Source organism: Mytilus trossulus, chromosome 12 (genome assembly GCF_036588685.1).
Source record: "Mytilus trossulus isolate FHL-02 chromosome 12, PNRI_Mtr1.1.1.hap1, whole genome shotgun sequence".
Taxonomy (NCBI): domain Eukaryota; kingdom Metazoa; phylum Mollusca; class Bivalvia; order Mytilida; family Mytilidae; genus Mytilus; species Mytilus trossulus.
The window spans coordinates 52,461,323-52,522,040 of record NC_086384.1 but is presented as its reverse complement, the minus strand read 5'-3'; the positions used below and the strand labels follow the sequence as shown (position 1 = coordinate 52,522,040).

Below are 60,718 nucleotides of genomic sequence, written 5' to 3'. Positions count from 1 at the left end.
CAGGGCGTAGCTTTATACGACCGCAGAGGTTGAACCCTGAACGGTTGGGGCAAGTATGGTCACAACATTCAAGCTGGATTCAGCTCTAAATTTGGATTGTGATTAAATAGTTGACACAGCATAGGTTTCTGACACAGAATGAATGTGTTCTAATGAACTTAAAATTTTTGTTTTCTCTTAGAGCAATTCACTATGCTGTTGAATATTAATCCTCTCAAAAAAAAAATTATGTCAAAATTTTTCATTTCAAATGAGAAAATTTAACCCAATTTTTTTAATCACATCCCCCTTTCCCTTATTCCAAATTAATCTCAATTAAATTTCTAATGGAGTTTGCAACAATAACTACTCTTTTTAATACATCATAAAATATTAAGATGTAAAAAAACTGCTTGTTATCACTGAATGGTAAAGATTATTTTAATTTATCAGTTGGTAGTAAAAAGTGAATATACATTGTATATAACAAAGATTTGAGTTGATTCTGGACAAAGAAAGATAACTCCAATTAAAAAATAATATTGCTATTTCACAATATTGGGCAATTAGATATTTCTTGCTTACTATTCTGGACAAAGAAAGATAACTCTAATTAAAAAAAAATATTGCTATTTCACAATATTGTGCAATTAGATATTTCTTGCCATTGTGCAATACTGTGCAATTGAAAAGACTTGCTATTGCACAATACTTAATATAATATTTTAGATCCTGATTTGGACCAACTTGAAAACTGGGCCCATAATCAAAAATCTAAGTACATGTTTGGATTCAGCATATCAAAGAACCCCAAGATTTCAATTTTTGTTAAAATCAAACTAAGTTTAATTTTGGACCCTTTGGACTTTAATGCAGACCAATTTGAAAACAGGACCAAAAATGAAGAATCTACATACACAGTTAGATTTGGCATATCAAAGAACCCCATTTATTCAATTTTTAATGAAATCAAACAATGTTCAATTTTAGACCCCGAATTGGACCAACTTGAAAACTGGGCCAATAATCAAGAATCTAAATACATTTTTTGATTCAGCATATCAAAGAACCCAACCGATTAATTTTTTGTCAAAATCAAACTAAGTTTAATTTTGGACCCTTTGGACCTTAATGTAGACCAATTTGAAAATGGGACCAAAAATTAAGAATCTACATACACAGTTAGATTCCACATATCAAAGAACCCCAATTATTCAATTCTTGATGAAATCAAACAAAGTTTAATTTTGGACCCTTTGGGCCCCTTTTTCCTAAACTGTTAGGACCAAAACTCCCAAAATCAATACCAACCTTCCTTTTATGGTCATAAACCTTGTGTTTAAATTTCATAGATTTCTATTTACTTATACTAAAGTTATGGTGCGATAACCAAGAAAAATGCTTATTTGGGTCCCTTTTTGGCCCCTAATTCCTAAACTGTTGGGACCTAAACTCCCAAAATCAATACCAACCTTCCTTTTGTGGTCATAAACATTGTGTTTAAATTTCATTGATTTCTATTCACTTAAACTAAAGTTATTGTGCGAAAACCAAGAATAATGCTTATTTGGGCCCTTTTTTGGCCCCTTATTCCTAAACTGTTGAAACCAAAACTCCCATAATCAATCCCAACCTTTCTTTTGTGGTCATAAACCTTGTGTCAAAATTTCATAGATTTCTATTAACTTAAACTAAAGTTATAGTGCGAAAACCAAGAAAATGCTTATTTGGGCCCTTTTTGGCCCCTAATTCCTAAAATGTTGGGACCAAAACTCCCAAAATCAATACCAACCTTCCTGTTGTGGTCATAAACCTTGTGTTAAAATTTCATAGATTTCTATTAACTTTTACTAAAGTTAGAGTGCGAAAACTAAAAGTATTCGGACGACGACGACGACGACGACGACGACAACGTGATAGCAATATACGACGAAATTTTTTTCAAAATTTGCGGTCGTATAAAAATTGAACCCATCCTCCCCAATTATTTCCCCCCCCCCCACCCCCCACCCCCCACCCCTATCCTTTATTCCAAAACTAATCTCAATTCAAATTTCTAATTGAGTTTGCAACAATAATTACTCATTTAAATACATCATAAAATATTAAAATGTTAAAAAGTGCTTGTTATCACTGAATGGTAAAGATTGTTTTAATTTATCAGTTGGTAGTAAAAGTGAATATACATTGTATATGGAATAAAACAATGATTTAAGTTTATTCAACTACCTATTCTGGACAAAGAAAGATAACTCCAATTGAAAATCTTGCTATTGCACAATATTGTGAAATTAGATATTTCTTGATATGGTGCAATACTGTGCATTTGAAAATACTTGCTATTGCATAATACTGTGTACTTGAAAATTTCTTAGTATTGCGCAATACTATGCAATCGAAAATCTCTTGCTATTGCACCAATACTGTGCAATTGAAGATTTCTTGTTATTGCTGAGTACTGTACAATTGAAAATTTCTTGCTATTGCACAATACTTAATATAATAATTTTAGATCCTGATTTGGACCAACTTGAAGACTGGCCCAATAATCAAAAGTCTAAGTACATGTTTGGATTCAACAAAACAAAGAACCCCAAGAATTCAATTTTTTGTTAAAATCAAATAAGTTTAATTTTGGACCCTTTGGACCTTATTGTAGACCAATTTGAAAACGGGACTAAAAATTAAGAATCTAAGTACACAGTTAGACTCGGCATATCAAAGAACCCCAATAATTCAATTTTTGATGAAATCAAACAAAGTTTAATTTTGGACCCTTTGGGCCCCTTATTCCAAAACTGTTGTTGGAACCAAACCTCCCAGAATCAATACCAACCTTCCTTTTGAGGTCATAAACCTTGTGTTTAAATTTCATAGATTTCTATTTACTTTTACTAAAATTATGGTGCAAAAACCAAGAAAAATGCTTATTTGAACCCCTTTTTGGCCCCTAATTCCTAAACTGTTAGGACCAAAACTCCCAAAATCAATCCCAACCTTCCTTTTGAGGTCATTAACCTTGTGTCAAAATTTCATAGATTTCTATTTACTTAAGGTGGTATGGGAGTCTAAAATAAAAATGATAGAATTTGCTCATACTTTGCCAAAATGTAGTATCTATTGATACATGTTAAAAAATATTATAAAAATGATAGGTCATCGTGCATTTTTTCAAGCTACGGGTCGTGACAAAATGACACATTTTGTATGGATTATACAGGAAAAAACACCATTTTGTGAATAGAAACTAAACGAAATGATAGAATTGTAAAATAAATTAGGAAAATATAGCTTTCAAACAATGCTTTGATAATATCAAAAGGAAAGATAGGGTCACCGTGCGTTTTTTCCGGCTAAAATACAAAGTAGGAAAATTCCATGAACAATCCAACAGAAAATGCACTGTTTTAGAGTAACCTCCCCTTAAAATGACAATTTCAAAATATTTAAAAACAACCAAAAATAATCTACACTTGTACATATATTTATATTTATAAGTTATATTCTTATAAATTGGATCTTTTCAATGTAAAAAACATGAAATATCTGCATTCTTGCATCAAATTTTGTTAATTTGATAGAAAATATGGACCTTAGATTCTCTGTTTTTTACAATCCAAGATGGCGAAAGACACCCATACCACCTTAAACTGAAGTTACAGTGCGAAAAACAAGAAAATGCTTATTTGGGCCCTTTTTGGCCCATAATTCCTAAAATGTAGGGATCAAAACTCCCAAAATCAATCCCAGCCTTCCTTTTGTGGTCATAAACCTTGTGTTAAAATTTCATAGATTTCTATTCACTTTTACTTAAGTAAGAGTGCGAAAACTAAAAGTATTCGGACGACGACGACGACAACGACGCAGCCAACGTGATAGCAATATACGACAAAATTTTTTTCAAATTTTGCGGTCGTATAAAAAAACAATCTGTAGAATAACAATCATTTTAGCGAAAATGGCTTATCACAAAGAACGAAAATAACCCATTAGGCCCTCATTATTAGTACAGGGTTAATGAAGAGCTTACAGTCAGCAGACTCGTAACTGTATTCAGTTTATCAACAGCATCAAGCAGTAAACCATTTTAGCATTACAGTAGATACCATGACACCAAAACAGAAGTAAACGTTGAAAAGAATAATTCAATAAGTATAATATTTTATTGCAAAATTGAAATGAAAAATTCACAAATGTTTCATAAATAGAGCAAAATAACAATTTACAGTTCAGATGAAGATAGTGAAATAAGTTTCTACTGCAGGTTTTAAATGATGCTATAATATCTAGATATCAGAAGAGTATGAAATGAGGCTCAAAATAAACATTTGGAGCAGTAAATATGGTACTGCTAATATTATTTAAAATGAACGATAAATTTTAATTGTTCTACGATAAAAAATTGCAGTTTTTGAACTCATCAGCTGGATGGCAATAGTTAAACATCTGATATGTAATAGCAAATTATAGTAATACACAAATACATGGTACGCAAAGCGGAATGTCAAATAACCATTTGTTGTAACATGGCATAACAAAGTGGTAGTACCTTTGAATAACCTTGACAAAAAGGCATAAGTACAAACACATTTTCATTGTTGTAAACCAAATGTAAAATATTTGAACTTGTAATGGTAACAAATTTTGAAAATTAATTTGTTAGGATGTTATCAGCCATTTATCAGTGTATCAAAGTTAGTATTTTAGATGTCTTAAAATGTAGGCTCCTGTATATATAAATCTCAGTAGCATGGGTTCGAATCTCGGCGTGGGAAGAACAAAAAATTTGCGAAAGCAAATTTACAGATCTAACATTGTTGGGTTGATGTTTAGACGAGTTGTATATATATATACAAATGTATATAGTTTTCTTTATATTAGACAACAAGGAAAAGTAAATTTCTATTTTGTGTTTTATTTCAGCCACTTTTATAGATTTCAAAGATACATAACGAAGTTAAACATTCTTATACAAAAATGTTTAATAGCATGTGTACAAAAGCTTCTGTGTAACTGGGTTATAATCTTTCTTGCTATTATTGTATTGACTAAAATACGTATAATTCAAGCTAGATTACATTTAGCAATAAATATTCTTATATTCTATAAAATGTTCTATGATGCATGATTTATAGTAAATGAAAATGGTCAGTTTTTTGTTTTCCTACTTGATTTGATAGAGTGAAGAAACATTTGATTGGTCAAACACTTCTCAAGTATTCAAGTTAAAATATTCAATATTGCACATAGTTGTATTAGTTGAAACATTAATTTCTATCTATTTATAGAGTTTTTATCACATACTTAATGAAAATATGCTGAATTTTACAAATGTAACCCTGAACTAAGCAGCCCTATGGCTAATATATGCCTTATTCAAGAACTCTGATTTCTTCTAGTAGTAATTGATATACCATACCTAATAACATTTTCAAATAAAAAAATATTGAATACCACAAATCCTGGGAAATTTGGAATATGCACGGGTCCTGTTAAAAGTGATATCAATAAAAGAGAAAACCAAGTAGCCAATTTCAATGACAAGCTCTCTCAAGGCTTCAATTTTGAAAAGAAGTTTGATGAATTTGATAGACTAATAAGACTTTTAATGATTTACTAATCAATTTTTAGCATTATTATGAACATATAGGACCATAATAGTTTACATATATCGTATGTACAATCATAATCGAGGAATGATAATCTTAACAGAACAAAATCGTGGCTAAAAGCATCAACAAAACACCACATGACAGAGATCAATCACATATCACATGACATTTAGATCAATCAAATATCATGTGATGTAGATCAATCACATATCACATGACACAGATCAAACTATATCACATGACACAGATCAATCACATGACATTTAGATCAATCACATATCACATGACACATATCAATCACATATCACATGATACAGATCGAACCATATCAAATGACAAAGATCATCACATATCACATGACATTAGATCAATCACATATCACACGACATAGATCAATCACATACCATATGATAAAGACCAATCACACATCACATGACATAAGATCAATCACATATCATTAGATCAATCCCATATCACATGACATTAGATCAATCACATGACATAGATCAATCACATATCACATGAGATTAGATCAACCACATGTCACATGACATAAATCAATCACACATCACATGACATAAGATCAATCACATATCATGACATAGATCAATCACATATCACGACATTAGATCAACCACATGTCACATGACATAAATCAATCACATATCACATGACATATACTTATTTTACATATTGCAAGTTTAGGAATAAAAAGGATGATCATAAAAAACAATGATATAACAACAGCAACAAAAAGTAAAACAACATTTGACACATGGGAAAATGAAAGTAGTTTTACAAACTGTAACAACAGAGAAATGTATACTATATGTAATGGACTATTGACTAAATTAGATTAGCCGAATTAATCGTACAATGAACCACTTAGGGCTATTCCAGAAATACTATAATGCACTATAATTCTCAATTAAAATTGTCTGGGTGGCTGGTGCTGACAAAAACTGCCTTTCAACTGTTTTTGACAGGAATGTATCAAACTTGAAAGTTATCTATTAGAGGTTAAGAATCATGTCTTTACATGTTATATAATTAACATTGCAACAGGACCAATATCGAGGTAATTATTTTGAAAGATGAAATGTTGATTAATTTAAGGTAAACCAGTCTGATCACATTGGTAAGAATAATCTTAAAATCTTAAATTCAATTTGTTTTCTAGATTACACTTTAAAACACAGAAAACACTTTAATTATACATTCTTAAACTAACAAACATTGGAATTCTACAAAAACAAGTAAAATAAATAGGATAGTCCAATACATATAGTAGTATATTAAATGACAACAATAATTTATACAAATTGTATTTACACATATCTAATCTTGTTTTCAATTGTTTGTTTTATACAAGCTCAATGCATATGATGCCAATAATTACCTTAAATGCAATAATGCATTGATATTTGAAGCTTTATACCTAAATGCAATAATATGAGCTGTGATGAATATGAGAATAAATATCAATATATCTGTTATGGAGGCAAATTTAGAGGGTATCCCAGAAGGCACCCCCTCCTTCTGTGGAAAAAATTGGGTTGATTATATAATGAATCACTGAAGAATGACCGGAGTCAGTCAGTGTGTCCCCCTTATAAGAATTTCTGAATCCACAACTGTGTTTACATATATTGAAAAAATCTCTTCAGAAATTTTGTAACTGTTTTAAAATTGAGGTAATAAAAAAGAACCTTATAAAACATACAAAAATTCTTCTTTTACTTCGTATTCTGATATTTCAAAATCAATTATAAATGTACATGTATACGATCACTTGCATAAGGTCAATTTCTATACAATGTAGTTCACATTAAAATGATCAATTTATTGATACATGTATTATAAATGCAGCCATACAGCAATTATGAATTGGGATGATAAAGTTTCCTATATACAATATTGTACTTGGATGATAAGTTTAGTTATAATGTAGCATTAGTTAAGAGATAAACCATTTGTATACCTCATAACAGTAAATGCAGAAGCTTTGGAATGGTCAAAACTGACAAATACACACCATGTAAAAATCACTGATCAACAGTTTGGTCTGTATTAATAAAATATAATTGCTCCCAATATAATAATGTGCCCATTTGTTTCTAGACTATGTATCTTCTTAGTTAGAGAGTATACATATATGTTCCTCTTTAATTCACAACCAGTTTTATAATCCTTTACACAAAAAGAAATGAACAAAATAGAATACATTCTTGAAAGTTTACAGTTTATTTCCAAATGCTTGTAGAGTAAAACTTTGGTAGGCGTTCTTGCTCTGTTTGTATAAAACTTATTCAAGCTTTGACATCTTCAAACAATGTTTGTAATAACTTTATGCATATTTTAACCTGTATATATCATATCTAAATTTGATTGAATGTTATCCTAATTTCAATTAATTGTACAACATACAAACAAATCAACAAGCTAACCAAAGTCTTGCTCTTCATGCATTAGGAAATTAGCTGTAACATCCAATGGTATATGAGTTGTCTCTTAATTACTTATCATTGATATGAAAATACTAGCAATATCATTTTGGAGGTCTTCTATTTCAAGATATGTAAAAACAAACTCATAATAACAAAAAATATGTGACCAGATATAAATATATAAGCACCATGATATGTTACAACAAAATATCATTTCTTGAGTATAAAAAATTATAACACAAAGATTTACTCTAAAATATGTCCGTTGTCCTATGCAATGGTGAATGCTCAGAAATATGATGATATTGAATATTCAACTCTCATGTTTTAACTGTACAATCTAAATAGAAAAAAGCAAAATATTCACAATATTTTGTACCCCTGGACACAAATTATTGCTATTTTAAATAAGTCCTTATTCAAACTTCTGTAAAAAAAGTTTCCAGATACTGTTACCCTAAAGGCTAAACAAGGAACCATCAACAAAATATTGTAATACATTATTACTTATATCATTTGCACAGAAAGCATGTTTAAATTATATGAAATGATTTACACATTAATAATTCATTAAGCTTTTACGTTTCAAGGTTAAGCAATACATATACCCATATTTCAATATTACAAAGATACTAAATCATACTGTTAACATATTTATATTCTTTTATTCCATTATTGAATGTTTCTGCTCAGTTAATTGGTTTTCAAAATTGTGGTTTAAATTTCCTAAAATTGAAAACAATGGAAATTATGCTAGGTTTTGATTAACTTCTTAATAAATAAACAAGAGCATCTGAAGAGTGTGAATTACTCATCATTTAAAAAAAACATTTTAAAGATGTAAAGGTTCCATTGGTTAGTAAATCATAATAGATCTGTATAAAATGGTCCAACATATGGCACTATGAGAATATAAAACAGTAGTCTTTTAAATTTTCTTTTTATGGAGCATTATTCTACAAATATAAGATATTCCAAACATAGTAAAATTCAAAAATTTTATAAAACCAAATAAAATAAATTGTTTAACAAGTCTAGATAAATAAATTTAAAATAAACTTTAAAAAAAAACCAAATGCACATTTTTCTTTAATCAAACAGATTTCGATGTAACACAATTTTATATTCAATAAAGATCACAAATTAAAACTGCAAAAGCTAATACAATAATTCCACATTTTTCATAATTTATCCTTAAAATTGTTTAGAAGTTACCTTGTTTTCTGTCAATGAAATACAAAAGGGTAATCAGGTTTAGCCAACACCTATACAATTTATCTTTTATTATGCATTAGCCTTATCTCTAAATATCATTTCAAATTTGATAGTGCTTTTCAACGCAAAAGCCGTGAAAATCTTAATTCAAATGTTAAAAGTATTACAGAAACTGAACTGGTACTTAACAGATCATATACTGATACTGGATCAATCTCATATATATGAAGTATCAGATAAGACACTATCTTTACAATATTTCTTAATTATGCTTTTGAAACCATGTTATTGTAAGAAGAATATTCCTCTGAAGCAGCTAGCAGTCTATATCTTAATCTCAGATTTCTGGCTCGGACATGAGAGTTGACGATCTCCTCTGTACAGTTGGCAGGGAACCAGCCCCTTTCTCCATCTCTGATTCTCTCCCCTTCATACCAACCTGTCAAACATAAATACAATTCATTAAACTGTAATGATAATAGGAATTGTTATGATTACCAATGGGACAGATGTTCACCAGAGACCAAAGGATGAGAATGGAAACAACTAGAGGGCACAGGATGGCCCCATAATCATTTATACCATAAAGGGAGGTATAAAAGACCTGCAATGACAACTTGAAGTTTTCTTCTAGTTTAAAGTTATATTGTTAGGAATTGAGCACTACATCCTCATGACAATGATCATATTTGAACTGCAAAAATTCTAAATGATAAAGGAAATATTTTAAAACATCATAAATTAAAATGAAAGTGAGTCGTAAAACAGTTCTCGGCCATAAGGCAACTGTATACCAGATACAGATTATCAAACTCGTATAATTTTGGCAATATAAAGCTTAAAAACAAAAAGATCATTCTACTACCAGAGTAGCATCCAAATTTCTTACATTTTGTGACATTCAGCAGAGGAAATGAAATAAAGTTGTGATTTAAGCATGAAATTAAAAGTTGTTTGGCTTGAAGAATGCAATTTCAGCTATTTGCACAGAACACTTTACATATTCCTTCAGTCTTTATTTTCTAGTTTCAGAATTATACAGTCTGGACTGTAAAGATTTAGTGCTGATAGATTTTAAGTTTCCCCTGAGATTTGTAAGTTTATCACAAAAAACCACCACACATTGCCGTTTATCATCTCAAAACCATTTGTGCACCATAATCTAAATAAGCACACTACAGTTTTCTACTAATATATTTAAGCTGGAACTGAAAGTAATAAGAGGAACATAAATATAAGCGTTAGTTAAGATTTAAGAGATGCTATTCTGTACACTAAATAGAAATTTTCTTGTACATATGTGTAGTAGTAAAAGAAATTATAACACTCAAAAACTTATTCGAACATAATTATCACACTTTTATTCATATTGAGAATGACCAGATTCATTCATACATGAATATTATGATATACTAGTTTTTCCTGTATTGTTGACTTTTAAATTAGTGACTCCACGGAGCCTAAAACATTCAGTTGGCAAAATTATGACATATTTTTATTATGTATAAAACCAGGATTTCTATTTCAGATATGAACCCTTATAATCCTAATTCTTTCTCCAAGTCTCCATTTTAAGGTTTTTAAAAGCTTTGTTTTCAACATAAAAAAAATAAATGTTGAAATTAATTATGTACTTTTGAGAAAATCACAAAACAGAAACAAACAGATCGGCTATAAACAACAAACAAAAGCAATATAAGAAGTCTTGCTGCTCTGGATAATTGTGATATATAAATTTGGCAATTAGTGAGTACATGTATTGTGATGTGAGGGGTAAACTTCGTTGAGATATTATATACATCATAACACATTTAATATGAAACTGTTCAACTTCTTACACAACAAAGAAATCACATCAGTGATTATTTATGGTTAAAAAAGCAATAGAAAATACAACATGTTTATGACACCCACTAGCCAGGAACCTTGGTGTAACAGCAATAGAAAGTACAAAATGTACTGACAGATAGATATTCGAGTAGAACACTGATGACATTTCTTATTGTGATCCAGAAACATTGACATCTCTGGGGTTTAAAATAGAGTAAAACTTATATCAAACAACACATACATACCCATTAATGTTATTTCAAGCAATTTTAATAGTGAATCAGCTAAACCTGTTGTAAACATGTGTTTAAAATCTATACAGTTAACACACACCCACTATGCATCAAAATATTAGGCTTAAGTAACAAACATTATGTTAAAATCCTTTTTCAACTTTTAATGATCACAACCCATTCTACTCCATATAAAAAACTATAGTAAAACCCTTATGAAAGCAAGTTTGGCTGTGATGAGTGAAAGCAGTGAGTATACCTTCTGAATATTCTGAAAACAGTACATTTTAAATAGATATTAATAATTATTACAAATAAGACATCTTCATTTTTAATATCTTGTATTTCTTTCTTGAAATATATCCATTTTCTTTTCGATTCAATTAAAATGAAATCAAAGTGCTTGTGATCACTGAGGGGTAAATATTGCATTCATTTAGTACTTGTTGAAACTTAAAATTAAACATTGAAAATTTGCAATGTATTTTAGCATTGGGGAAGGCTGCTACTATGAATTGTAAATAATCGTTGTTGTTTCAAAAACAATTATGTATAAAGGAAGATAACTCCAACTTTAAATATGACTTTCAAAATGACATAACTGTAATTTTTTGGACCGATACTAGATTCATACACCACTCACAATCTGCCCCATTTTCTTGAAAAGTATACACATGAAAATCATTTTGTAACTCGAGTATCTAAGTATTTAGTTCAGTGATGAATTTCTTGAAATTTTCGTAGGTAGGATTGTATAGAATGTTATGTTCAATGCACTATGTTTTGTGGACTTTTAAAGTTGTGATAAAATATGAAAAATTGAAAACTTTCAAAGTCAATAAAAGGGCTTGATTGCATAAATGTCAAAAAGTAATGACAAAGGGCTTAAACTTCAGACTTTTTTACCAAATTTTACTCTTGATTTACCAATTTTCCTGTGTATCAATATCTATACAAAAAAAGAAGATGTGGTATGATTGCCAATGTGACAACACTCCACAAGAGACCAAATGACACAAAAATTAACATCCATGGGTCACTGTGCGGCCTTCAACAATAGGCAAAGCCCATATTGCATAGTCAGCGAAAAAGGCCCCCCAATGACAAATTTTAAAAATTCAAACAAGAAAAGAAACGGCCTTATTTATGTACAAATAAATGAACGAAAAACAAATATGTTACACATTAACAATCGACAACCACTAAATATCATTTTAAATGATGGTAATTTCCTTATCACATAAAATAAACATGAAGATAATAAATTACCTTGTACAAAAATGCTTAAACAACTATTCATTTCAGAATTTCCAGTATTGTCAAAAGAACAAAACAATTTCTTTCATTATAATTTCTAAAATCAAAATACAGGCTTATTTTTCTTTCATCACTTTTAGTCTCAGAAATGACCCAACATTCATATTTGAATCAATTGATTTAAAAGGTATCATATATTGATTATATTCCTAAAGCCAAAATGCAACCTTTTTTAAATATGCAGTAACTTTTAAGATAGTATCACCTGGTTTAGACAACTTAAGCCTCTGTTGAGGGATTTTCAGTGTAGAGGCCATTAAAGCAGAAGGTTAATGGGGTATTGTACTCACTGCTACTGTGGTCAGCTGGGCAGTCTAAATGGTCAATTAACATTATTTAAAAGTGGCGATATCTTTGCCTCAGTAATGCAAAAGTATTTTTCTTCACATGGTGTCAGAGCAAAGAAGCCATTGAGTGAGAGGAGGTACAAATATATCTAAATGATTATTTTGACAAGAAAATTGACAGCTTTCAGATAATATAGTTTCTCTGAAAAGTTGTCATGAAAATTCCTCTGTCAAAAAAATTTGATAACACCTAATGTCTAATGGTATATAAAAGCCATTCCTAAACAAAAAAATAGCAAAACATGCATATTTATAGTATTAACATGCAATGACTTCTTATGAATATAACATTTCCACCAGTAAAATTCATTGCATTTTAACATCTCTCAATTAACTTACCATCAGCCATTTTCTTGAACACATTGACGACATCTGATTCCTCTAACGTTAACTCGTCTGGTTCTGTAGATATATACTTCCTTGTACACTGTACTTGGGGACAATCTACAAATAAGTCAATAAGGGATGTTAGTAGTTCAAGTCATGATTTTATTTCTGCTTCCTATTGTCCTCTTTTGGATTGAAACCATAAAAGCTTTCATAAAAGTGTAAGGTTTGGAGAAATACTTTTATTGAACTGTGAATATACCAAGAAAGTCAGTCATTTAGTTTTAATCTGTCTTTGTTGACCTATCCCTTTATCATGTCTTGCTGATCTTTTATACTGTTTACAATTTATCTTTATCTTCTTTAACAGTTTTTGTCCAAAATGCAAAAGAGTTTAAAAATAGTCATGGAAAGGCTAACACATTTGGCTATTTGACCTATATGTAGATCTTGTTTAGCTGATAGTTTTTGGAATTTGTAAAGCCAGTCAAGGTTGTTTAACACTTCCATCAGTTAGTACTATATCATTTACTTACCCCACTCTTCATATATCTTTTCATTGTCTGTTTCCTTGGTAACAGGACTTAAGGCATCTATCCATCTAGATTTGTCACTCCTGCACAAAGTAATACAAACATTTTGATATCTTTAAACTTCTATCTTTGAATATTTATATCAAAACAGATGTTTAAAATCAGCAGTTTCTAACAGGAATGACATAATTTGCAAAATCAAATTCAAGTTTAATAAATCCTATTAGAAGTCTGACAATTTAGCCACCTTGACTTACTTTAAATGGGCAGAAAGAATGTTTTAAATTCTGTGGAAGACCTTGCCTTATAAAAAATAATTTATTATACATTTTACCCTTGCATTTTGATTTAAGCAAAAGTGGGCATGTATAACAATGTATCAAATGCAAATAACAATTTTAAAACTAAATTCACAAAGCAGAATTCTGGTAAAGATGGAATCATCAGACCAGTACTTTCAGAGATTAACAAAAAATATGACAATAGACAGACAGGATCCAAGTGACAAACCTTTAAAGAAGTGGGTTGATAATTTCATTGTAGATCTGAATTTGCTGATAAAATTAACAGATATTTTTTAAAAAGATATATTACCACAGTGTTTAATTTTTATCAATATTATCTTTTCTCAAAAAGTCTCTATTATAACATAAACTTACGGTGATTTACAAGTCAATACTAATTCCACTTGTCTGTGTTCGTAATTCTCTAGCAGTACAACAACAAATATGTTTTTACACCCACTGGGTGCCCCCTGAGGAAGATGGCGTGATTTGTCTGTGTGGTCTACGTTCTCAACATGGAGGGCATTACGTAATGCATAGTCTGTCACCACATACTGGTTATTGCTGGAATAATGTTAAAAGACTGGTTATTGCTGGAATAATGTTAAAAGATAGATATAGAAAATGATACTTTACATACTGTATTGCAGGTTATTTTGGCAGGTGTAAAATTTCATGATTTCCATTAAATAATTAAGGTATCCAAATATATTTGCATATACACTTTTAATTTAGCAGAATTTATTTTGTTGATTTTGTTTTATCTGGAAAAAATTTACACCCTGCGAAAATAACCTGCTATATAGTATAACAAAAATGACTAAATGATGAACTGCAATAAGATAATGAAGCAGAGAATAATATTATACATGTGTGTGTGTGTAAAAAATATACAAATTAATGATATTAAGCATGGACTTGAAAATGTGAATGTGAAATATAAAAATATATGTTATTTCCCAAATGTGCTGAAACCTTTAATCAGAGATTATAGTTAGCATGTGGTTAAGGTGTAACTGATTATTCTTGAATAAAGTTTTATACTGTTAGTGTTTCATAAGTCAGTATTATGGCTGGATACTAATTGTTTTATGTGTAAATATTATAATTGTTGTAGATGGTTTATGGCAACCCGTATGTGACACTTTAATAAATAATTTAATTTTTTTTAATTTTTATTATTTTTTAAAGAATTGATGTATTAATAATTATGATTAGCATTCAAGATGAAGTTCCCTGAAGTAATTTGGAGATAATTTTTCATGAAAATGAATTGTTTTACATTGTTATTTAGGGGCCTTTTACAGCTGATTATGCAGTATCGGCTTTGTTCATTGTTGAAAGCCGTAGGGTGACCTATAGTTATTAATTTCTGTGTAATTTTGGTCTCTTGTTGAGAGTTGTTTCATTGGCAATCATACCACATCTTCTTTTTAATATAGATTTATAATCATCTTAAAAATAATCAACTTTTTCAAATGATATGACTTTTGGTTTTTGTTTCAGAAGAATTTAAGACAGATTAGAATTATGAATTTTATTTGTAGAAATAATGAAGAAATATGAATACATGCAATGACAGATTTCGTTGCCATTAGTAAACAAGTTGTTTAGAAATTCATTGCTTTCATAGTTCAGAACAGAGTTAACCCATGCAATGCAGTTAGCAAATAACTTTTCAAAATATTTCAATACTGACTGCTTTAAGGAAAACAAATGTTATATATTGATTTGTCATAGCTTGATCATATTATAATCATATAAATCAGGGATATCATTCTTATCATACAAATCAGGGATATCATTCTTATCATTCAAATCAGGGATATCATTCTTATCATACAAATCAGGGATATCATTCTTATCATACAAATCAGGGATATTATTATTCAAGAGAGATTATTCAATAATAAATTAGTCCAGGATGGCAAATTTCAGTCAAAACAAAATTCTTGCAAATGTACAAATCAACAGACAAAATATTTAGATATGTTAGTTAGACCTATTTCATTTTACTTACAGTTTGTTAAATAATTCACATTTTCTAAAAGCAAGCACAGTTTTTCAAATATTCATTTTTAATTCAGTTGTTAGTATGTTTTCACAGTATCCTTGAAACAACAAGCTTCTTCAATCACACTCATACCAAAAGTTTAAACATTGTACAAATAACGAAAACTGCAGGCATCACTGGTGAGATAGTAATTCTCACAAAAAAAGCTGCAATCAAGTCTAATATGTTTGAAAGATTTTAAACTGTGCATAACATTGTATTTTTTACAAATATAACATTTGCTATAAATTGAAAAAAATTCCACACGTTAATTAGCACTTTCTGAATTGTAAATGGTAATTTCAGTATTTGTGAATCAAAGTTTAAATATTCAAGCATATAAATATCACTTGATATTGCAGGTATTTGATTGTTATGAGAACTACTTTCTTTCCAGTAATAAGTCATAGAAACCTACACAGTAATGTAGAAAATGCAGGGAGAACCAAATGATATAGTTCACAATGCAGGGGGGACTACTTACAACAATAAATTTAAATTCTGTGGTGTGAAAGGATAGGAAAATCTAACTCTGAAATTATGGATATTTATGATAATTATTGGATGTGTATATGTTAAAGCTTGGTGAATATGTGAAAAAAATACATATTGTAAATGGATGCTGCTACCAAGAACCAGTTAAAACCAGTTTTGTTTTTAAATATTCTTCAACAGGGTTGAGTTCAATATCAAAGAAGCTACGTAGCCGCTATCAATTTCTATGTTACAACTAGTCTATAGCTACATGTTCAATAGTCAAAATCTAAGTAGCACTATGTAGCTGCTAGGATATTGAATACGGCCCAGAATGGGTATCTGATGAGTTTATCACTTATGAATCCTATCAAATCATGGCTTCTAAGACAGTAGTATTTGCTGGTAATGCCCTGCAAATTTCATTTCTGTCTGCATGAGATCTGTTGACAATTGTGTGGGCTTTTAAATAATACCAGTACCTTTTCTAAAATTGTTGACATCCATAAGCATTGACCTCATGTCCCAACCGACTGAACTTCCAACAATGTGTTATAATGTGTCAACTAACTATAAATGTTCCAACTTAAGTTAGTTGTAATTACCATGACGAAAAATAAGGTTATTTTTTGGACAGAATATGAAATTAGACAGAACTCAAGTAGCAAGTATCTTAAGAAAGATACATTGGTGCATTTTCATATCACTTCTAATAAAGACTCTGTGTTTTTGAGGTGGGTTTAATATCACCTCTCTTGAAATATCCATTTTATTAAATTGTTCTCTTTCAAATTGTAACCTCAGGGCAGTTGCATGTTAAATAACCCTTCAAAGTTTGCAATAAAAGTAAATGTTCCTTTTCTGTATTTTTTCAAATTAGAATATCAGATGTCTTTCATGTCATTTTGATGTCGATTATATGTACTACATATATTATGAAATGTTAATGTTATCTAATTATTTAACTTTTGGTGATGTTCAAGTACTTTGACTTAAAATAAATGATTAAACATGTGTTTATTTATGATTAAACATGTGTTTATTTAGAGTTGATTTGTTATCTCCCTTTACAACAACTTACCCTTTCTTTTTACTGACTAATAATAAATCACTAAATAAGTACAGGTAAATGGATTGTTTACTGGGTTTCCCTTTACCAAAGGGGAGACGACTTGATGTCTCTGTTACTAGTCTCGTTAGCTCCCCTTGTTTGACCAGATATCTTGAAGCTGATATCAAAGGAATTTCCTAAAATAAAAAATTAGACAATATTTAAAAAATCTCATTGCTTATCATTTTGTTATGGGATGTAACAATCATAAAATGACAAAGAAAAAAGAGATGCAGATTATGCCTCAAACATTATGAATGCTGGTAGGTTTCTTGTTTGGAAAAATGTATCTTTGATCATACTTTACAACTGTTTGAAAAAGGTCAGAAAAATGTATTACATTCATTCTGTATTCTATCTAAAAGTATCTTATTATGGCAGTTCTTTTTAACTTATTTGTTATGTTTAATAATTTATCTTGACCTTGAACTTTAAGTTCTGTACAATTAATTATAGTTTTAATGTTTTGATGTCTTACCTTGACCTAACATCCAAGTTTTGTACATATAAAAAGAAGATGTGGTGTCCTATCTTAACCTTCAACTCATAAGTTCTGTACAACTTTTTACAGTTGTAATGTTTGATCTCTAACCTTCACCTTGTAATATTTAATATCTTACCTTGACCTTGAACTCTAAGTTCTGTACCACTAAACACATTTGTTCAGTTTGTTGCATTCTTCTGGCTCCTTCATTACATTTTTTCACAACCTGGAACATTACATAAATGTTTAGAATTACCTCAAATAATAATACTTTTATTTTGTTTTTTATCTTGAGCCACACCTAAAATAAAGTGATTCATGGGGTTTTCAACGGAATCATTGTAAAACAAATCTATATTTGGCTAGGTTATAATCCACTGTAATGCCAGCTCTCAATTCTATATTTTCCAAAGTTAATACAATTTTTTTACTGTACTGAAGACCTTTTTGAAACTGAAAAACTAATTGAACAAGAATGTGTCCATAGTACATTGATGATTCACTCGCATTATCTTTTTCTATGTTCAATGGATCGTAAAATTGATAAAAACTCTAATTTGGCATTAGAGAGAGAAAGATTAAATCATAGGGAACATGTGTACTAAAGTTGATTGGACTTCAACCTCATCAAAAACTACCTTGATTGAAAACTTTAACCTAAAGCAGGAAAGATGGACGAATAGACCAAAGGAAGCACAGACCAAAAAACATAATGCTCCTAGGAAGGGCATAAAAAGTTTAACCAGATGCTGGACAGACGGACGAATGGACCACAAAAGGACACACTGACTAAAAAATTATAATGCCCCAAGGTGGAGCATAAAAATGTTGTAAAGAAAAATAATCTAAATAAAAGTTATCAAAAATAATACACTGTCCTTCATATGGATATAAAACACCTTTAAAGTGTTATGAAATTGTTTGTTATATCACTTACCCTACTAAGAGCATCTAATGCCCTGGAAGCAGATTTATGTCTCTCTGTCCCTGGAGACAGTCTATGACAAATTGCATCCACAAGAAGTGGTAATCGTGTTATCCTCTGCATCGGCAGTAACAGGAATGAAGTCATCGGTAAACCCTGACATTCAGGACTTCTCTCTATTCTTCTTAAGGCCTCATTAAATTCCTGTCGTTTGCTGTTATAAAGAAAATTTAGTAAACATTATTGTGAAATTTTTTTAAGCCATTGTCTTCTGGTATAATTTTTAGATAATTTGGTTGAGGCAAACTATAGTTAAGAGAACGGAACCAAAAATTCAGCAATTATATTTTATTTTGGGAATAACTATAGAACAGTTAAAGTGACAACACCAAAATTCAAACTTGATCTGTGTTTTGTGGTAATAAGCATGTTGAGGTATTTAGTTAGAGAATAGAAATGAAAAATTCTGAAATTTATCCATTTGTTAAGGGACATAACTCTAGAACAACATAATTGACGCCAACAAAATTCACACTTGATCTGTTAGGTTAATGGTTATAAGCATTGTGTATAAGTTTCTTCACCAAATAACAATTTTGGGAATTACAGACAAATTTTACATCAGTTCTTCCAGTGTTCTTTTTGAGAGGATCAATTGCAAAATTACAAAGAGAACTCATATTACTACAGAAACAAACTGTAACTTAAAGATGAAGAACAGCGCTGTTCCTTTGCTTCTTGAGTGTTTATTTTTAGCTGTGCATAGACTGATTTTGTGTCATAGATGGAAACCCCAAATCATTTGTTTTTATTTTGAAAACTGGTTCCCAGTACATTACAGCATCTCCAAGCTGAAAGACATTGGAACCAGATGAAATATTTTTAATATGAACTTCTTTCATAATGATGTTTAAGCACACAAATTTTCAATCGAATCTGATAACCCCCCTTGTGGACTGTTTTGCATGGTTTTATGGGAGACTGGGTGTTAATATACTTACACAAGTTCCTGAATAGCTCGTTCTTGGAATGTTTGGTTGGCACAGTAACATACGTAACATTCAAATTTATTTATACCATGTAGGTAAATAATATCACAGACATCAGACAATAAACAGGACTTCTGCCATCGGGCTTCTAAATCAGATAGAAAACTACAAATAAACAAGATAAATAGACATCAGACAATAAACAGGACTTCTGCCATCGGGCTTCTAAATCAGATAAAAAACTACAAATAAACAAGATAAATAGACATCAGACAATAAACAGGACTTCTGCCATCGGGCTTCTAAATCTGATAAAAAACTACAAAGAAACAAAATAAATAGACATCAGACAATAAACAGGACTTCTGCCATCGGGCTTCTAAATCAGATAAAAAACTACAAATAAACAAAATAAATAGACATCAGACAATAAACAGGACTTCTGCCATCGAGCTTCTAAATCTGATAAAAAACTACAAAGAAACAAGATAAATAGACATCAGACAATAAACAGGACTTCTGCCATCGAGCTTCTTAATCAGATAAAAAACTACAAATAAACAAAATAAATAGACATCAGACAATAAACAGGACTTCTGCCATCGAGCTTCTAAATCTGATAAAAAACTACAAAGAAACAAGATAAATAGACATCAGACAATAAACAGGACTTCTGCCATCGAGCTTCTAAATCAGATAAAAAACTACAAATAAACAAAATAAATAGACATCAGACAATAAACAGGACTTCTGCCATCGGGCTTCTAAATCTGATAAAAAACTACAAATAAACAAAATAAATAGACATCAGACAATAAACAGGACTTCTGCCATCGAGCTTCTAAATCTGATAGAAAACTACAAATAAACAAAATAAATAGACATCAGACAATAAACAGGACTTCTGCCATCGGGCTTCTAAATCAGATAAAAAACTACAAATAAACAAGATAAATAGACATCAGACAATAAACAGGACTTCTGCCATCGGGCTTCTAAATCTGATAAAAAACTACAAATAAACAAAATAAATAGACATCAGACAATAAACAGGACTTCTGCCATCGAGCTTCTAAATCTGATAAAAAACTACAAATAAACAAGATAAATAGACATCAGACAATAAACACGACTTCTGCCATCGAGCTTCTAAATCAGATAAAAAACTACAAAGAAACAAGATAAAAAGACATCAGACAATAAACAGGACTTCTGCCATCGAGCTTCTAAATCTGATAAAAAACTACAAATAAACAAAATAAATAGACATCAGACAATAAACAAGACTTCTGCCATCGAGCTTCTAAATCAGATAGAAAACTACAAATAAACAAGATAAATAGACATCAGACAATAAACAGGACTTCTGCCATCGGGCTTCTAAATCAGATAGAAAACTACAAATAAACAAGATAAACAGACATCAGACAATAAACATGACTTCTGCATCGAGCTTCTAAATCAGATAGAAAACTACAAATAAACAAGATAAATAGACATCAGACAATAAACAGGACTTCTGCCATCGGGCTTCTAAATCAGATAGAAAACTACAAATAAACAAAATAAATAGACATCAGACAATAAACAAGACTTCTGCCATCGAGCTTCTAAATCAGATAGAAAACTACAAATAAACAAGATAAATAGACATCAGACAATAAACAGGACTTCTGCCATCGGGCTTCTAAATCAGATAAAAAACTACAAATAAACAAGATAAATAGACATCAGACAATAAACAGGACTTCTGCCATCGAGCTTCTAAATCTGATAGAAAACTACAAATAAACAAGATAAATAGACATCAGACAATAAACAGGACTTCTGCCATCGAGCTTCTAAATCTGATAGAAAACTACAAATAAACAAGATAAATAGACATCAGACAATAAACAGGACTTCTGCCATCGGGCTTCTAAATCTGATAAAAAACTACAAATAAACAAAATAAATAGACATCAGACAATAAACAGGACTTCTGCCATCGGGCTTCTAAATCTGATAAAAAACTACAAATAAACAAGATAAATAGACGTCAGACAATAAACACGACTTCTGCCATCGGGCTTCTAAATCAGATAAAAAACTACAAATAAACAAGATAAATAGACGTCAGACAATAAACAGGACTTCTGCCATCGAGCTTCTAAATCAGATAGAAAACTACAAAGAAACAAAATAAATAGACATCAGACAATAAACAGGACTTCTGCCATCGGGCTTCTAAATCTGATAAAAAACTACAAAGAAACAAGATAAATAGACATCAGACAATAAACAAGACTTCTGCCATCGGGCTTCTAAATCTGATAAAAAACTACAAAGAAACAAAATAAATAGACATCAGACAATAAACAGGACTTCTGCCATCGGGCTTCTAAATCTGATAAAAAACTACAAATAAACAAAATAAATAGACATCAGACAATAAACAGGACTTCTGCCATCGGGCTTCTAAATCTGATAAAAAACTACAAATAAACAAAATAAATAGACATCAGACAATAAACAGGACTTCTGCCATCGAGCTTCTAAATCTGATAAAAAACTACAAATAAACAAAATAAATAGACATCAGACAATAAACAGGACTTCTGCCATCGAGCTTCTAAATCAGATAAAAAACTACAAATAAACAAGATAAATAGACGTCAGACAATAAACAGGACTTCTGCCATCGAGCTTCTAAATCAGATAGAAAACTACAAAGAAACAAAATAAATAGACATCAGACAATAAACAGGACTTCTGCCATCGGGCTTCTAAATCTGATAAAAAACTACAAAGAAACAAGATAAATAGACATCAGACAATAAACAAGACTTCTGCCATCGGGCTTCTAAATCTGATAAAAAACTACAAAGAAACAAAATAAATAGACATCAGACAATAAACAGGACTTCTGCCATCGGGCTTCTAAATCTGATAAAAAACTACAAATAAACAAAATAAATAGACATCAGACAATAAACAGGACTTCTGCCATCGGGCTTCTAAATCTGATAAAAAACTACAAATAAACAAAATAAATAGACATCAGACAATAAACAGGACTTCTGCCATCGAGCTTCTAAATCTGATAAAAAACTACAAATAAACAAAATAAATAGACATCAGACAATAAACAGGACTTCTGCCATCGGGCTTCTAAATCTGATAAAAAACTACAAATAAACAAAATAAATAGACGTCAGACAATAAACAGGACTTCTGCCATCGGGCTTCTAAATCAGATAGAAAACTACAAATAAACAAAATAAATAGACATCAGACAATAAACAGGACTTCTGCCATCGGGCTTCTAAATCAGATAAAAAACTACAAATAAACAAGATAAATAGACATCAGACAATAAACAGGACTTCTGCCATCGAGCTTCTAAATCAGATAAAAAACTACAAATAAACAAAATAAATAGACATCAGACAATAAACAGGACTTCTGCCATCGAGCTTCTAAATCAGATAAAAAACTACAAATAAACAAAATAAATAGACATCAGACAATAAACAAGACTTCTGCCATCGGGCTTCTAAATCAGATAAAAAACTACAAAGAAACAAAATAAATAGACATCAGACAATAAACAGGACTTCTGCCATCGGGCTTCTAAATCTGATAAAAAACTACAAATAAACAAAATAAATAGACGTCAGACAATAAACAGGACTTCTGCCATCGGGCTTCTAAATCAGATAGAAAACTACAAATAAACAAAATAAATAGACATCAGACAATAAACAGGACTTCTGCCATCGGGCTTCTAAATCTGATAAAAAACTACAAATAAACAAAATAAATAGACGTCAGACAATAAACAGGACTTCTGCCATCGGGCTTCTAAATCAGATAGAAAACTACAAATAAACAAAATAAATAGACATCAGACAATAAACAGGACTTCTGCCATCGGGCTTCTAAATCAGATAAAAAACTACAAATAAACAAGATAAATAGACATCAGACAATAAACAGGACTTCTGCCATCGAGCTTCTAAATCTGATAAAAAACTACAAATAAACAAGATAAATAGACATCAGACAATAAACAGGACTTCTGCCATCGAGCTTCTAAATCTGATAAAAAACTACAAATAAACAAAATAAATAGACATCAGACAATAAACAGGACTTCTGCCATCGAGCTTCTAAATCTGATAAAAAACTACAAAGAAACAAAATAAATAGACATCAGATAATAAACAGGACTTCTGCCATCAAGCTTCTAAATCTGATAAAAAACTACAAATAAACAAAATAAATAGACATCAGACAATAAACAGGACTTCTGCCATCGAGCTTCTAAATCAGATAAAAAACTACAAATAAACAAAATAAATAGACATCAGACAATAAACAGGACTTCTGCCATCGAGCTTCTAAATCTGATAAAAAACTACAAAGAAACAAAATAAATAGACATCAGATAATAAACAGGACTTCTGCCATCGAGCTTCTAAATCTGATAAAAAACTACAAATAAACAAAATAAATAGACATCAGACAATAAACAGGACTTCTGCCATCGAGCTTCTAAATCTGATAAAAAACTACAAATAAACAAAATAAATAGACATCAGACAATAAACAGGACTTCTGCCATCGAGCTTCTAAATCTGATAAAAAACTACAAATAAACAAAATAAATAGACATCAGACAATAAACAGGACTTCTGCCATCGAGCTTCTAAATCAGATAAAAAACTACAAATAAACAAAATAAATAGACATCAGACAATAAACAGGACTTCTGCCATCGAGCTTCTAAATCTGATAAAAAACTACAAATAAACAAGATAAAAAGACATCAGACAATAAACAGGACTTCTGCCATCAGGCTTCTAAATCAGATAAAAAAACTACAAATAAACAAGATAAATAGACATCAGACAATAAACAGGACTTCTGCCATCAGGCTTCTAAATCAGATAAAAAACTACAAATAAACAAGATAAATAAATATAGTCATAGTTTTAAAAAGATTGAGCTCTCACAGGAAGACATGTGATGCCTTCCATCTCCAAATAATCAGTGTTCTCCCAAGCATCTTTTAAGTCAAGGTACAGAGACATTATTTTTTTCCTAAGTAATGCTATAATAATGTCTGTGACGCTAAAATTATTTTATGAGTGATATTTTTCTTGTCTGTATATTGCAAAATCATGTCCTAAATTTTGAACTTTCATCTATAAATTGCTGCTTGTGATCATAAAAGTTAAATCACCTTTAATTTTCCATTCAAAACTAAAGTTAGCTTTATTCCTGTCCACATATTTAAGTTGTTTTCGTTGCGATTATCTAATTATTATAAGCAGAACTAAGTACCTTCATGATTTGGTATTGGAAATTCAAAAAATCACTAATAAAAGAAAACCAGAAAAGCATGTGTACAACTTCATGATCTGCAGAAAAAAAACCAGTTCACGTTTGTTATGGTTTTATTGAGTTGCTTTATTCTATTCTATTCTAAGAATCACCTACATTTTCTTCCTTAGTTATGAAATGCAATTGTGTTGTTCCTAAGAAAGTAGCTTTCTGTGAGAATGTTTTACAGACTAGTGATTTGTCTTCAGCATGTTCCAACTGTGATATACACTATATATCATTTGATATACACCTAATCACTAGTCTTGGCTGATCTGAGAATATGTCATGCTTGAACTATTGACGTCATACAACAATCACTTTTGCATTGAGGTGTCTTATATTTTGTAATATGACATTAAAATTTTAGGGGAACCTGTGTGATGTCCAGTAATAGCGGACAAATAGCAATAAGATGTATGGTAATTTTTTCACCCATGAATGAATAGCGATAAAAAAAAAAAAATCCCATGCCTTCATCATTAATTTATTAAGAAGTCATTATCTGTGAACCGATAAAAATTATTTAGCATGGCCGACCTAATAAATTGGTTTCAAAATATTTTTTTCTCATGTGTGTAACAGCTCTCCTTACCTTTCACTTGCCTCCCTAACAGCACCAATGTTAGAAAACAACACATGTCTTTCTTGGCGACTTATGACACATTTATCAGACAGTTCTGCAGAAAATTCCTGTGACTTCAGAAATGTGTCAATCAAAATATTTAAACTCTTCAGATAGGAGGCTTCAGAGGTGATGATTTCAAACATGGACTAAAAAAAACAAAAAGGAAATGTTACATATTTTTTTAATAATATATATTTATAAGATGCTTCTAGCAATCAGCTTTAGGTAGCAATAAACAGTTAGGAAAACATACTAAAATTTGCCCTTATGAATTTTACCATTCCCTTTTCATTGCTTTCTTGCAATATCAACCTTACTGTTTGTGTCATATATGGGCATATGTATGTATTCAGAATCTTCCATAGATTTTATTTCCCATAAATATAAAATGGTAAAATATAATTTCTTTTTGGTGTATCCATGGCAACAATCTGCATTTATTTGTTATAAAATATTGCAAAAAGGGGGGGGGGGGAAAGATGTCACATATTTCCCCAAAATTTGACTAAAAGTAGAATTTCAGTTGCTTGAAGTAATACCTTTTCTGAAACTGTGTACATATATCGTTCAGCAGATCCAATGAAAATCATATGTCTTTCATCTCATTTTTTTGTAAAATTGCGTCAAAAACTTCGTGTAGAAAAAGAGTGTTTGTAAACAGTACATTAATTTCTGGACCGATGACCGGTCTAGCTATGAAAATACGGATTGTCAAACAGAAAACAGCCCATAAAACATGTAAAAAATAATCTTGATGCTCTTATAAACCACCTTTGAAGGCTAAATTGGCGCTCATCTGCCTAAAAATTATATTTATTACACAATAACTTTCCTATTTAAAAAATCCACAGGGGCCATAATGCGAAACTAAACTCCTAACTGTGTATTGCTACCTTAAAATCAAAATATTTATTTTCATTTTTTTATTTTTGGTGTTTTAATGCCACTTTTAAGCACCGCATTTAGGCTATTTCGTGGCGGCCAGTTTTTATTTGTGGAGGAAGCCGGAGCGCCCAGAAAAACAACCTACCTTCGATAGGAAAACTGACAATCCTAGTCAATTAAGATTTGAGTCAAGTGCACCCGCACAAGTGGGATTTGAACTCACAACCTCAGTATTGAAAATAAATAAAAGCTTTTCATGTTTTTTCTTATCTACACAATGAACAATACTTTACCTCTTGTATCTTCCTTTCTTGACTTGATATTGAATTTAAAAATCCACTTTCTTTAACCTAAAAGGAAAAAAATCAAATAAAAATATGGCACTAGAACCAAAGTCGAAGAAGGTACATTTCGACAAATAACAATTCATATAACAACATTGCACAAAACAACAAAAATTAGCTAGAATGTTGGAAAAAAATGGATACACCCTATCCCCTTTTTATTCCATTCTGTTGAATTTATTAGCAACATTTTTTAGACTAGGATGAGAACTTTTTAGAGTTTGATATTGATAAAATTCTAAAATAACAATTAACAGTAAGATAAATTCATAAATATGTTTTCATTGCATAACAAACATATTTGTTAATTTTTGCTTAGACACCAATCAAAACATAATTTTGGAGGGTTTCACATCTTTTAGAATTATAAGTCTTTTTAAAATTTAATGGGCTCATTTCTTTCACAATAAACTAATGGAATGACTTAAAACCACCAGTATATTTTTGTCGCCATTCTAATGAAAGGGACAGAAAACAATCTGTAATATATTGTCTGCATTTGCGCATACTTTTTCATAGCACCAATCGTCAATTGATGTCATGAAAATAAGGGACGTTATCCAATCAAAATGAATTCAACAAACAATGTTGCATTAGAATCTAAATTTTATAAAATGTCTCTAACATGATTATCTCCCTTACCTCTGGCATTTCACTCCACAGAGCTCTGAGTACTGACCCAGTTTTACCAAACATCTCCAACGTGGACATCTTAGGTTTATCTGGCACTGATTGGTCACCTTTAGCTTTCTCTAGAATCTCATCAACTGCTTCATATATTCCTTCATCTCCTAAAACACAAAAAATATTATACTTTACACACTTGATTGGTCAATGTATATTTGTTCCTTCTAACAGAAGTTCCACTGGAAACTTTGTTATAAACATTGTCATAATACCTATTCCTGTTGGAACAAATATTCTATACCATTTATTATGTTAGGAACATATAGTGTAATACTTATTCCTGTGAAAATAATATTCCAGAATATTCTTTCCTTTTGGAACTTATGTTATGAAGGAAATTCTATTCCGTGACAGGTTCTCCAATCAACATATTTTATTAAAATAACACCATTATATTATTTGTTTTTAAAGGAGTAAAAAACAAATAAACAATAAGTGTTAAGCACAAAGAAGTGAATATTTGTGGCTGACGCCAAAATGACAGAATGTAGGATAACTTTGTCTTGCTTTTGCGACAGAATTAAATTGAGACTGGAAATGGGGAAAGTGTCAAACAGACAACAACTCGACCACAGAAAAAACAACGGCAAAAGGTCACAAACAGGTCTTCAATATAGCGAAAAATTACCGCACCAGGAGGCGTCCTTTAGCTGGCCCGTAACCAAATATATACTAGTTCAGTGATAAGTCGCAGCATCGACCAAAACCAGATTTAATCCAACATTTTCTACATAAGACAATGCCTGTAACAAGCCAGGAATATGGCAGTTTGCTATCCATTCCTTTGTTTGATGTGTTTGATCTTTTTTGTCATTTGCTTAGACCATTGGACTACAAGCAACCAACAATCAATCAATCAATCATTTGCTTAGGGACTTTCTGTTTAGAATTTTCTTTTGAGTTTGGTATTTTTTGTTTTTTACTTATTTTTTCTATACCTACCCGACTCAACCTCACTATCACTGGAAATAGCAGGAGTGAACTTTCTACTGGCTCTTGTTACTTTATCCTTGTTATAAACTTGATAGAGAGGCTCTGACTCAAACTTGGTCGTATATCTTCGGTCCATTGTACCGTACAACATGTCATCATTCTGTGAAGTATAGAGTTAAAAGAAACTTTGTGAATACATGGGTAATTTTTAACTAACTTTTGTCATTGTTCAAAAAAATAATATGCAGTTATAATCTTTATCTTTTCTTCCAATAAATCTTAAACAATAAGATGAATAAACTAACATATAGATGATTGGCTTTGTCAAAAAAGTACACAAACAAATTTGATGGAAAGATTTCCTTTAAAATTTTAATAATGAAACGATTAATAAAAGTTTTGGAAAAATTAAATATTTGTCTAGTTTTCACACTGGAATCTATACCACAATTGACATGTTAGTAAGAAATGTAAATTCAAATTTGGCTTATCCATAATTTCTTATACAAACTATGGTAAGACCATATACAATTATATCTAAGTTAAGATTAAACTCCCTATGATGAACCAACGCCTTTGAAATCGTTTTGGTAGAGTCCCTGAAGTGGATACATTGGTATATCGGGTTGTCAAATCATGCAATACTTTTGAAAATAATATTCAAGTCAAAGATGTTCATGATGTTTTCATTATTACAAAGTGAACAAGAAATTAAACCAAAACACAAACCAGTTCAATATAGAGTTGATTGCCCTCGTCGTCATCTTTTAACTGATTTTTGAATTTATACAGATGACTGAAGGGTGCTTGTATATCAGTGCTAGATTCTCCTGATATATCACCAAATCTTAAATACCCCGATGATGGCCTCTTGTCCAATGGCTGTTTACTGTAACAAATAAAAGTATCTTCATTCATATCTGTTATATGTTTCAAAAGCCCCATGCAAGTAATGGTTGATGTTCTAAAATATAACCACCCAGGAGCATGAATCACCTACTTGGGTATTTAGGATTGCCTTGGACTGTTTTACTCTTTGACAAATTCCCTGTTTCCATTCTCAATTCTAATATTTTTGTGTTTTTATTTTACAAACAGCCAATTTAAAATGTCTTCGGATGTACATTAACTACCTGAATGTCTGTTATTTGTGAATTGGTGTTATTTTGAATAGACAGAAAAAATGTTACAGTCATTCCTTATAATTAAATTTAAGATGGAGTAAGTCATGAAAAAACAATGATGACGTCACTGTTACATGACAAAATAATGTCTATGACCTGATAGACAAAACACTTTCAGCCAAACAGATGATGCTTTACATGAAAAATTAAATTATATTCAAATAAACAGAAAAACTCAGTTTCATCATGACACTTTACAATACTCTTCTAAGCATCATTGTGGCCATTAAAACTATTTTAATAATCTAAATAAAAGGGAACTAACCCATTAACAACATCAGACTTTTTATCATCAACTCCTGGGTCAGGCAGAATGTAGTCCTCTTTACCTGTTGAAAGTACAAAACAAACATATTACAAAGTGTAATCAAATAAAAACTTAACATTTCTACGCAACAATCAAATGAGACTTTAAATTATGTATTACAAGGTGTCTTTATTGTACATTAGCAAACATATGGTCTCAATATTCTGAATAAAATGGTCATATTAAAATGATGGTGTAATATGGTCAATTACATATAATATGAAAAACAATTCTACTTTGACCCATAATTGTTTTTTAGGTACTTTAAATACATTATGACTTGGATGGAAAGTCTTCTAATTGGCACTTATATCACATCTTCTTACTTATATTAATTTACCTTTTTCCTCCTGTGTATTGGAGGGCTCGGTCGTTAATAATAATAAGTTACCTTTTTTCCTCCTGTGTATTGGAGGGCTTGGTCGTTAATAATAATAAGTTACCTTTTTTCCTCCTGTGTATTGGAGGGCTAGGTCGAGGAGGTGGTGTGTCTTCTGTGTTATTTTTCACAGGTTCATCACCAACCTGGAGGTCAGATGCACTTTTAACATGATGACCATGGAGGTAGCTATCTCGAACACCAGGCCAAGTTTTCCTGCAAAATAAAAAAATAAAATGATTTCATTTTGCAACTGAAATTTTTGGCTTAATCATTTAAATCCTTCTTAGTTCTAAAAAAACTATAGAAATTAATCTGTTTAGAATTTTACCCTCTTCAGAATGAGAACCTGTATTGTTGAATGTAAAAGAAACTAAGGGGGTAGCGGCGTTTCTAAGGAAATTGAAATGAAATTGACAACGTCCTCATAGGTATATTAGCCCTAAAAAGATTATCATTGGTCATCTCAACTCAATTGCTTTTCTTGCTATCGCCATATTCAATCTCGTTCTGATGATCAATGATAATCTATAAATATCTACAAAATTTGAACTCAGGTGAATAGTTGTCTCATTGAAAATAATGCCACATCTTGTTATATTTTTAACTTTTTCATAACTTTTTTCATGACATCAAAATTGGAAAAAAAAACCAAGTGTTCTAGCCTGGTAGTTGGTAACATCTTTCTTTGAGTTCATTTCAGCATCTTGTGTACTTGTTTCAAAAGAATAGTCAGTATACAATCCATTTAAAGCAGGAAAGAATTTGGGGCTTTTTAAAAAAAAATTAAATAAAATAAACTGAAAAAAATATGTTAGTGTTGTCAGCCTCTGGAAAGTGAATTCAAAGAACTATGTAAAAAGTTATCTTCACTTAGCTGACAAGGAATTGTCTTAATTTTTAAAATGGGAACTATCAAATAAACATACAAATCTCTCTACAAGAAAAAACGAAAAAAATACAGCAAAATTAAAAAAAAGAAAAAAGTCATAAGCTTTGGCAATATTGAAGCTAAATCGAAAAATGTTTGTCTGTTCCATCAGCACACAAATTCCAGCATCCCATTGCTCAGATGCTCATTTTTGTTTATGCATTTTAAAGTTTTAGTGAATCAACATCCTTAGCGGTTTTCTTTTTTGGTTATACATAGTATAATAGTATATGTATTTTCATGTTTTTTGTCCTTTAAGGTGGTACCTAACACTACAGGGAGATAATTCTGTAAAATCAGCAAAACGTTTTAATTACGTTGTGTTTTACAGGGATTATTAAGCTTCTCAATGATCAAAATTGGTGTTTGTCAAACTACTATATAACCAGTGTAATTATTTTGACAAAACGGTTGGTTCAAAATTCTTTGATTTTTTATATTTTTGTTAAAGGGTCACAATTAATACTTTGACAAAATTTTATCAAAATTAAACAAGCCAATTAATTTTAGTGAAAGTGTTGGGTACCACCTTAATTCTGTTTTGATTGCATATCTTTTATATGGTCTCTGACTTTTTGGTAGACACAATATGATTAAGCCCTTGACCCCTTGAATAGACGCTTGTCTATTGTTGAAAACAGTGTGTTGACCTCTAGATGCCTTTGGTTTAATGGGGTTGTCTCATTGGCATAGATACTTAAGACATATCTTTATTTGCCTTCAAAAAATAAAATTGAAAATAAAAATTTAAAGAAAAAATGCAGGGTTGAAGCATCTATCCTTTAAAAGGATGCAAGAATTTTAATGTTAGAATTGAAAAGACTTTTCTCCACTACCAGGAAATGATTGCACAAAATTACCTTGATGCTTTGACCAAATCATCTTGAAAATGACCGGCCCAAAATTCCAGCAAGTCTTTGCTGAAGGTGTCCCTGATTGCATTAGAACAAAATATTAAATTCATTAAGAAGCAAAGATTAATTCTAGGGTTATATGGGAATCTAACAAAAAATATTAAAACAGATTTATCTCATTTATTATTCTTTAAGGAAAAACACACAGCGGTAAGAGGAAAAACATATTTCTTCACCAATATACTGTGGATTCATTATACCAATTTTCATGGGTTTTATTGGTACAGTTGAACCACAAAATTAAATGTTCAACAAATTACGAGTTTTTATCAGATGATATATATGCACACTGACAAAACACAAAATCATATATACACAAAAATGCACGTTTTCTGTAATCCATGAAAATTGGTAAAATAAATGAAATCACAGTAAGTTGGATTTTTAATTTTCGGTTTATCAATGACACTCTTAGTTAAATTTAGATTTATTTATTAATAAACAATAAAATTTCTTCACAAAAAAGGGTACATCAGTAACTTATTCCCAGAAATAATGATGTGAAATACATTAGACCTTAGGTCCCAGAATGCAATGCTGGTACATACCCATCTTCAGATTTCTTTCCTAGTGAAATTGGTACAATTGTATCTAGGTCAAAGGTCATGGATAATCTTTCCCTTGGTGGCAGTGGTGGTGAGCTGAGGAGGTCATCTTCTGGTATTGAACTGGGACCAATACTTAGTCTTGGTGGTAAAGGAGGTGGTGGAACAGCAGTCTCACCTAGAATACAGACACAAAATCTCATTAATCACTATTATTGCTAAATTTTCACTTGAAATATGTTTTACATTTAATGTATAAGAATTTTTCGTCAAGAAAACCAGGTTTATATAAAACTGTACTTGTATGAAGCACACAAGGTCACAACAATAAAACAGTGGTTATCAAAAGAAATTTTCTTAAATTAAACTCATCAACACTGAAATTTCTTGTTGCCTCCTATTTTGTTTGATTTTTTAGAATCAATGAATTGAATTATCCAACAAAAAGTCTGCAGTCAAAATTTGTATTACCTGTTCTTGGTGGTGGGGGGATTGGTGGTTCATCTTTTTGTGGTTTTGGTGGTAATGGTGGCTCCACTTCCACCTTGGGTGGTGGCTGTGGTAGATTGTCTAATGTTGACGAAGCATCAATATAATCAATGTCATGCATAGTTATTCCGTCACTGTCCTCCTCTAATATTTCCGTGTTTTCCTCAATCGGATTTGTATCACTACCGTCATAATCACTACTAGATATAACCACTTCCTCTTGTTCGTTCTGCTCGTTGATCATCTTATTCTCAGATTTCACTCGCTTGTAAAATTTCCCTAGTTTATTAAGCATGCCCGATGACCCTTGACTTTGAATAGCCGAGTCTGATGTCACATGTTTCATTTTTGTCTTTTTACCATCCTTGACCCCATCCTTTGGTTTTGACTTATACATCTGCTTAAGTTTAGAACCAAACGTTTTGCCTTGTTTATCTTTGTCTTTCTTCTTCTTCTTTCTATCTGCCGGTAATTCAGGGGGTAAATTTGACAATTTCTCTTCCTGACGTTTTTTCTGATCAGGATTTATAGGTTCGTAGATTCCAGAATTTCCACTGCTATCTGAATCGTACTCTATATCACCATCTACACCACATCTCTACAAAATATAATGATGGTATTGAGTGCAGGCATATAAATATGATAGTTAAATAAACTATAGGAAACTTACAAATATAATGAAGATATTTGTTTTAAATATAATGAAGATATTTGTTTTAAATATAATGAAGATATTTGTTTTTTTAATTATAATGAAGATATTTGTTTTAAATATAATGAAGATATTTGTTTAAAATATAATGAAGATATTTTGTTTTGTGCTTGAAGCTACATCTTTAAACAAATATCCTGTACATGAAATTGAAGCTTTTTTTTCTAGTCTTAATGCCATAAGGGACATGCCAGACATTTTGTCAGTCAGTCAGTTTGAGATACTTTCCCTTGGGTATTTCATATTTTTAACTGATTGTCTTCCCGCTAGTCAGCTAAATTATTCTGTAAACTGGAATTTTTTGTGTGTCTATGAAGATCTACAATTTTGAACTCTTTGTTCAATGTTAATTTGATGTTCCTCCTTACCTCATCAGAACTTTCCATAGTCCCCTCCTTACTGCTATCCTCGGATGTCTCCCCTTAACCTACCTCATCAGTACTTTCCATAGTCCCCTCCTTACTGCTACCCTCGGATGTCTCCCCTTAACCTACCTCATCAGTACTTTCCATAGTCCCCTCCTTACTGCTACCCTCGGATGTCTCCCCTTAACCTACCTCATCAGTACTTTCCATAGTCCCCTCCTTACTGCTACCCTCGGATGTCTCCCCTTAACCTACCTCATCAGTACTTTCCATAGTCCCCTCCTTACTGCTACCCTCGGATGTCTCCCCTTAACCTACCTCATCAGTACTTTCCTAGTCCCCTCCTTACAGCTACCCTCGGATGTCTCCCCTTAACCTACCTCATCAGTACTTTCTATAGTCCCCTCCTTACTGCTACCCTCAGATGTCTCCCCTTAACCTACCTCATTAGTACTTTCCATAGTCCCCTCCTTACTGCTACCCTCGGATGTCTCCCCTTAACCTACCTCATCAGTACTTTCCGTAGTCTCCTCCTTACTGCTACCCTTGGATGTCTCCCCTTAACCTACCTCATCAGTACTTTCCATAGTCCCCTCCTTACTGCTACCCTCGGATGTCTCCCCTTAACCTACCTCATCAGTACTTTCCATAGTCCCCTCCTTACTGCTACCCTCGGATGTCTCCCCTGAACCTACCTCATCAGTACTTTCCATAGTCCCCTCCTTACTGCTACCCTCTGTGATTTCTGATGAACTTGGATCATGATGGTTGACATCTTCGTCTTTATTATTAAAACTTGGTCTACTGGTTCCCTTCCTGTAAAATAAGTTTAGGATCTTGTCATATCTATTTAATTCTAAAAGAGTCACTATCGGTCACTCACAATAAGCTAATTGAACCTCTCTAGAGTAAAGCCAGTCAAGACTAAAATCAATTATTATACCTTTTTCTTTTTTTTACAACATTTCATGTTTGTTTATAATAAAGCTGATCCTCCTTTTTACAAACCCAATATTTTAAGACTTTCATTATACTGTTATCCATATAGAATTTTCAATAAAATTAACTGCTGAAAATTTTCTAGAAAATTACCAAGTTCCCAATTATGAATTCCTTACCCACATCTTCAATCATTAGCAAAATTTCTATTAAGGTGCCACGGTCTTGGTAGAAAAATGAACAAGGTACTAAACATGATAAAGTTGATATCTGCTTTTGTAAATTTGGCTTAAAATAATAACTTTCTAGTTAAGAAATTTATTATGAGCCATAACGTTAACTCATAAACTGTAAAAGTGAAAATTATCAATATCTAGCTTGACTTCAATTTTACCAACAGTAACAACACATCAAATTTTGGAAAGAATTGGGTTAATAGTTCATTATTTCTTACACAGAAACTGTTGACGACTGCCTGCCATACACAACCTTTCAATGACTTAATTCTTTCCTTAGAAAAACTCATTGAAATATCAAAATGGCAGAAAATAGCATGGTTAGAATTTAAGTTAACATAAATACAAACATTGTTTATAAACTTAATGTTTAGTATATTAGAAGATAGTCTTCTGAATAAAAGTACAGATGAATGTATTTAATATTTGATAATTTACAGTGATATTGTTTGCCTTAAATTAGTGGAGAATAAAGGCTTTTTCCTCTGGAAAAAAATCCCAATTTGAAAAAAAAAAAGGCTTAAAATTATTCCCAAATAGACAACTTTTTTCCCAAACAGTGCAGTCTTAGTAGTATTTGTGATTAAATATAAAGGGAAAACACTCATTTAATTATTTTCATGCCTAAAATGACTGTATGTGCAGATTTGAGGGTCTGTTTATGTATAATCACTGACAATAAGGGGTCTTATTTCAAAGCAAGAGTTGACTCTTGAAAAGGGGTCTGTAAATTGAAGTTTCAGTCAAACTTGTGGTTTATTTTAGATTTCCCAATTTGATGAAAATGACGCACATTTTCCCAATAAAAAAGGGTAGAGGTAGTTTTGAAAAAAGCCAACAATATCACTTTTTTTATATAGCTAACAGCAAGATAACTACCTTCTGTATGTTTTCAATACATTAGTATATGCACACATATACAGACATACGGAACATTTATTTCCTGACCAGCTATCGGCAGAATTAAGGACTAAAATATTCATAAGTTAGCCATGTAATCCCATGTTATTGCTGTTAGTAAGTTACACCTGAGCAATTTTGGTTTTTATTAATTTGCTGCCGAAAACTTTAAAATTAGAATGACCATTGCATGAATAATTGTTAAAGCATTGTTAAATACACCAATTACACCATGTTATTGAGTCTGGTAACTTTATTTGATACATGTATAACTATTAAGACTGTCACATGACTATGTAGATACATGTAGTGATCAGAGATCCAGATATAAACAGCCTGAAGAACATTATATATAGATATATAGACAAGATATATTATAATATTTTAACTAGCTTCTTAAAAGATAATTGTAAATACATGCCATACATGTTTGATATTTAAAACATTTAAAAAAAAATTTGAGAACATCAAAAATCAAATAACACACCTTCTGTATCATGTGTATTATAAGGTGCAAAAATATGAAAATTTGAAGATCCATACAATTTAACCATTTAAATTGCATTTTAATGAAAAATAAAAGTTCAAAACTCTGCATTTTTCCCCTGATGGAATATTATAAAATGTGGATTACAGACTTAACAGCTATGGTCAAAAGACCTTGCCCCTGGTTATTTTAACAGAACATGCTAAATAAAAAACCTCAGTCCAACATTAATTAAACAAACTACAATGTTTCCATAATTTCATCCAGATACTCTATGAACTAAAATCAGGTCAGTCATTCTTTATTAAAAAAAACCTTTCTAATAAGATCCCAGGTTTGTTGTTAGGAATCATCTAAGCCTGTATTTTATAAATTACTGCATGAACACATTATTAATAGGATTAATACTGATAAAGCCGTTTTAAGTCCAGATGAAGTGCTTATAAATATATAGGTACTGTAACATTTTTGTGTGCATTTAGTATTGCTATTTTTGGAAGAATGAACAATAATACATGTTTTCTTTGTGTAATTTTAGGAAAAGATATATATACATATATGTATCAGTTATCAGAATGAGAGTTCTTATTTATCCTTGTTTTCAAAATTCCAATAGGGAACATACTTTATATAATTGTATAAATAAACCAACTTTTCATTGGCCTTCTTCAGTTCTTTATTTTTCCTCTCAACTACATGGCTGACATTACATTTAATTTGTATTTCCTTTTCAATCATTGAAAAGTTCTTATTTATCCGATACTCAAAAAGTTACATTACTTTTAAAAATGAGAAAAACAACACTGAATAATTTAAGTATGTACAGTATTCTAATAACAGGAATCAAAACATAAAAAGAGGAGATTTATAATAAAACAATCAGGTGTTTATCCTAAAAACAAGTGCTGTGTTGCCTTAATTGGAATAATCTTATCATGAACCCAGCACTGAGTGTATGAGCCCTATGACAAATCTGTAGTGAATTTGGGTTTTAATGACTAAGTATTTGATAAGCAAGGAAACACTGAAGTTTTGGTTTTACATTCCATTTAATACAGATAATATGAAACAATATAAAAAACAGATCATGCTTCTTAATGATATCTTACCCTACTGAAGAACTGTAAAAGTACATTACATATATACAAAATAGCATTATATATATTACAGACAGTATAAAAAGCGTAACAGTGAAATCATTCTATTGAAACCATTATTCATCAGGCCCGTAGCCAGGAATTTCCAAAGGGGGGTTCGTTTGACTCACAAACTCGACTTTGACAGTCAAAATTCGAACAGAACATCGACTTTAACAGTGCTTATTAGTTTTCAAGGGGGGGGGTCGTCCGAACCCCCCTAGCTACGGGTATGTTCATAACCCCAAACTGAGGTGCTACCATATGTTCAAAAGTATTTATAAGGCAGGAAAGAATTTTTAATTATACACCCAAACATAAGATTTCTATGGTCTACTTCCTGCTAACCTTGCATTTATTTTCACAAATCAGAGGTAATGGTTTCACTGTGTACATAGGTAGGCAAAGTATGGTCATTTTATTCAGTTGTTAGTGAAAGGAAATACAGCACACCTAAGTGTTATAATTAGTTTTCTAAAATTATGTTCTACTTCCATGACTTCCAAAAATTTAAATTCTATCTAAACATTCACTATATATATAAGGCTATATGGTTTCTAATCAAATGAAAGAAATTTACCAAATCAGATCACATATTTTTCTTGTTAAAAAAGTTACGCTTCTAGGCACCACTTGGTATGTTTTAAGAAGACTATGTAGTCAACAAACTACTATGGTTAACCAGTCTTGCAGTTTTTTCCCATGTAAATCACTTTATCAAAGAACATAACCTAATTATGACAGTATTTGCCTTTAGATGGTACTACCCTATGTGTCAATTTGTAGTGTTATCAATATATCAGTTAATACACATGATAGAAGAGTGTTCAACTCTGAAGGCCAACTTGCAGTGATGTGTTCCTCTGTACAAGACCTGACTGTAGTGTAACATTAAGATGAAGAACAGTAATAACAATACTTATATTCCTTTGCTTGAATTCTGTTACAAGTTTTAGCAGGGATTTTATGTCATGCCATATTCCCCTCCTTTTCTAATTCAAAGAAAAAAAAATCCCCAGCATGAAGTTTTTTCTTACTAATTCATTTGTTCTTAGAATTTGAGAATTAGAAGAAAACAATTTAAAATGGATTCATGTTTTCTTGTATTTTAGAAGCCTCCTTCATTTGTTCTTCAACCATGTTAACTGTACCTTTAATGCATTATTACAGCAGATTGAATTGAGTGTGTAGGTAAAGGTTATATCTTGTATGGTTACTCCTACAGCAGATTTAATTGAGTGTGTAGGTAAAGGTTATATCTTTGATTAGCTTGCTTGCTAGCTGAACTATAAAGTCATTATTAGGTAAAGTATACTGACCTCCTTTCAAAGTAACCTAGTCCTACAGACAGGGAGATTGGTTATTAGTTGGACTAGTCTATTCTTAAAGGTGTGTAGTTTACCTAACCTAATAATGACTTCACAGTTCAGCTAGCAATCAAGCTAACCAAAGATATTATCTTTACCTACACACTCAAAGCAATCTGCTGTAATTCAGTAACCATACAAGAATATCAGTTGGTTAATTCACACTTGCTGAAACCTGACTATAATTAAATACCAACCTTTTCTGACCATATCTTCTGGCTGGGGTTTTAGATTGAACTTTTTTCTCAACTTTTCCTTTTGGATCTAGAATTGAAAAAGAAACTTACCACTTAAATATAAAAGTATAAATTATCCAATATTTTAGTAAAATATGCAGTCCATCAAATAGTGCTGTATGTTGTCCCCACCAATCTGTGTTGTACAAATATACTATATTTTCTAGTAACAAACTAATTCCAATCTTCCTAAATTATTCTGGTGGTCAATTGCGCACTTTGTCATGTTCTAGGTTGAATTGATAATAATATCATATATATGTATTAAATTCATCAATTTCCAAATTAACAAAGTGCACTTTTCAAATTTAAAATTTCACATATATCCTCAGATGTACTGTGGCCATACACCTATACACTCTATTCCAAATAACTGTCGGAATTGAAGAAGATAAAGTTCCTACTGCAATGATATATCCGTTCATAAATCAATCCAAGTGAAAACTAAACATCTGGTTTTTATTTACATGTACGTGTACATTGGTGTATGTTGTCATGCTAAAGGCCATATTCCCATAATATTTGGTAATGTTTACATGAAATTCATTGATAAAACCAAAATTACAGATAACAACTTAGATAAATTGTCCTCATCTGACCAAGTCACTACATAAATGATATCTTAAGTGAGATATTCTCTGTGGCAAAAATTTGGACAGTGGTCATCTGAAGAGAAAACTACTGCATTGTTTTCTTAAAGGTTGTGTCTTTTTATAAACCAAAGCACAGCAAAAACACCAGATAAAATGCATGCGTAACATTTTTAAACACATTAGACCGTTTGTTTTCCATATTTGGTTGGTTTTACACAAGTAATTTTGGGGCCCTTTATAGCTCGCAGTTTGGTGTGAGCCTATAGGCTCCATGTTGAATACTGTACCTTGACCTATAATGGTTTACTTTTTTATAAATTGTGACTTGGATGGACTTGACCCATTCACACTCATACCACATCTTCCTATATCTAAACACTAGTTTAATTCAGACATTAAATAAATACACTGAAGAGTCAAGAGCACAAGATTAGCCATTCCCTATCCTTCAAAATCTCTGAAATAACAATAGTGACATGTTCAGAACAAACACTGTCTCAAACCACCATTTCTTTCTATGAGGGGATGAGACCCAGAAATAGGTACTGGCTGTCATTTATCATGTTTAAATAAATAAAGAATTAAACAAAATTAATTGCAGTTGTACCTTTAAGTGAAGACCTTATATATAATGGATAATAGAGAGACTACTGATACCATCTAAAGTATATACCTGTATCTTTTATATAGTCGTAAATCCCTTCATTATCAGAGCTGGTACTGTCCGTGTCAGGCCAAGCCTTTGGTTCATACTTCTCAAATCCTTCAAAATCATGATACTCTTCACCCATGGCCTCATAAATATTATCAGTATACAAATCAGCAGTAATACTACCTGTGCTAGCAGCTCTTGGTCTTCCAAACTCTAAATTTAAAGCAGAAGAAACGGCCCTGACATTTGGTATTTGACCTTCGTCCTGTAAACGTTTCAAGGTCTGTAGTTTAGACTTCGGTGATGAAGGTGACCTTGGCGATTCAAATGAATGTTTTTGTTCATCAAATGTCCTACTGGTCTTCACATTTTGAAGCTTTGGTTTTCTGCCCTGTTTGGCATCAGACACAGCAGCGATATGTTCAAAGTCACTCTTTAATTTTTTGAAATAATCAGCTGTCATTTTTTTAGATGGATAATTATCTGCCTGTTTTGTTGTCTCTAAAGAATGGCTTCGGTCAATGACCATATCCTTATTACTTTCCCGCCTTTTGAAAATATTTTTACGAATTTCGTTAAATTCATCAAGTTCTGAAGCTGTGCTGTCTCTAGGACTTAAGCTTCCTCTTGGTGATTGAAGACCTTTTGGGGACATACTCCCTGTTGGAGAGTTAGTTCCCCTTGGTGACTGGTACCCTCTTGGAGATTGAGGCTCTGGAGAGGAAGAATCTTTATGTTTTCTCACATTTCTATCAATATCTAGTGTTCGTGTTAGTTTTTTCTGTTTAGAAACGCCATTAGAAGTATATTTGTCTCCTTCAGACTTCATTTCCTTTACTTTGGTATGAAGTTCTGAAGATGATGTCTTTGTTTCGGTTTTAGTTTCTACTGGTTTGTGTTTTAAACGAGTTTGAAAATTAGAAACCAGCACCTCTCTTTTCTTGAGCCATTCAGGGCGAGCATCTTCAGACCCTGCGGAGGAAGTCCTTGTCAGACTTCTTTGCTTTTGAACTATCTGAGTCACACTAGTTTCTGAAGTCTTTTTTGTATTTGGACTGAAAGGACGTGGTTTAGAATTGGCACTAATTTTATTAAAACTATTATTCCTCGATACATTTGACCTAGTGTCTGACAAGTCAGAACCAGAAGAATTATTCCGACTTAATTTATCATGACTGGTTTCCGTCGTATCTTTTGAAAAGCTTAATCCTGGTTCCTTGGGAAGAGAACTTTGTGAGGAAGTAGATGAATATTTGCTCGTATATGATCGAGACTCTGTTTTTGTTCCTGATATATTTGTCTCCCTGTGGGAACTTGTGGTTGTGACAGTGCTTTGAGAGTTTTTGGACAAAACATTAAAACTTTGTTGTATATTACCAGACAAATTGTCCTCTTTCTTACCACCAGAACCTGGCCGAATTCTTGCTAAAGCTAAATTTGTACTAAGAATTGACATGGCAGCGTTCTTATTTGATGGCGCTAAAGACATTTCACCAGAGTCGTGCCTCTGAAGTTTATTTTCCACCGTTGCCTGACAAACTTTGTTCCCACTTCCACGGAAAACTTTAGAAACAGCCATCTTTGGCTCAACCGTTTCACCTTCGGCACCGATTGTAAACTTAGTATGTGACAATAAATCTTTCAAATCATCATCTGATTTTTCTTTAGATGCTCTTAAAGCTGAATTTCTTTGGAAACGCTGTGTTGTCTGTACTTCTTGTTTACTTGTTGTTGTGGTTGAGACTTTTGTATTCTTTACATTAGTGGCGTTCACACCACCAGCAGAGTCAAATTTAGCTTTCAAATCGCTAAAATTAGCTGGTTTTGTTTTGGTCATTCTATACCTAATCCCTGTTTTAGCATCCTCTCTACTTTCTGTTTTTGTTGATTTTGAATCTAAATTTTCCATTGTTGTAATTTTTATAAACTATTTATTGCACTATCATCTAAATAAATTTGAATTATAACTAAACGTCACATAATTAGTGTATATCCTCCATATTACTAGGTCACATGACTACTGGGGTCAAAAGCTCTTGAAATCTTTCCTTTATTCATCGTCTGCATGTTCTCAAGTTACACCAGGAAATATTGGGTTCTTTCTTATCTGGAAAAAAAAGGTATAATGTTACAAAGAATATAAATGTTATTTATAATTAGTTCTGAAATGTATATGTCACAGTATTTATGGTACAAACTATCTCCATTTTTATCAAACAATGATTTTGCTATTTTAATTTTTTTTTAAACCTGGATACAAAGTAACTGAAAGTAAACATGTTGGCACTGAATGGAATATTATTTGAATAAACTTCTCAGAAAATTTAGGGTACAACTTCTGCTTACCTGTATCTCAACTTACATCTACCTTGACCTATAATGGTTTACTTTTATAAATTGTGATGGAGAGTTAGGTGTCTCATTGGCACTCATATTCATACCACATCTTCCTATATCTATCTAATGAATTTTTATTATTTTGCATTTTATTAATCCATCATCCAAAATTTATATGTGAAGTAAAATTAATTTTTATGACTACAATTTGTAATTCAAATTGAATTAACTTAAACGATGATACTAAATGATACTAAAACCGGATAAGGTTGAGTAATCACACTTAATAAAGTACAGTACACATCACAAGTATATAATTACTTTAAATTAACCAAGAAAACGAACCTATCTCATGCAGATGTTATCTTAACAGACAAGTTACATAGTCATGATAGTAATGATAGTAAATCCTGCCATGATAGTCATGCTAAACAACGGATCAGACACTTGGTTTTTTGTTTTTATTTTTTTCTCTTTTTTGATTTACATAATTTGAAATATTTATCCATCAATTAATTTTTGTATTGCTATAATTCACATTATTGGTATGTTCAGTTGAAATTTTTTTTTCACTTTCTCTTAAAAAAAATATCATCATTTCAATGGAATTATCATGCTTTCATCAGGACAAATTCTTGATAGAAAGCATTGTAAAAACCTCTTCTTCAGTTTAATCTGGTTTATCAATGGTTCCTGTGAAAAAAAAAGAAGTGTGGTTCTCAAAAATATGTCTATATGTGCCTTTTCAAAGTCAGCAGCCTGTAATTCAGTGGTTGTCGTCATTTTTATTCATTTTTTTATATAAATAAGGCCGTTAGTTTTCTTGTTTGAATTGTTTTACATTGTCTTAGTTTTCTTGTTTGAATTGTTTTACATTGTCTTATCGGCCTTTTACAGCTGACTATGCAGTACAGGCTTTGCTCATTGTTGAAGGCTGTACAGTGACCTAAAGTTGTTAATGTCTGTGTCATTTTGGTGTCTTGTGGAGAGTTGCCTCTTTGGCAATCATACCACATCTTTTTTAAACATACCTCACAACATGCAATATATACCTACACCTGTCCGACCTTAGGAACATATAATTCAGTGTTTATTGTTGCTTTCTGCCAGTTTGTTTAAGGATAGAAGACATTGATAATAGAATATAGCCTGTTGGGTTTTCTTGTTTAAATTGAATCTTCTTTTGTCATTTTTAGACATTTTAAAGCATACTATGAGATATGGGTTTCGCTCATTGTTGAAGACTGTATGATGACTATTTGTGGCTAAATCACATCCACATCTTTTGGTCTATGGTGGATAGTTTTCATATTGGCAATCATACCACATCTCCTTATTTAAACATTATAAATTTTCAAATTTTTAAAATAAAATTGAGATGAATTAAGTTTTTATTTAACTTTTTTTATTCTGGCTTAAAGCAATGAATCTACTAAACAGAGGATACCCTTATTTACCATCATAGTTATTTTAGATGGCACATTATAAATCCTGATTGATTACAAATATATATTTAAATCCCATCACAAATTCTTCCATATAATGACCCCCTTTTTAACCCATAATATTTAAATTAAAAAGTCCTTACCTTTTAGTAAATAAAGTTGTTATAAGTCAAAACAAACGTTTTATCATGTTTATGGAAAGGAAACTCTTAACATCCTTCCTCTAATGAGAACCTAAGATTCAATATCCGTATGACATCAGATTACCATAAGTTACAAACTACTCTCGACAAAAAGGGACGAAAATAAATTTACTTAAGCTTTCAAATCTTTTATTGTTTTATCTTAAAAGAGAAGTGATTCATTGTACCAAAATGTAAATAAGACGGTCTGTCATATTATTAGATAGTGTAATTTACAATATATTTTGAAGTTTACAAAACTGAACTTTATTTTGAACAGTTTGTTTAGAATGAATAATATACTGAGACTCTGGTTGTCTCATTGGCAATCATACCAAATCTTCTTATTTCATAACAGTAAAATTGAATTTGAAAACCCTCCCAACCCCCCAAAAAATTATTCATGATAAACAAAGTAATTTAATGTTTTAATAATATTTACAACTTAATATTAACTTAAAACAAAATAGGTAGTGCATTGTTCTGAAGGCGAATGTCTGTGCATTAAAACATAATCTGAGCCCTTAAGTTACATGCGTCTTACTGTTACTTAATACTTCAGAGATAAAACTGTTTACACTCAAGTTTTCTAAACAATACTGGAATTATCTTTGGTTATCATGCACTGGGAATCAAATTCAGATCATAAGAGTGCATGTGAATATTCTTCACGGAGACAGGAAATCTTTGTTCAAACGAGCCTCCATATCACATACATGTGTGGGAGTGCAATGCTTTATGTGAAATGTTTCACTACCTGTATATATGTTTGAACTTTGCATCACAATTATCTAGTGCCTCTTAACATGATTAACAAACTGTTGAAGAAATCTTTAAAATGAAATCATTTAAATCAAAATAAATCCTCAATTGTTGAGGAGGGGGGATAAGCCATCATAAGGTGTTGTAAGTCTATTTCAAAACCTATTCTTTAGCTTATCAATTCATTTATATATTTATTGTAAGATTTTTTTTAAAACATTTAGAAATGATTGGTGTTTAATGGTGTTTCACACATCTTTTCAAAAACACTTTTTCATGGTGGTCAGTTTTTATAGTTGGAGGAAGCTTGAGAGAAATAAAATCTTTGAAAAAAATGAAGATCGAATTAAAATGTACCAGAACCCTGAGCGGGGTTCCCCCTCACAACCCCAACATTGACAGGCTAGTGTCATACAGTAGTTGAACTGCTTTAACAACTCAGCCATCCAGGCCCTCCTCTTTTCAATTATCTGCTTATATGGCTTATGAGGGGGGATAGGACCTTTATCAGGACTCCAGGATTGGGTGTCTTTAAGCCAAGATTTCAGGATTGACCTTTTCAGGATCCAAGAATTCTTTTTTCGAGTTTCGGGATTTAAATTTATTTAAATTGAGGACCTCAGGGCTCAGGATTTTATGTTTTTAAGCCCGAGATTTCAGGATCAAAACCCCTCCTACCCCCCTCGCTCCTGTACATGTAAATAAATGAAATTCTCAAGAGAGACCCTTCTTTGAAAAATAAAGCTATGTACAAATTAATGCTAGTTTTTATAAGTACCTTTTTTGTGCACTTTTAAGCGTTAACCAAAAAGGGTAAAAGCAAATCTTAAGAATAAGTACTTTAACAGTATGAGCGTCTATTCAATTTCCTGCAACACGGTGATACCAGTACTAAAGAGGAAAGTGAACAAATTCTATAGATAGAGTACAAGAACTATTTCCTGAAGACTCTCTTCCTGTGATATAATACATGTATATAATAAGCAGTATATATATATTTAATACATCCTTCTCAGTCTATTACCATCTTAATGACCTTAATTTTAACTGCTGATTTCTGAAATATAATTTACTTAAGACTATGCTTAACTCAGGTTATACTGTGGATTCATTATTATTTGTTGGATACCAATTTTTGTGGATTTCGCAGGTACAGGTGAACCACAAAATTAAATGTCCAACAAATGATTAATTTTCTCAAGGCTTGTATGCAGACCTCAGCAGTACCACGAAATTAAACATCCAAGAACATACAAATTTTGATGTATCCACGAAAATTGGTACCCACGAAAATAAATGAATCCATAGTTACCTCTCTGTTTTTAAATATTATTTGATGAAAACATTTTATACTTTCTACAATGACCTTTTTTTTCTTTTTCTTTTAATAAGAATAAATAAAAAGTTGCCATGAAAAATATTCCCCTATTAAATTTGTTTTTATCAATTGTTCTTCACATTTGATTAAGGCTATAACTGCTTTTGTTAAGATAACAATTCTGCTTAGTTTAAGTTTAGAATGATATTCATATACTGTATTACTCCAGACTGAGTTATCAACCAATCAAAATAGCTTTGATTTGGTGTTCCTAGCACAAATTTTGCACTCTTAGCATTGAGAGAAGTTATTTCATTGAAAGTTGATATAAGCTCTGCACTCATAAAAATTTTAAGCATGATTTACATACTCAGTCTCAGAAATCAACCACGCAAATTATTATATTTAGTGTTTCGAGTACACATTTTGTATTCTGAGTACTGAGTAAAGTTTTATGACAGCTGCCCAGGTGTGTTGTTCTTAACACTTAGCCTCCTTTTGAGAATGAGAAGAGACATAGATTCATCACTTTCTCTCCTTTGATCTTTGATGAGTAATTATCTTGTTGGTATTATCTTATCATTACTGGTTAGTTCCATCATTGTCACATTCTTATAACACATTATACCTATAGACTCTGAACGACAGCTGTCCGTTATAGAAATAAGCTGCTTTTACCCTTTAAAAACTAAATGTTTGCACCACAAAGAAAGCTGTGCCAGTCCCAAGTCAGGAGCCTGTAATTCAGTGGTTGTCGTTTGTTTATGTGTGGCCTATTTGTTTTTCATTCATTTTTTGTACATAAATAAGCTGTTAGTTTTCTCTTTTGAATTGTTTTACATTCTCATTTGGGGCCTTTTAAAGCTGACTATGTGGTTTTGGCTTTGCTCATTGTTGAAGGCCATATGGTAACCTATAGTTGAGAATTTCTGTGTCATTTTGGTCTCTTGTGGAGAGAGGTCCCAGTGGCAATCATACCACATCTTCTTTTTTTATATAAACACTAATATGAACATGCCAGGAATTGTCACCAAGAATTGAGGTTTGACTTAAAAACATATATAAATAACTCAATATACCGGTACTTACAAAGTTAACGGACGTTCACAATGAGATTGGCTACATCTGTAAAACACAAAAAATTCTATTAAGGATACAACAATGGATGATTCATGTGCAGATCATTTTAATTTAATTATAGTGTAAAAATCTGGCCATGTTAACCTATACCACAGATGATACAATGTTTGAAATAAGAAATATATAGAGGGAAGCATGAATTGCCTTTACTTTTAATGCTGAATAACTATTACCATCCATGGAATAGATAAAAAAAATAATTAAAGTAACAATTTTTGAACTTTCAATTTTTTAAATTCAATTTTTATTTTTGTAAGGTAAAATATTTTTTTTCGTCCTGTCTTGGGCCAAAACATTTATTTTAAGTTCTTAAATACCAGTACTATGCATAATTCATTTCCACAATTAAAACTTTTTTCTACATTGTAAAAGTATGACCTTTATTAACTATATCTATAGATGGCAGCTTTTGTATTTAGAGGAAAATGTATTGCTTCCTGTGAAATATTTAAGACTTTTAAAAAAAAAACACACAATGCAAAACATTTGTTTCCTTGTGTTAGGAATTTGTGGTTTTGGTTTTACAACAAAATTTTATCACTAAAAACCCATATTAGTTGTATAAATGTCAGTATTACATTCAGGGGCAAATAGGGATGGTAAAATGTTTGTGTCAGAGTAATATACCCTGCTACATGTTTAGCCGATATAGCTAGTTGAAAGTTGAATCTTTAACATGCTAAAGTAAACATGTAAAGCCTAGCTCAAAAGAGTGCCAGTCCTGCAGGAAGACACATTAATCATCCAACCGTGACTCCTACATGTAGCTGACTATGCGGTATGGGCTTTGCTCATTGGTGAAGGCCTTACAGTGACCTATAGTTGTTAATGTCTGTGTCATTTAGGTCTTTTGTGGATAGATGTCTCATTGGCAATCATACCACATCTTCTTCTTTATATGTAGATGAAGAAGTAGTATGATTGCCAATGAGACAATTCAATGATCAGTGCACTCCTTCTAATGGTATCCACTTCCATTCCCCTGTGGATCTATGGTTCCAAGATAGGAGTGTAAATGCCCATAATGATTTCTGTATCTGAATCTCAACATTTTATTGGTCTAGATCTGTAATAATAGTTTTTGATATACATGTATGGGACAGGGTTGACAATCTCTTATTGTGACATGTGTTATCGAAGTTAACAAGCCTATCAAGTAATAACATTTAAACTTAAGATTCACATTGTTTCTGTAATTCTTAACATACTGTGGATTCATTATTATTCGTTGGATACCAAATTTTCGTGGATTTCTTGGGAACAGTTCAACCACGAAATTAAATGTTCAACGAATGACAAATTTTCTCATGGCTTGTATGCAGACTACGGCAAAACCACGAAATAAAATATCCTCAATCCACGAAAATTGGTACCCACAAAAATAAATGAATCCACAGTAACTCATTTTGCCTTGAAAAATATCCTTTCTTTAAAGTTAGAAAAAGTTCACATACCAAAAATATGACACCATGCAAAAAACTAAAATTTCCAAACCATCTTACCTTGTAAAATATATTAACATAAGCAATCTTATCTAATAACACACTATTGTTTACAATCTCTGAACTGTCAATCTTAATTTTACATCAATTTAACCTGAACTTCTTGTTGAGATATCATTCAAATAAAGGGTAATGCCGTTACGTAACATTATTCAAGATAAAACAATTCACCAACATTCAATTTTCTGCCATGAAATATTTGTGTATTGTTTTTGCTTCATATATGTTTAATCTACTCCCCAATTATAAATATCTACTGATTATTTAGATTAATGTTCCCTGTTTAAATGTTTCACCATCTGTTTTTTGTTTCTGGTTTACCTTATTAAAGATGTATGTATAATAATGCATCATTTTTAACTTCAAAGTACAAATAGTTCACTTAATTCTTCTGTCTCTGGACCGTCATAAATAATGCCAGAATGAATGCTATGTGCTACAGCTGCATTCAAGGGGCATATGGTGTAAAATGGGTTTTACATCAATATGAAAAGGAAGAAGGTTCTTCTGTCATACATACTGTATATTCAGTAATTATTGTGCGATTTTGTCATTTTAGACTTAAACACAATTTTAATTTTTGCGATATTGAGAAAAAATCCTGTTTAATTTATATCAAAAATTTCTAAATGTGAATTTATATTATTGATATTATAACCCTGTCCCATTTTTCACAATAATTTCCGAATTTTATTATGATTCATCAAAATATCCTTATTGTGATTTGTTAGAGGTCTCAAAAATAATCGTTACTGTTAATTTTAAAGAAAAAAATTAGCATGATTTATCAAAATCTGTATTTACTTTTCGTCTAAAAGAAAGGGATCATTTTTCTCACATAATCAATGAATAATATTGTTAATATAGAGTTTTGTAAAAAATGTATGTCAATTAATTTAATCAGCTGATTATTCCCTGGGTAGTCAGTGGATTGTAACAGGGTACGTCAAGAGAAGCTTGGAATCTTGATGGTTTATGTAACAAGCAATATTTGATGAATAAAATTGTTATGTAGTTAAAAAAAAAAAAAGAAAGGGATCATTTTATCCATATGCACCAAAAGTTATTGTTATGTCACGCTTGTCAAGAATGTTTTATTGTTATTTGTCATGAAGGTACGACCATCATATATACATGTACATGATATAAGAGTTACCAAATTAAATAAGTATATCAAATATTTTATTTTTATCTTTTTCCGACTTAGTTGGTATAGTTTCGGTTTGTGCCCTTTGAACTTAAAGACGCTTAACTATGGCAACAGAATATGCATGCTCAAAAACCTTTCTGTGATTGGACAAAATGCTGTAATGGTGGGTGATTTGGTTGTGTTTGAAAAACATGTCTCGTTAATTATATCGTGATGGTAAGCAAGTGAAAAACTATACATATTTGAACGAGATCTTACGCAGATTTATATTTTTATTAAAATAATTGTTTCTCCAATAGCTCTTTGCATCCATGACAGCGTCTATTCGGGACAATTATATAATTTTTAATGTAATCTTTGTTGTACGAACATACATGACTTTTAGAACGCACCTACGCATGTGAGATTTTCGCGGGGTTAGTGAAAGGGCGTTGCCACCAAGGACAAATTGTGTCAAACTATGCAAGTTTTCAGTGCACTGCAATCGCCTTCTTGTAGTTACATTCAGACAGAGATTTAATTAAAGAGGTCCTGCATCATTAAGTCATTGTGCTTCTGAAGGTTATCGAAACGATAGTTTTAAACATATACTCAAATTTAAATACGTCAGATATCTTTTTTAAAGATAGTTCTTGTTTACAATTATGCTCAAAATGGGTTATCACTTTTCAAGTGATTTAAAGAGCATATATCCTATTGAACACAAAAATATATGGTTGGTAGATACTTTTAAATCTTTGTTGTTTGATGTCAGATGTACAATGGTGTACATTTAAATCCTTACTTATTATCCACCTATACTTAAGAACTAGAATGCTCAATCAGGATTGTCTCCCTTACAGAGGGTTTCAGCTTTTCAGAAACATAAGAAAAGTTGCAGACTGGTCTCAAACACTTTTCACTAATTAACCTTTCTATAAATATTGCAAGTTCCAAGATAATACATAAAACTGTGAAACACCGGTTGAAAAAATGCCAATTATAGCTAATATTCCTATCAGGAGTCAAATGATGACCTTGGTCATTTTGACTTATTTTTTATTTGTAGATCTTGTCTTGTTCATCTAAGTTGCCATCAACTTCTATCCATCTATTATAGTATTACAGTGACCTCAAACTTGAAAATCTTGCCACTTACTGGGAGGGTATGAAAAAAATCACAGGCTGAAAATAATTTTTCTGTCTCCAGAATATTTCCACCAAACTTTTACTGACATGACTGAATATGAACAGTTTTCATTGGTTTTTAATCAAAGGCTGTTGGTAACTTGGTACTGTATAGTTGAAGTTTGATCTTTGAAAGTATATTCCTGACGTACCATAAAATAATTGTTTTGGTAAATACAATTGTATTACTAAAATGTATTAAAAGTGACCTTGTTTTAGGTGGCTTTATAAATTATTGAATTTTTAATACCAATGAATACAGGGACATAAAATTTTCTTAATTTGAATTTCTACTGTTTTACATATATTTAGGAATTTATTTGCATCACCTCTAGTATTGACTACAAATATTTGGAATTGTTAGTGTGACAGATGAAGATTTATGTGTATTATATACAATAGTGATATCTTGTAAATCTATGTTATAGATATCATGTATCAGATCTATATCTCTATATCTTACATAATATATAACAGAGAATGTAAAGGGGACTGAATAAAACCAGGTCAACTTTTGACATGATTTTTATCACACTCAATAATGTTCATTGCCTTATTATCAATTTACTTTTAATCTAAAAACCTATATGTCTCCTACAAAAAGAAAGTAAAATGTCCCTTTACTTGGACAAGTGAAGGTAGCACATCATCGTCATGTAGAATGTAGAATGTGTGAAAATGAAATTGAATATAAAGTTTTGTTGCCAAGACCTCAGGCACATGCAAGAGGGGTTATATCATACCAGCACCATGATCATACCAGAGGGAAATTCATATTCTTAAGAGATGAAGACAAATTGACAACTCCATGCTTAATAGCAAAGAAACTATAAAAAGCCAAATAAGTCTCAAACACAATATACATAGAGAACACAAAAGACTGAGCAACTAAAAACCTACCAAATACATCTTGCTCATCATGTGGCACCAGTCAATAGACTTATATATAGCATAAATTTACAAGAACAGTCCTTTAATTTCATTAATTCACACCATAACATGTTGATATAAAAAAAAATCTTATTCTAAAACTATTTATTTTTGTGTATCTTTTCCATCCCATAAGCATTGATCAGCCTCATATTTAGGCTTGAATCGGAGCGTTTTTAATGACTATATCAGTTAAAATCTTTCATGTTAACTAATTCTGAAAACATGACCCTTTCAATACACCATATACATTATATTTTTGTTTGCAATACCTTTCTGAAAACATGACCCTTCCAATACACTATATATACATGATATACACTATATTTGTTGTTTGCAATACCTTTCTGAGAACATACGTGTGACTTATTAGTGTGACTGGACATGTAATATGTACTCCCCCAGGTGAAATCTGACAATGTTACCTGACATTACCTGTCACAAATGTCATTCATTACACCCAAACTTACAATATGTACTGTAATAAGTAGATAAATCAATCAAAATAATTATATGCTTCATTGGTGTTTGATCTCTGATTGGAGATCGTTTTCTTTCTTACAAGTTCAAAAGGAGTGATTTCCTCCTTTTAATTGACTAGGTTTTATACATGTACTAGATGAGAATTTCTAAGTACTGAATGCATGTACATTATAATAACTATTGGTGCAAATCATTAATTTATAGCAAAATTAATCAAATGAGACTTTCTAAGTTCTGAATGCATGTACCATGTATACATATAATGTTAATTGTTGGAGACAATGAAATAAAATTGAGAATGAAAATAGGGTATGAGTCTAAGAGACAACAACCTGACCAAAGAGTAGAAAGTCTATGTACTTCTATATTAATACTGATCATTTCCAATTAGAATTTACAGAAAGTTTATTAATGAACATTTTTTTTCATAAATACATGAACATTGTATGTTACTAATAACATTAGCATTACATGTATAATATAAGTTAAATAATTTCTGGAAATGTTTATTTATTTCCCTATTTGGAAAACTCCAAATAACAATTTTAGTTTAGTCGGAATACATTAATTGATTGATTGTTGGTTGCTTTACGCCGCATTAGGCTATTAGCACAAAAAGTCGGAATACATGTAAGTCCCCAACAAAACACACCATGAATTACGCAAATGTGCAGATTTAGCTCGTTTGACAAAGTTTAGAATTATCTTTGGAAGATTGGAAAAGAATATTAGTAGTGTGAGAATGCATCACATCTCATCCCAAGTCCTTTTTAACATACTGAAACTGTGTGAACTTTATTGACATTCAATGAAGAATACACTATATATATATATACATGTAGATGTTTTAAAGAAATTTACATTTCTATACCTTTCTGTTTTTATTCTTATGTTTATCTTATTTATACAATATTGTATTGGTCATACTGGCAATGTTTATGAAATAAATTTTACAAAATAAACACATGGTAAATCTTTATGTAAACAAATGTTCAGGACTATTGATGACTAGAAAGTGTCACCCAACTTAACAAATATGAATTTTAAATTCAAACTTCATTAGGAAAACACCAGAAAAATCAGGCTGGTTACAATTTGAATGTCTTGCTACCTTTCCTAAAATGATACATGATATATGAAGAACTACTAAACCCATGCCTCATAACTTATTTTGAGTTAGTAAAAATCCTTTTCATATTATAAGTGTACACTGATGGTATGCAGGGTTGTCAAATAAAAATGATTAAATACTGCTTGATTGATAACAACAATAAGCTTCTTAGGTCAATGTACAGTCAATGGGCTATGTCACAGATTTGCTTATCTGTTAAACTATTACAGTACAGTTCAAGAGTACCAACTCTCCCACACCCTACACCGAGGAAAATGTCGGAGCCACTCCGACAAACTCCGATATTCCTCCCAAAATGTTGGGAGGAATTTGGGAGTAATCTCTCCCAAAATCAGGTAAATGTTTATTGTGATAACGAGCTCACTCTCTACACCGAGGAATTAATTGCCCTTATCCTACTTTGATCTATACCGGCACAAGACTGAATGGGTAATTGGATTACCTGACAGGTAAAGGTTGAAGTAATAAAGAGTTATATTTCCGGTCTACTGTACCAGTTTAAGTGTCAAACAGGTGTATAATTTTTAAATGTCTTTTATACTAATTAAATTTCATTTGTGGTAATAAAAACTAAAGTCAAAATATTTTCGTATTTTTTTGTCAGCCCATCTAAAAATATCTTAACCTTAATGTACTTGCTTTAAAAAAAAAACGATTATAAAATATAGCGGAATATGTGAAAAACAAAATATTCTACTTCAAAGTTAGTCTTTATTTAAAAATTATAAGTCTAAAAGTTTTATATATGCAAGTAAAAAGGAAAATTTATTCACCATTCATTAGACAAAATGATTGCCCCGTATTAATTGGGTAAATCTACGGCATTTTCTTTTTACGATTATCTAGTTGCTGGAATGAATAAAAGATTTAAAAGCAAAATGTTGTTGTTAATTCTTTCGATTGTATTTAAGTTTTATAAAAAATAAAATAAATTAATATTTTATTTACGAAATGAGCATACTAGTGTAAAAATAACCTGTAACTTTCGCTAAATTAATCTGAGCAGTTAAATAAAATTACGTGTTTGAAAGTTTTGTATATTCAAGTTAAAAGGAAAATATTATTCACCATTCGTTATGCTTAACAATTACGGCATTTTCGTTTTACGATTTGTTGGCAGTACAGCAGAATAATAATACATTTCCGTTACAACAGGAATACTTCCAGCTGCATTAATTCGTCTTTGTTTAATATTAACTTTCGCACAATGAATGTAAATTTGTGTATTTTCAACAAAAGATTTTAAAAACAATTATTTGCCGTGCGAAGACAATTCCACGATACACATCTCAGTTATCAACAGTTTGGGTTGAACTTGAACTTGACTTACTTAACAATGTTAAATGCTAAAAATAGTTAACATCAATGTTATCCACAGCACGAGTTTTTTAAAGGGCGGGAAAAAATATCGCGTACTAGTAAACTCAGGTGACCTTTCTGGCCGACCGTGGGAAAGTCCATTCAAGGTTTCTAAAGTTGCAGAACGACAGTTTTGTGCAATCGTATTGAGGCTCCAGAAGGTCCTTTTACAATTGATTTATCGGGAAAATATAATTCTTATCCGAATAAACGTGAACACATTTTTAACTATTTGAATTTTAATGTTTTATCTTTCAAAAAAGAAAGTACATTAGTTATATGTCCATGGTCAATAATATAGATTTACAGTTGGTGATGTATTAATTGAAATTATGATGGAAATTGTCCGGGGTGACTGATTGTATTCAAATGACAATAATCATGATAATACGATAAAGAAATGCCAATTGTAGGCGGTTGGGAAATTTTGAAAATAAAATGATGACTGATTTAACTGGAATAGAATATTATGATGGGCAATTATGAGGTTTGATAAATTTTATTAATAATTAAAGGATTAGTGGCCTATCGGATAGCGATAAGCGGATTACTTATCATCACAACTTTTAACATCTTTTGTAAACGTAAAATGATTGAGCGTCATAAACTTGTCAAACACCGGTAGAATTATAGTACATTTATAATATAATTAATGTGAAAATATTTTTCACTTTCCAAATTCAAATGACGAAATTGATATAAATACTTTCGTCAATTTGAAAACCGTTCCGTAAAATGCGAAAATGACGAGCACTATCAATATCACTTGAAATTATTTCCTTTGTCAACAGAGTTGTCATTTAACAGTTTCTGTTCGTAATTTGAATTATTCAAGTCTGTATAAATGTACCAAGGTGGTGAAACATCATATTTTACATTGCTCAATAAATTAAGTTTACTTGATAATCCGATGAATCGGGTTACCGAAAAAAAACATGATTTTATTAGCCAGTGGATTTTTTAATAATGAACAATTAATGCGCTGATATTGCTTATTGAATAAGTTATAAAAGAAACTAATTGTGGCAAAATCGTCCTTGCTGAAAGAACACAATGTATGACCTGACCGGACTGTAATAGAAACACAAAATAACAATTTTCTTCATACTTTTTCGTATGAACGTTCTATTTTAAAGATAACGGCATAAGACACAAATATAAAAGATAATAATTATCTTATTCTAAATGATATTGTCACATCTTTATCTGTCAAAGAAAGGAAAACATTTGTTCAATTTATAATACCGTGATTTTAAAGCACACCTGTGCAACCAAGATCGATTAAATGTTCAAAGGTAAATTATCTGGGTAATCCAATTATGTTGTCACGCGTCGTTAATTTGAAGTACATCCGATGGGCAATAAACCAATTAACAGCCACGCGGTGTTGGGAGAGAATCTTTGGAGGATTTTAGGAGTGAAATCCGCGGTACTCGGTGTGATTCCGAGAAAATCGGAAATCGGAGAAAAAAGTTATCGAATCGATATTTTTGAACAGTACTGTACTTAAAATTAAAAAAAATATTGCATTATCTCTTTTATTTACAATTTTGTGTACATATTATGCTTTCTACTGATATACTACTGTTATTTTGAAACAATATTAATTCACAACATAAACGATAAATGCATTTCTACGTATATGTAGTTCAATTAGTTTTGCAAGTTTTACATGTTGTATGCAAAATTAAAGAATTATGTGTGAATTAGCCCTGAATTTGATATTGGAAGATGTGGTATGAGTGCCAATGAGACATCTCTCCATCCAAGTAACAATTCATTAAAGTAAACCATTACAATATATGTCAAGGTACAGCCTTCAACATGGAGCCTTAGCTGTATGAAACGTAAACAAATATATTGGAGACAATACTTTTACCTATATTCATCATGATCATGATTTAAATTCATATTGTGACTTGGATAGAGAGATGTCTCATTGGCAATCATACCACATCTTCTTCCCAAGCTTATATCTAGCAACAAACCACAACTGCTATAGGCTTATACACGAGGCTTTTGTCTTGGAAAATTATAGCTATTCTACAGATATATCAAACTGTGGATGGGCAGGGGAGGATCCAGCCATTTTAAAAAGGGGGGTTCCCAACATACGATAAAGGAGAAGGAGGGGTTCCAACCATATGTCCCCATTCAAATGCATCGAACGTCTAAATAGGAGGGGGTTCTAACCCCCAGAACCCCCCCTCTTGGATCCGCCTCTGATGGATTAATACAATAACTGAGAGAATTTAGATAAACATGTTTGTTTGAGCTGAACCCTCCTCTATTCTTGGACAATAGGTTGGTAAATATAATGTTGTTAATCCAACATAATGTACCCCCACGCCATGTATTCATGAAATCGATTTATTCCACAGATACGTAAACTCTCACCTCTGAATCCTAAACAGAACTCATGGAGTTTGTCAAATTTAAATATATATGAAGAAGTTCCAAAACCCAGTTTAATTAAGATCAAAATCTCATCGATTTGTATTCTTTTAAATTTGTACCATATTACATGTACATTGTAATACACATGTTACAAGCACTTACTATATATCATGTATATTTGAAATATATTTTGAAGATTTGATTCAAATTCTAAACAGACAAAAGGTTCACTTAATTATTGTAAAAATATGACAGGACTACATTGTACACTGAACTGAGTAATTGATTTTATCATGTTTATATTCCTCATGATTATGTTTTCATCTTTGAAACTTTGTACAGAATTAGAAAATTCAAACTTCCTCAGACTCAAGAGCTTTTGAGTTGTACATGTATTTCTCTGATTGTTTGACAGAATTTTAAGGTCGTAATGGATGCATTAGAGAACAGAAAGTATAAATGATGGTGGTCTGTATGATGTTTCAAAGCATGCAATGACCGATGAGTTCATCAGAAGTCCTTCATAACACTACTCTGTCTTTTAGTATCTTCTTTGGACAAGCAGATGACAAACAACTTATGACAGTTTAGAAAGCATGTACACTCAATTAAAAAAAGCTACAATGTATACATGTTTATAAATGTAAGCATGTTGCATTTATTGGGTTAAATCAGAATAATAACATGATTAAAATATGAATCAAGTAAATTTATACAAGTTTTTGTCATATGTGTGATTGCGTTGATCATGTTGATACAGTGTTTGCATGTAAGGTCATTAAAGGGTCCCCTTAGTTGAACCCTGCTAGGATTTGTTTGTTACTAATATTAAGTACATCTGAAGTAAAATAACAAAATCAAAAACTTTGTATTACATATATCTTCAAATGCATGTGCTATTGCTATGCTGTTTACAAACCGGCTGAGTTCGATGTGACATTAACAACACAGAGTCTACATTAATTATTATGTCACTGTCACGGTTAAAGTCTAACTCTTTTCAAAATTTTTATGTTGACCTATTTTTAACCAAAACAAAAAAATGAAATTTCCGCATTTTCAATTTTTTTTTACAATGGCATTGATTTCGTGTGGGAAAATCGCGTGGACATATATATTGGAAAGTGTGTTCTCACCTAATTGAAAATTCTAATGATGCACATTTATAATCTTCTTACTGTAATCAAATTTGAACATTTTATCTCTTAAATATATCCGGAAGAAAGATGTCTTATTGACTCACAATATAATTTTGACAAGGTGCGACATGGGTCAACTAGACGTTTGCATTGTCGTTTAATATTAGGGACAAATCAAACATTTGAAGGACGGAGACATTTCAATGTGTATTGCAGTTTACGAGGCTCCTTAGGGTAAATTTATTTTCATATTATCACTTATCGTTTACATAATTCAGCATAATTCTTAATTCTTTATTGAAAATGCACTTCATTGGCAAATTGCTTACAAACAAACATATCATATATAGTAAACATGAAAATGAAAATTTATGTACATCTTACAATTTATATGATTGTTTTTTTATCCGTCTCTATATACCGAGTATATATATAATAATTGCTGGTAAAGCTAGAACCTTTCAATAGTAAAAATGTCTAACAAAATACTAATGTGCCGGTCAACATGCATGAATTGTTTATTGAACCGTTATTGATAGGGTAAATTGTCCTTTGATAATGTGTGTATCGTTGTCATTTTGTTTAGTTTCGTTTGTTGTTATTTCTGTCGAGTAAATAAGTAAGTTTTCGCTAAAATGGGCTATCGAAAAAAGATATGAACAGGGAGGTTCTGCGCCCGACTGAGATGCCTTTTTAATGATACAACGAATTTTAATGTAATGAACCAACCGTTGTTCAATCATGATAAATATACATTTTTCCGTTACTTTTTTTCGTTTACTTTAAACTATATATATATGCTTTTAAAAGACTGTGTCACTGATGTGAACTAAATGTCAAATTACGACAAATATAAGTCGATAGATATAAGAAGATGAGGTATGAGTGCAAATGAGACA

At 31.2% G+C, this 60,718-nt stretch overlaps 1 protein-coding gene across 7 annotated transcripts; it reads right to left on the bottom strand.

Annotated features, from left to right (window-relative positions):
* Positions 1-4,123: 4,123 nt before the first annotated feature.
* LOC134692825 (uncharacterized) lies at positions 4,124-59,958 on the bottom strand. Of its 7 annotated transcripts, none has more exons than XM_063553402.1 (24): positions 59,817-59,958; positions 48,510-48,545; positions 41,398-43,483; positions 40,093-40,159; positions 38,502-38,513; positions 35,526-35,646; positions 33,736-34,351; positions 33,268-33,442; positions 30,939-31,090; positions 30,454-30,517; positions 29,734-29,893; positions 29,014-29,164; positions 28,027-28,175; positions 27,334-27,390; positions 26,123-26,301; positions 20,173-20,325; positions 19,184-19,385; positions 18,383-18,472; positions 17,733-17,899; positions 16,662-16,709; positions 14,500-14,688; positions 13,844-13,923; positions 13,320-13,424; positions 4,124-9,692 (listed from the first exon to the last, which is right to left on the bottom strand). In XM_063553402.1, the coding sequence occupies exons 3-24, from the start codon at positions 43,283-43,285 to the stop codon at positions 9,520-9,522; spliced, it is 4,998 nt and encodes a 1,665-aa protein (XP_063409472.1). In that variant the 5' UTR covers positions 43,286-43,483; positions 48,510-48,545; positions 59,817-59,958; the 3' UTR covers positions 4,124-9,519. The 7 variants fall into 7 exon arrangements, with proteins under 7 accessions (XP_063409472.1, XP_063409478.1, XP_063409474.1 ...); XM_063553408.1 differs by lacking the exon at positions 16,662-16,709 and adding an exon at positions 16,145-16,168; XM_063553404.1 differs by having other exon boundaries at positions 59,859-59,880.
* Positions 59,959-60,718: the final 760 nt, after the last annotated feature.

Coding starts and splice junctions, on each gene's coding strand:
- LOC134692825 (XM_063553402.1), bottom strand. CDS start 43,285: ATGGAAAATTTAGATTCAAAATCAACAAAAACAGAAAGTAGAGAGGAT. Junction 19,386..20,172: donor CGAGCTATTCAGGAACTTGT/GTAAGTATATTA, acceptor TCTTTATAACAG/CAAACGACAGGAATTTAATG. Junction 18,473..19,183: donor CATTAGATGCTCTTAGTAGG/GTAAGTGATATA, acceptor GTAATGTTCCAG/GTTGTGAAAAAATGTAATGA.